The sequence below is a fragment of the Hyperoodon ampullatus genome (genome assembly GCF_949752795.1).
Source record: "Hyperoodon ampullatus genome assembly, chromosome: 7".
In the NCBI taxonomy this organism is placed as follows: Eukaryota; Metazoa; Chordata; class Mammalia; order Artiodactyla; family Ziphiidae; genus Hyperoodon; species Hyperoodon ampullatus.
This window is the reverse complement of record NC_136920.1, coordinates 99,959,976-100,032,064: the sequence shown is the minus strand read 5'-3', so window position 1 is coordinate 100,032,064 and position 72,089 is coordinate 99,959,976. Positions and strand designations below refer to the sequence as shown.

The window sequence follows — 72,089 nt, the reverse complement described above, 5'->3', positions numbered from 1 at the left end:
TCTTTACGGAGAGCCTGTGTCCCTCCTGCTGGCCCATCACCCCGTTTCTACTTGCTGTCTACTCAGACTAGATGGAAAAGACGATCATCCCACCTGCCTTACACACCTGCTCAGCACCTGCTCCTCCCTCCCAGCATCCCCCAGATCCTGTTAGTTGCCCCTCCCCTGCCACTGAAGGTCCCGGCACTGACCTAGAAGCCAGGAGCCAATGCTTGCACCAGCCAGCAACACCAGGGCTCCCAACACCGCCCAGCCGCGCCGCCCTGTGCACCAGCGCCCTGCCCAAGAGACTGGGGGGGGAGGAGGGCAGAGGAGCGTCTGGGGACCCTGCCTCCGCCTGCCAGCCGCACTTCACCCCGAGGCACCACCCCGGGACCAGACAGCCACCGACTCGCGGCGGTAGTTGCCCCACTGCCCCTGCCCGCCTCGCCCTGCCCCATCATCCTGGGGTGGGTAGAGGGTAGAGCTCTGATCACTGGAGCCTCGGAGCCCACTCTAGCCCCCAAATGGGAAACAGAGCAAAAGCAGGTCTGGGATAAATAGTGAGACAGCCTCTCACCATTAGTCATTTAAGGCTGACCTGGGAAGATCTGGGGAAAGAGAATCTGGAGGATGTAGGAAGATTGTCCCTTCACTGCCCCCACCCTGTCATTCCCCGATGGCCCAGTCTGGCCTACTGGGTTGCTGCTGGGCCTCGGGCCTCCGCAGTCGGTCTCCTGGCTCTGCTCTGAAGATCCAGGATCCTGGACTCTCCTCTGCATACTGAGCCTCCATGGGGGCTTGGCCATCCAGCATCAGGCTCTGGGGAGATAGCTGTCAGTCACTCACCAAGGAGAGAAATCACCACCGACCACAAGAAGTCCCCACTCTGTAACTCCAGCCGGGCCCTCGTTGCCACTTGTGAGCCTTTCTTCATCTTGGGGACTCCATGTGTGTTCCCATAGATGCCGCTCGGGCCTCCCTGCTCTCCTGGAGCCCCTAGCCCCACCCACCTTTCTCTCACACAGCCAGTAAGTGTCAGAGCAGAGACCTGAGCCCAGATTGGGCCAACTCCAACGCCCGCACTCTTCACCACCCCCTCACCTTGGTTCCCACCAGCATGGAGGACATCCACTGAATCCCTGGACTTCCCTCCTCAGATCCTAAGATCCCATCCTTCCTCATTCCCTCCTATCTTGGAGGAAAAACCGCCCCTCCCCTACGAACCATGCATTCATTCACCCAGTAAATAGTACTCAGCCCAAGTGGACAGTCCACGGTGGGGGATACTGTAAGTTCAAGGTAAATTAACATGGACCTCCACAACCACCACCTCAAAGAACCTACTTGTGAGTCCTGAAGATAAGTCATGTAAACAAAGCAGCACAAGTTCAGTGACAGAAGAGAAGTTCAGTTTAACTAACACTGGAATTCCAAAGGAGAGCTTACTTCTTGTTGGGGAGATCAAGAAAGGCTTCCTGGAAGAGGCAGCCTCTGAGACAGGCCCTCATAGATGAATAGGGTTTGAACTGACATATATGGTCATTGGGTGTTCCAGGAAAAAGGTGTTGAGGAGGCAAAGGAATGGGAGTAAGAAAGCATAGAATGGGGTAGGTCAGACATATGCCTAAAATTCATGTGCCGTGAAGAAGAGTAAAGGAAAGTAAGATCTTGGCAAAAACACTGGACCAGCAGTTCAAGGCTAGGTCTACAGCCTACGATATGAACTTGGTAACTCATCAGCCCTCCAAATTTCAACTTTCTCCTTTATGAAATAAGAGTGATAACCCCTGCTACCCATTGAGTAGTCTCCCCCATCTAGCTTTGTCTCCATTCCTTCTCTATGCCAGAGCAATCTTTCTAAAATGCAAATATTAGCAAGTTAACACCATCTTTAAAGTATCTAATGATCTTTGTAGCCTTCAGGGTAAATCCAAATCTCCCTTGCATAGCTCACAGCATCCTCTGTGATCTCGCCCCTCCTCACCTCTCCATCCTCATCTGGCAGCACTAACTCCTCCACAGCGTAACTCAGGGTGATACTAACACACGTGCCTGTCCTTAGCAGCCTCACACACTCTCACACCACGGAGGCATGGCACCTGCTGTCCCCTTCCCCATATACTGACTCCTATGACCTTGCAAGACTCAGCTTAAGTGTCATGTTTCCAGGAAGCTTTCTTCAACCCAAGTAGCACCTATTGTGACCCTCTATTATGCTCATTTACTTCTCTCTCTCTCTCCTTCCTCTCTGGTCTAGGCATCCCAGAGTCTAGCTCAAGGCCTAACACAAAGTGGGAATTCAGTTAATGCACACTGAATAAAAGGAAGGAAGGAAGGAAGGGAGGGAGGGAGGAAGAAAACAGATTATGTGGCTGAAAGGGTTTTATAAAGTACAACACAAATATTAAGTATAATAAATAATATATTAATAAGAAATACATATAAACTATGGGTCCTTTCTTTAATGAATTTATAATCCACTAAAGTAGAAAGAGTCCCTTAAAGTTGAAGTAAGTCCCGTCTCCCCTGCAGATCACCTTCCCCTGTCAACACGGCTTGGTCTAGAGAGAATTCTAGAGCATGCTCAGCCTTTCTTCCTGTCTAAGTATCAAGGGAGCCTGGCTTGAAGTTCAGCCTCTGAACAAACTGGCCTCACCTCAGGAGCTGCCTCACCTCAACACTCACCTGTCCAAGGCCATGTGGTAGCCTGCAAAAATGGTCTTTAATGGTACAGGACTTCTTCGTCCTTTTTTTCAGGAGGAGTTCATGTAATAATGACTTGCTAAGTGCTGCCTACAGGCAAAGCACCTGGCTAGGCACATGGGGGACAAGAGTGGGAAATAAAAGTCACACCCGGGGAAAACCAAACCAGGAGGTTGACCACACTGGTCCCCTCTAGAGCCCCCTCTCCTCTGCACCAGAGCTGCCAGAGGAGACTCCTTCCAAGAGCCTAGAATTCCAAGGGTGGGGTCAGGGGTGGGAGTAGAAAGAAAGAGAGGGCAGAGCAGGGTGTGGCCTTACCATATGGGTCCGTGGCACCAATGCAAAACCTCAAGGTCTGCTAGGTAACGTTCTGCTCCTGTTCTTGGATCAGCATTGATTAAATAGCCTGACCAGCTTGGTTAGAAGATGAGGTCTCCCTAGTTCACACATGGCTTCTCCCTTCACGGTCCTCCACACACACACACACACCAGAGAGACAATGAACTCTGCTCAGAAAGCATGAATAGATCCCTTGTTGGAGGAAAGGGAGTCAAGGGCTAGCCTGGGCTGGGCAGCCTCAGCCCCTCCCATCAGCTAACTGGAAGCTTAGAAGCAGAGAAAAAGGTTAAGAGGAGGAGGGGAAGCCAGCTACTGTTGCTTAGCAACGAGATCCCTTGTGCCAAAAAGTGTGCCCCATGCATACTGGCACAGTCCCCCCACTTCCAGCTGACAGGGCTGTATTCAAGAGATTGATATTAGCATTTGTTGAAATGTTTATGAGTCCTCTGAATGATATCTCAATTCTGTGTGGGTTGGCTTTTCCAGCAGTCTGGGGCTATTACCATGTTGAAATTGGGATGTTGATGAGGGATCTTTGTGACCTGTCTCCTCAGGGCTGCACCGGTCACTCCAATGCCAGGGAAATGGAGCCTCTCCACTCCCACTGCCCTGGGGACCAGTTCCTATAGGAGACCTCAGTGCTATGTTGCTTCAAAGCACAAGGTGGCCCAGCTGAACCCGGGATGGGCTGAACACACCTGGGAGCCATATCTCTTTAGTCAAGGAGGAAGAAGAGGCCCCAAGGAAGGGAAAGACAAGAGTGGCTCCCCTTCCTCCAAATGCCTCTCATAGATCCCTCCGATGAGACAGTTAAGAACAGGAGCTTTAGAGTCAGGCCTTCATCCAATCCCAGTTCTGCAACTTCCCTTACTCAGCCTTACCTGTAAAGTTATGATAATATTACCTACCTCATAGAGTTTATGCTGGAATTAAATGAGCTATTGAATATAAAATTCTTAGCTTTATAGCTGGTATCTAGCATAGACTCTATCAGTAAATATTAGCTGCTATTATTATTATTAATGATTACTGTTGAACCTCACTCACAATGATGGGACAGAGGTCAGCTATGAGTCATAGAAGCAGGAGGAGAACATGGTGGCCGGAGCTGTGAAGCTCTTGGCTAAGTGCTGAGGTCTCCTAGGACAATACTCTGCAGCCTACAAATGTGTATACTTACTGTGTGTCAGGAACTAGCCTGGGCATGGGGAATGAATAAGTCACAGGCTAGGAGCTTGCAGGCTGGGAGGAGAGACAGGAACAGATATAAAGAACTATTTTGTTTTGTTTTGTTTTGTAAAAAGTGAAATAACAGAAGCTTGAACACAGAGGTATAGGAGAATAAAGGAATAGCTGACTCCTTTGCTCAGAGGACCAAGAGAAGCCTTCACAATGGAGGAGACATTTGAGCTCAGTTTTGAGAAATGAGAAGGCAATCACATAGAAGGGCATTTCAAATATAGTGCAGAGATGTCAGTGAAAATGGGCAAAGTCCCCCCCCCAAATTGTCTCCTCCATAGCAATGAGAAATCTGCAAAAAATTTGTCAGAATTAACTTTTTTAGAACTCTGGAAATTAACCAAAGGCTTATAACAATATGGGAAGAGTTTATTAGAGAAAAATGACAGACCACAGCTAACATCATACTCAATGGTGTAAAGCTAAAAACTTTCCTCAAAGATAAGGAACAAGACAAGGATGCCCACTATTGCCACTTTTATTCAACATAATATTGGAAGTCAAGTCAAGTCAAACTGGGCAAGCAAAAAAATAATTAAAGGCATCCAACTTGGAAAGGAAGAAGTAAAAACTGTCATTATTTACAGATGACATGATATTATATCTAGAAAACTCTAAAGATTCCATCAAAAAGCTGTTAAAATAAATGAATTCAGTAAAGTTTCAGGATACAAAATCAATAAACAAAAATCTGTTGTGTTTCCATAGACTAATAGCTATCAGAAAGAGAAATTAGGAAAATAATCCCATTTACAATTGCATCAAAAAGAATAAAATGCCTAGGAATAAATTTAACCAAGGAGGTGAAAAACCTGTACACTGAAAACCATAAGACATTGATACAAAAAATTGTAGAAGGCACAAATAAATGGAAAGATATTTTGTGCTCATGGATAGGAAGAATTAACATTGTTAAAATGTCCATACTACCCAAAGCGATCTACAGAGTCAACACAATCCCTATCAAAATTCCAATGGTATTTTTCACAGAAATAGAACAAACAATCCTAAAGTTTGTACAGAACTACAAAAGACTCTCAAATAGTCAAAGCGATCTTCAGAAAGAAGAACGAAACTGGAGGCCTCACACGCCCTGATTTCAAACTATATTACAAAGCTATAGTAATCAAAACAGTATAGCACTGGCATAAAAACAGACACATAGATCAGTGGAACGGAATAGAGAGCCCAGCAATAAACCCATGGTCGATTCATTTGTGACAAAGAAGGCAAGAATATACAATGAGGAAGGGTAGTCTCTTCAATAAATAGTGTTGGGAAAACTGAACAGCTACATGTAAAAGAATGAAACCAGACCCTTATCTTACACCATACAGGAAAATCAACTCAAAATTTATTATAGACTTATATTTAAGACCTGATACTGTAAAACTCCTAGAAGAAAACACAGGGAGTGAGCTCCTTGACGCTGGTCTTGGCAATGATTTTTTGGATTTGACACCAAAAGTAAAGGCAACAAAAGCAAAAATAAACAAGTGGGACTACATAAAATTAAAAGGCTCTGCACAGCAAAAGAAACCATTAATACAATGAAAAGGCAACATGTAGAATGGGAGAAACATTTGCAAATCATATATTTAATAAGAGGTTAATGTGCAAAATATACAAGAACTCATACAACTCAATGGCCAAGAAAAAAAAAATCCAGTTTTAAAGTGGGAAGAGGGCTGATGACTCTGAATAGGCATTTTTCCAAAGAAGACATATAGATGGCCAACAGGTATATGAAAAGATGTTCCACATCACTAATCATCAGGGAAATACAAATCAAAACCACAATGAGATATCACCTCACACCTGTTAGAATGGCAGGCATCAAAAAGACAAGAGATAACAAGTGTTGGCGAGGATGTGGAGAAAATGGAACACTTGTGCACTGTTGGCAGAAATGCAAATTGGTTCAGCCACTATGGAAAAAGGTATGGAGGTTTCTTAAAAAATTGAAAATAGAACTACCGTATGATCCAGCAGTCCTGCTTTTGGGTATATATCCAAAGGAAATGAAAACAGGATATGGAAGACATGTCTGCACTCCCATGTTCACTGCAGCATTAGTCACAGTAGCCAAGATATGGAGAAACCTGTGTCCATCAATGGATGAATGGATACTGAAGATGTGGTCTATATAAACAATGGAATACTACTCATCCATAAGAAAGAAGGAAATCCTAACATTTGCAACAACAGGAATGGACCTTGAGGGCATTATGCTAAGTGACATAAGCCAGACAGAGAAAGACAAACACTGCATGGTATTGCTTACATGTGGGATCTAAATAAAAAGTCAAACTCACAGAAACAGAGTAGAAAAGTGATTGCCAGTCTGGGGGTGGGAGAAATAGGGAGAGGTTAGTAAAAGTGTACAAAATTTCTGTTATACGATGAATAAGGTCTGAGCATCTTATTCCTCTTATAATTAATGTAAGTTATAACATGGATGACTATAGCTTATAATGATGTAATATATAACTGAAATTGGCTGAGACAATAGAATTTAAATGTTCTCACCAAAAAATGAAAAGGTAAATATATGAGATGATAGATGTGTTAATGAACTAGATGGAAGGTACAGATAGCAAATCATGATGTACACTTTAAATATATTACAATTTTATTGGACAATTATACCTTAATAAGACATTTTTTAAAGAGTGATTCTAGATTAAACTGAGGTTAGCCTCTTCCTGGCTGTTGTCTCTGCCTGGCTGTCCAAGAAGTCTCTCTTCTTTATCTCTCTGATACTCCTTCCATCCAAGATGAGCCATTCTGGGTTGCCGTGGCCATTTCCCTGGTTTGGACAAAATACCCACCTCTAGAGTGAGGTAGCAGGAGCCTAGGGTTCGAAATTTAAGGAGGCACTCACTAGCAAATGGACTGTCAGCACTTGATTACCTTAAGAGTGATGCCTTCTTAAATCATGTGCCCTAGTGTGCCTTATCAGAAACCAGCTGAAGCAGAACCCCTCTGTGTTCTTCCCCTGGTAATTCAGATGCAGTCTCACCTTAGTCCTGGCCCTGCTCCCTGGCCTTCTCCCCAGTGATACTCCCTGACTCCCCAGTACCGCCTCTACAGATGAGCCTCGACTCCTGAGCCTTGAGACCCTTGCTTTCTCTCCTTCTTCAGCCACAACTCTCAAAAACAACAAGGGACTTTTGCAACTGCCCTTCAGCTGTGCTCTGACACCTCCAGACAGATAACACTGTGATCTTTCTCCTCCACCCAAAAGGAAAGACCCATGTGCAAGTTATACAGAATTCTCAGACCTATAAAGTTCTTTTTTTTTTAACATCTTTATTGGAGTATAATTGCTTTACAATGGTGTGTTAGTTTCTGCTTTATAACAAAATGAATCAGTTATACATATACATATGTTCCCATATCTCTTCCCTCTTGCGTATCTCTCCCTCCCAACCTCCCTATCCCACCCCTCTAGATGGTCACAAAGCACCGAGCTGATCTCCCTGTGCTATGCGGCTACTTCCCACTAGCTATCTATTTTACGTTTGGTAGTGTATATATGTCCATGCCACTCTCTCACTTTGTCACAGCTTACCCTTCCTCTTCCCCATATCCACAAGTCCCTTCTCTAGTAAGTCTGTGTCTTTACTCCCGTCTTACCCCTAGGTTCTTCATGAACTTTTTTTTCTTAGATTCCATATATATGTGTTAGTACACGGTATTTGTTTTTCTCTTTCTGACTTACTTCACTCTGTATGACAGACTCTAGGTCCATCCACCTCGCTACAAATATCTCAATTTTGTTTCTTTTTATGGCTGAGTAATATTCCATTGTATATATGTGCCACATCTTCTTTATCCATTCATCTGCTGATGGACACTTAGGTTGCTTCCATGTCCTGGCTATTGTAAATAGAGCTGCAATGAACATTTTGGTACATGACTCTTTTTGAATTATGGTTTTCTCAGGGTATATGCCCAGTAGTGGGATTGCTGGGTCGTATGGTAGTTCTAGTTTTAGTTTTTTAAGGAACCTCCATACTGTTCTCCATAGTGGCTGTACCAATTCACATTCCCACCAGCAGTGCAAGAGGGTTCCCTTTTCTCCACACCCTCTCCAGCATTTATTGTTTGTAGAGTTTTTGATGATGGCCATTCTGATTGGTGTGAGGTGATACCTCATTGTGGTTTTGATCTGCATTTCTCTAATGATTAAAGATGCTGAGCATCCTTTCATGTGTTTGTTGGCAGTCTGTATATCTCCTTTGGAGAAATGTCTATTTAGGTCTTCTGTCCATTTTTTGATTGGGTTGTTTGTTTTTCTAATATTGAGCTGCATGAGCTCCTTGTAAAGTTTGGAGATTAATCCTTTGTCAGTTGCTTCATTTGCAAATATTTTCTCCCATTCTGAGGGTTGTCTTTTCATTTTGTTTCTGGTTTCCTTTGCTGTGCAAAAGCTTTGAAGTTTCATTAGGTCCCATTTGTTTATTTTTGTTTTTATTTCCATTTTTCTAGGAGGTGGGTCAAAAAGGATCTTGCTGTGATTAATGTCATAGAGTGTTCTGCCTATGTTTTCCTCTAAGAGTTTGATAGTGTCTGGCCTTACATTTAGGTCTTTAATCCATTTTGAGTTTATTTTTGTGTACGGTGTTAGGGAATGTTCTAATTTCATACTTTTACATGTAGCTGTCCAATTTTCCCAGCACCACTTATTGAAGAGGCTGTCTTTTCTCCACTTATCAAAGATAAGGTGACCATCTGTGCATGGGTTTATCTCTGGACTTTCTATCCTGTTCCATGGATCTATATTTCTGTTTTTGTGCCAGTACCATACTGTCTTGATTACTGTAGCTTTGTAGTATAGTCTGAAGTCAGGGAGCCTGATTCTTCCAGCTCCATTTTTCGTTCTCAAGATTGCTTTGGCTATTTGGGGTCTTTTGTGTTTCCATACAAATTGTGAATTTTTTTGCTCTAGTTCTGTGAAAAATGCCAATGGTAGTTTGATAGGCATTGCATTGCCCACTCTCACCACTATTATTCAACATAGTTTTGGAAGCTTTAGCCACAGCAATCAGAGAAGAAAAAGAAATAAAAGGAATCCAAATCGGAAAAGAAGAAGTAATGCTGTCACTGTTTGCCGATGACATGATACTCTACATAGAGATTCCTAAAGATGCCACCAGAAAAATACTAGAGCTAATCAATGAATCTGGTAAAGTAGCAGGATACAAAATTAATGCACAGAAATCTCTGGCATTCCTGTACACTAATGATGAAAAATCTGAAAGTGAAATCAAGAAAACACTCCCATCTACCATTGCAACAAAAAGAATAAAATATCTAGAAATAAACTTACCTAAGGAGACAAAAGACCTGTATGCAGAAAATTATAAGACACTGATGAAAGAAATTAAAGATGATACAAATAGATGTAGAGATATACCATGTTCTTGGATTGGAAGAATCAACATTGTGAAAATGACTCTATAAAGTTCTTTTAAAGAGACCACTGAATCTACCATCTCTCCTATCAGAGGAGAAAACTGATGCTCTGAAAGGTGAACAAGCCACAGCATATTGGAGGCCATCCAAGCCCAAGTCTCCTGACACCTGGTCCAGGGTCTTCCCACTCCCATACATGCCCCACAAGCCACTTATTCACTAAGCCGGCAGGCTTAGAGAGAAATTCCGCCTGTGGACCACAGCTCCGGCCAGTGCCTATGGAGTTCCATCGTGATCACGATCTCCCCTAAGTGTCTGCCAGTGAATGACAGCTTCAACCCTTGTTTGTGGATTTAAGCCTGCCCGTGATCTTCTCTGACTGCCTCCCATACGGTTTTCAGACTTGCTTAAACAGCCTCCATAATCACTCTCTTTTTATCCTCTGGAGAGGGGAATGTTAGTGCTCCAGGTGGAAAGCATGCATGGTGTAACATGCAGTCTGGAGATTCTGGAACACTCTGTACATCCCCCTCAGTCCCATCCCACTCCCTTCTTTGGCTTTGTCTACCAACAATGCATCCCCCATCCTCATCCAGGCTATCTGTAGCATGTATGCACGGTATCCCCAGATCCCCTCAAACAGCCCCCACCTCCTTCAAGTTCAGTTTGCGTCATCCCACTGAGGTTAGTTCAAGCCACCAGACCCTCTACTGCCATTCCACAGCCTAATGAGGCCCAGGCACATACCCTTTCCATCCAGCCCTCTGGAGAGTGGTTTTCTCAATGAAGAAATGAATGACTCCTAAGTCTAATAAGAGGGAAGGTTTAATGAGTGAAAATTGGGAAAATGCTAGATCCAGTTACCTTATTCCAGACCATTACTCATACCGATAAGCAGTGAAGAAACCCCAAGTGTCTGTTGCCATATTGCTTGCTTTGGATACAAAGAAATGGATAAAAGTGTATTTAGAAGGAAAAGAAATCTCTGTGATCTCATATGGTAATCAGCTGCTTACTCATTAGCATAGTGCCTCTGAGCACTCTCTTCTGTCTTGTTATTCTGACTGAAGTCTAGAATAGGGAATGCCCAAGGAATTGTGGAGGGCAGCCCCTCAGAAGGGTCCTAAAGGGCCTGGAGGTGACACCTACTCAGTCTTCTCCCCTCACTGCCCCCTTCCCTCTCCAGCAAGACCCCACTGGCAAGAAGTTTGAGTTTTTCTTGGCAAATAGAAATCTGGAATATCTTGGGCTCATCTTTGCCTGCTCCCAACTCCTCACCTTCCATTAGTCATTCAAACTGTTCATCTCTCAAATCTACCCCTCTCCCAAACCCACAGTCCCCTGCATGACCATCCACTAGGATCTTCCCCAGAATGACTGTAACAGCAACCCAGTTGATCTCCTGCCTCCAGTCTATTTCATTCTATTCAGTCTGTACCTTTACTTCTTTTCAGCCAATCCAGATGTTCAAGTATCAATATGGAAGGATAAAATAAATGAAAATGGACCCTTCTTTTTTCTACCGTGCTGCCAAAATAACATTTCCTAGAGCAAGTCTAAATAGATGAAAAACCTTCCATGGCTCCCCAAGCTCCCATGATAAAAGCATTCATTCATTTATTAATTCATTAATTCAGCAAGTGTTTGTTGGTCCTACCAAGTGCCAGGCACTATTCTAGATTCTGGAGTTACATTAATGAATGAATCAGGCAGAGCCCCTGCCCTCAAGGAATTTATAGTCTAGCTCCGTCAAGCCAACAATTAGAGTGCAGTCTCTGATGGGGAAGAACAGGTTGTAGTGGGAGCACCTAACTTACACCCAGGGTGTCCTTAGCATGGCACGGAGGGTTCTTTCCAAGTTTACCCAACATACTTTTCTAGCCTCATCTTTTTCCTCACCTTAAGCCAGTCACTAGTCCTTCTTAGACTAAACCACAGCACCTGTGTTCATGTTGTCCCCTATTCCTGAAATACCCTTCCCCCTTTTACTAATTAATTATTTTAGTCCATCAGTCAGCCAATATATATTTATTAAGAATCCCTGCCTGGTTTGAGTTTGCTGGTTAGTGGGAGGAGACCCACATGAATCAAAGGACCACAGAAAGTGCACAATTACAGCTCTGAAGAAGTGCTATGAGAGGTACAAGGTGCTAATGAGAGCATGTAACAGACATATGACTGAGTCTGAAGACTCAGCAAAGACTTCTCCAAGGAAAGGGTGATTGGGCTGGGATCTGGGGATGGCGAGAGTGCTCCAAGCAAAGGCAACAGGCAAATTCCCTGTGGCAGGAGAGAGTGAGGTGCCCTCGAGGGACTGAAAGAAGCCAAAGAAGCCTCTCTCTCCCCATGTGGGATCCTGCATTCCTAGGAGGAAAGAGAAACAAAGCCACCCTTGTTCAAATCTTCAGACAAAAAAACAAATTACCCAACCCATATTCTAGGAAATGATTTCTAATCTACAAAGAACCATCCATTGTTTCCAGAGTGGGTGAGTGAAGAGAAGAGATGAGCAGAGGCTGGAGCGGTGGGTAGGCCAGATTAGGCAGAGCCTTTAGAGCCAAGGTAAAGATCAGTCCTTACCCCCAGAGCAATGGCAATCATTTTTAAAAAGCAGCCCAGGGACATGATCAGCTTGCCACCATCCTTTAAGACCCAAGTCAAATGTCCCTCTACCTTCCCAACACCCCAGACAGTCCCCACCCTGGATCGCCCCTCTAGCAGCCCATGCACCACGCGCACATGTGACACGTGAGGGTTACTCAGTGGCAAGTCCTCAACATCAGGGACCCTGTCCTCTTCATCTTTGTCCTCTCAGCTAGCACATGGTAAGTACTCAGCACGTCTAGCACATGGTAAGTACTCAGTAAAGATTTGTTGCGGCAATCAACCAATCAACATGTGTAGTTGCCAATTTTATTTCCTCCCCTCCACCATCCTGCCCAGCAAGGAAGGTTCTCCCCTACTGCCTTAGTTCAGACTCCTATGACCCCTTGCCTCCTAAGCAATCTCTCTGCCTCCCTTCTTTCCCCCTCACAATCCATCCTCCAAGTGGCTACCAGGTTTCCTTCCTAAACAAAGGTCAGACCAGACCACTCTGCTCCTTGCGTAAGCCTTCACTGACTCCCCATTGCCTGCAGGATCAAATTCAAATTCTTTAGGCTAACTATTCAATGCACTTCATGATCTAATCTCTAACTAATCTTTCTGGCCTCATGTTTCATTGCATCCTTCCTTCCCTGGACCTTATATTCCAACTACATTCAAAATCCTACAATATTCCTTAAGCAGAACTCCACTCCCACCCCCATGCTTCTGCTTAGGCTGTACTTCCCTCATGTTTTCATAATTGGAAAACTGCTCGTGCTTCAAGATATAGCTCAACTGCTAACCTATCACAAAACTTCTCCTCTCATCCCCCAAATCCAAAATTAATGGCTTCTTTTTTTGTATAAATATAGTTATTCCTAGCACCAGGCCCAGTAACCAACACATCATAGTCCCATTCTGTCCCTGCTCTGCACTCTCCCTCATCAGCCACTAAGGCAGCCCTGAAGAGTGGGAAGGACAGGAAAGCAGCTCTCTCTCCCCATGTGGGATCCTGCATTCCTAGGAGGAAAGAGAAACAAAGCCACCCTTGTTCAAATCTTCAGACAAAAAAAAAATTACCCAACCCATATTCTAGGAAATGATTTCTAAGCTACAAAGAACCATCCATTGCTTCTGAACGATTTCTCAAGCTAAGAAATAACATATCAAGTTTGTAATTTACATACTTTAAATAAAAGTGACCCCCCAAATTGCTCATTTTGTTTAGTAAAGACTTCTTTTTCACTTTGTTTAAAAGCCATTTTAAAAAAAGCCATTTACTTTGGGAGCTGTTCAAATTTATATCTGAAGACCTAAACTTATGAAATGCTCAGCTGAATATGGACTGTGAGAAGAATTCCCCACATGGTGAGTCAGTGCTGTCACTACTGGACACAAAGGGCATTTTTCATCTGCTTTAATTAAGACACAAAGGGGTAGCAAAAAATATCAATTATGTGGTTGATTAAAAGTACTTTCCTAAACATCTGCTCCAGGTCAGCAATAACTAACACTTTAAATCAATGTTTAATGACTGACATGACTGTAAAATCTCGTGCAGAGAAAATAAGTCACTCTATCCATGTGCAACTTTCTTTGATACCCACTTTGTCACCCACTGGTCTTTTCTTTCTTCTCCAAGACTGCCTTTCATCAATTATCTAAAGTCCATCAATGGCTGACTGCATGCAATGGGGGTGAGCCACTGAGCAAAATTCTCTGCTCTCTTGGAATTCACAGTCCAACGCAGACACGCACATGCAGAACATAGTCAACAAAATGGCCCCAGTAATATGTCATACTGTACATCTGCAAAATCAGATTTTTCTTTGTTTTTACATCATCTTGTCTGGAGACAGCTCCTTTGAAGTTTATTTTGTTTACATGACCCCCCTGGGAGGTAAGCTAAGCAGGGACTTCTATCTCCATTTTTATTGGAATATAGTTGCTTTACAACGTTGTGTTAGTTTCTACTATACAGAAAAGTGAATCAGCTATCTGAATACACATATCCCCCCTTCTTTGGATTTACTTCCCATTTAGGTCACCGCAGAGCATCGAGTAGAGTTCCCTGCACTATACAGTATGTTCTCATTAGTTACCTATTTTATACATAGTGTCAATAGTGTATATATGTCAATCCCAATCTCCCAATTCATCTCCCCCCACTTTCCCCCTTGGTATCCATATCTTTGTTCTCTATGTCTGTATCTCTATTTCTGCTTTGCAAATAAGATCATCTATAACATTTTTCTAGATTCCTCATATATGCGTTAATATATGATACTTTTGTTTTTCTTTTTCTGACTTACTTCACTCTGTATGACAGTCTCTAGGTCCATCCACGTCTCTACAAATGACCCAATTTTGTTCCTTTCTATGGCTGAGTAATATTCCATTGTATACATGTGACACATCTTCTTTAGACATTCATCTGTCGATGGACACTTAGGTTGCTTCCATGTCCTGGCTATTGTAAATAGTGCTGCAATGAACATTGTGGTACATGACTCTTTTTGAATTATGATTTTCTCAGGGTATATGCCCAGTAGTGGGATTGCTGGGTCATATGGTAATTCTACTTTCAGTTTTTTAAGGAACCTCCATACTGTTCTCCATAGTATCTGCATCAATTTACATTCCCACAGTGCAAGATGGTTCCCTTTTCTCCACACCCTCTCCAGCATTTATTGTTTGCAGATTTTTTTGATGATAGCCATTCTGACCACTCCAAGTTCACGCTGGTGGGCCAAGTGACGGGGGCAACAGGTAAGTCCGAATCTTATGACTTGAGATCCAGAGCTCTCTCCCCGCTTTCCAGGGCTGCCTCCCACAGACCTGGGAAGACTACAGAGAGACTGACAACATCAGTGCCCTTGGAGTAAGAGGCAGGTCTAGGGCTGGGGTTTAGGTGGGGGAGACAGGAAGAGGCTTGAAGAACTTGGCCAGCTTGGACAGGTGGGCTGGAAGCAGCTGACAAATCCAGTTGAAGGGGATTTTCAGAAACCTTTTAAATTATGGGAGAGAATGGACTTGCTATGCGGCAAGATGAGGAAAGAGGCAGATGAAAATGCAGGGCCTTGACTTTGACTGTGGTTCCCATATACTTTTAAAAGACACATCCAGGGTAGGAAATTCCAAATGCCAGTTCATCTTCCCTCTCTTTTCCTGCCAGAACAGGAGCGAAGTTCTTAGGGCTTGGAGCTGCATCAGGGATGCCTGGGATCAGCAACGAGCTCTGCCAGTCTCATCTCTGATCTCTGCCAGTTCGTGAGCCAGAGTTACGAAGCAGCTGTCCCACTAACTTAGCTAATTAAATTAGAGCCCGCTGAATGCTTTATTGACCTCAAGCTCACTCCAGTGAGCAGGCCCACTTGGAAGGTGACAATGTTCATGGCTGTTGGTTAACAGATTAAATAGAATGGTCACAGACAATAAACAGTGATAGGAAAAGTCCCCTCACTGTAAACAAAGCATCTAAAGTGCAGCAGCTAGAGTGTGACCTGTAGGTGATTTATCTGACATTATGGGTTGAATCGTATCCCCCCCCAAAACAAAAAACTTCATATGTTGAAATCCTAACCCCAGTGCCTCAGACCGTGACCTTATTTGGAGACAGTGTCTTTATATAGGTAACCAAGTTAAAATGAGGTCATTAGGATGGGCCCTGATCCAATATGACTGGTGTCCATAAAAGGGGGGGAATCTTAGACAGAGGGAAGACAATATGAGAGACATGGAGAGAAGATGACCAAGGAGAAGACCTGGAACAGATCTTTCCCTCACAGCCCTCAGAAGGTAGCAATTCTGCCAACACCTTGATTTTAGATTTCTTGCCTCCAGAACTATGAGATGATACATTTTTGTTATTTAAGCCACCAAATTTCTGGTGCATTGTTATAGCGGCCCTCACCAACTAATATATCTGGGGACACATGAGAGCCAGAAAGACCCCTGGGTGAGAAGGAAGTTGCATGAGAACAATGAAAAGAGCATCAGCTCTGGAATCAAACAAACTCGGGTTGGAACCCTGACTTTGTATTACCCACTGTGTGTCCTTGGGCATGACACTTAACCTCTCTGTGACTTGATTCCTCGCCTGTAAAATCAGGACAGTAGTATCTTTCTCAAAGGAGTGTTCTTAGGATTAAATGTGAAAATGTAGTCTTTGGCATCTACAGATCCAGGTCACACATGGCCCTTCAGCAATTAGGTGCAGTCACCAGCATAAATTCTGACCAGCTAACAACAGAGATGATAATGGATATGAGTCACTTGTGTAAAATAACTACAAAGTGGACAAGAGCCTGATATTACCAAACCCTCTATGGGATTCTGTGAACATTATGATGAATGCTTCCCTTCTCTGTTCTTTTTGCCCCACTATATTTATCACACACTTACTCTTTCTCCCTCTCCCTCTGACTGGAGACCAGATTTAAGCTCAGAAGTCCCTCTCCTTCACTTCTGCTGCCAGACTTGGGCCAGAGGAGAGAGTTCATTCAACAGCCTCCAGGGCCTGCCTCTCACCACTTCACTCTTGAGCTCATTCCTGCAGACAGCCAAATAGATTTTGAGAAAAAGAATACACTTTGATTTGCCTTTTTGGATGCCTGGTTTTAGGAAAAAAAAAAAGCTTGTTACTTAAACCCTTCCACCTCCACCCCAGAATAATAATCATCATAACAAAACCAAATGGAAAACCACTTCCAGTAACATTAAGGTCATATATTAGTAAAGCCCTATTTGTCCAGATTTGTTGGGAGATTGGCTGTTTTGGTAAACTGCCCATTCTATTTAAAAGTTATCCTGGAGAGGGCAGACAGCAGAAACAAGAAGATACAATCCTGCAGCCTGTGGAACAAAAACCACATTCACAGAAAGATAGACAAGATGAAAAGGCAGAGAGCTATGTACCAGATGAAGGAACAAGATAAAACCCCAGAAAAAAACTAAATGAAGTGGAGATAGGCAACCTTCCAGAAAAAGAATTCAGAATAATGATAGTGAAGATGATCCAGGACCTCAGAAAAAGAATGGAGGCAAAGATCGAGAAGATGCAAGAAATGTTTAAAAAAGACCTAGAAGAATTAAAGTACAAACAAACAAAGATGAACAATACAATAACTGAAATGAAATTTACACTAGAAGGAATCAATAGCAGAATAACTGAGGCAGAAGAATGGATAAGTGACCTGGAAGACAGAATGGTGGAATTCACTGCTGCCAAACAGAATAAAGAAAAAAGAATGAAAAGAAATGAAGACAGCCTAAGAGACCTCTGGGACAACATTAAACAAAACAACATTTGCATTATAGGGGTCCCAGAAGGAAAAGAGAGAGAGAAAGGACCAGAGAAAATATTTGAAGAGATTATAGTCAGAAATTTCCCTAACATGGGAAAGGAAATAGCCACCCCAGTACAGGAAGCACAGAGAGTCCCATACAGGATAAACCCAAGGAGGAACATGCCGAGACACATAGTAATCAAACCGGCAAAAATTAAAGATAAAGAAAAATTATTAAAAGCAGCAAGGGAAAAACAACAAATAACATACAAGGGAACTCCCATAAGGTTAACAGCTGATTGCTCAGCAGAAACTCTACAAGCCAGAAGGGAGTGGCATGATATACTTAAAGTGATGAAAGGGAAGAACCTACAACCAAGATTACTCTACCCGGCAAGGATCTCATTCAGATTCAATGGAGAAATCAAAAGCTTTACAGACAAGCAAAAGCTAAGAGAATTCAGCACCACCAAACCAGCTCTACAACAAATGCTAAAGGAAATTCTCTAAGTGGGAAACACAAGAGAAAAAAAGGACCTACAAAAACAAACCCAAAACAATTAAGAAAATGGTCATAGGAACATACATATTGATAATTACCTTAAATGTGAATGGATTAAATGCTCCAACCAAAAGACACAGGCTTGTTGAATGGATACAAAAACAAGACCCATATATATGCTGTCTACAAGAGACCCATTTCAGACCTAGGGACACATTCAGACTGAAAGTGAGGGGATGGAAAAAGATATTCCATGCAAATGGAAATCAAAAGAAAGCTGAAGTAGCAATACTCATATCACATAAAATAGACTTTAAAATAAAGAATGTTACAAGAGACAAGGAAGGACACTACATAATGATCAGGGGATCAATCCAAGAAGAAGATATAACAATTATAAATATATACGCACTCAACATAGGAGCACCTCAGTACATAAGGCACCTGCTAACAGCTATAAAAGAGGAAATCGACAGTAACACAATAATAGTAGGGGAATTTAACACCTCACTTACACCATTGGAGAGATCATCCAAAATGAAAATAAATAAGGAAACAGAAGCTTTAAATGACACAATAGACCAGATAGATTTAATTCATATTTATAGGACATTCTATCCAAAAACAGCAGATTACACTTTCTTCTCAAGTGCACATGGAACATTCTCCAGGATACATCACATCTTGGGTCACAAATCAAGCCTCAGTAAAGTTAAGAAAATTGAAATCATATCAAGCATCTTTTCTGACCACAACGCTAGGAGATTAGAAATCAATTACAGGGGAAAAAAACGTAAAAAACACAAACACATGGAGGCTAAACAATACGTTACTAAATAACCAAGAGATCACTGAAAAAATCAAAGAGGAAATCAAAAAATACCTAGAGAAAAATGACAATGAAAACACGACGATCCAAAACCTATGGGATGCAGCAAAAGCAGTTCTAAGAGGGACATTTATAGCTATACAAGCCTACCTCAAGAAACAAGAAAAATCTCAAATAACCAATCTAAACTTACACCTGAGGAACTAGAGAAAGAAGAACAAACAAAACACAAAGTTAGCAGAAGGAAAGAAATCATACAGACCAGAGCAGAAATAAAAGAAATAGAAACAAAGAAAACAATAGCAAAGATCAATAAAACTAAAAGCTGGTTCTTTCAGAAGATAAACAAAATTGATAAACCATTAGCCAGACTCATCAAGAAAAAGAGGGAGAGGACTCAAATCAATAAAATTAGAAGTGAAAAATGAGAAGTAACAACAGACGCTGCAGAGATACAAAGTGTCCTAAGAGACTACTACAAGCAACTCTATGCCAATCAAATGGACAACCTGGAATAAATGGACAAATCCTTAGAAAGGTATAACCTTCCAAGACTGAACCAGGAAGAAATAGAAAATAGAAAATATGAACAGACCAATCACAAGTAATGAAATTGAAACTGTGATTAAAAATCTTCCAACAAACAAAAGTCCAGGACCAGATGGCTTCACAGGTGAATTCTATCAAACATTTAGAGACGAGCTAACACCCATCCTTCTCAAACTCTTCCAAAAAAATTGCAGAGGAAGGAACACTCCCAAACTCATTTATGAGGCCACCATCACCCGATACCAAAACCAGACAAAGATACTACAAAAAAAGAAAATTACAGACCAATATCACTGATGAATATAGATGCAAAAATCCTCAACAAAATACTACCAAACAGAATCCAACAACACATTAAAAGAATCATACACCATGATCAAGTGGGATTTATCCCAGGGATGCAAGGATTCTTCAATATACACAAATCAATCAGTGTGATACACCATATTAACAAATTGAAGAATAAAAACCATCTCAATACATGCAGAAAAAGCTTTTGACAAAATTCAACACCCATTTATGATAAAAACTCTCCAGAAAGTGGGCATAGAGGGAACCTACCTCAACATAATTAGGGCCATAAATGACAAATCCACAGCAAACATCATTCTCAATGGTGAAAAAGTGAAAGCAGTTCCTCTAATATCAGGAAGAAGACAAGGATGTCCACTCTCGCCACTATTATTCAACATAGTTTTGGAAGTCCTAGCCACAGCAATCAGAGAAGAAAAAGAAATAAAAGGAATACAAATTGGAAAAGAAGAAGTAAAACTTTCTCCATTTAGAGATGACATGATACTATATATAGAGAATCCTAAAGATGCCACCAGAAAACTACTAGAGCTAATCAATGAATTTGGTAAAGTTGCAGGATACAAAATTAATGCACAGAAATCTCTTGCATTCCTATGCACTAACGATGAAAAATCTGAAAGAGAAATTAAGGAAACACTCCCATTTACCATTGCAACAAAATGAATAAAATACCTAGGAATAAACCTACCTAAGGAGACAAAAGACCTGTATGCAGAAAACTATGACACTGATGAAAGAAATTAAAGATGATACCAACAGATGGAGAGATATACCATGTTCTTGGATTGGAAGAATCAATATTGTGAAAATGACTATACGACCCAAAGCAATCTACAGATTCAATGCAATCCCTATCAAATTACCAATAGCATTTTTTATGGAACTAGAACAAAAAATCTTAAAATTTGTATGGAGTGGGCTTCCCTGGTGGCGCAGTGGTTGAGAGTCCGCCTGCCGACGCAGGGGACGCAGGTTCGTGCCCCGGTCCGGGAAGATCCCACATGCCGCAGAGAGGCTGGGCCCGTGAGCCATGGCCGCTGAGCCTGTGCGTCCAGAGCCTGTGCTCCGCAACGGGAGACGCCACAACAGTGAGAAGCCCGCGTACCGCAAAAAAAAAAAAAATTTGTATGGAGCCACAAAAGTCCCCGAATGGCCAAAGCAGTATTGAGGGGAAAAAACGGAGCTGGAGGAATCAGACTTCCTGACTTCAGACTATACTACAAAGCTACAGTAATCAAGACAATATGGTACTGGCACAAAAACAGAAACATAGATCAGTGGAACAAGATAGAAAGCCCAGAGATAAACCCACACACCTATGGTCAACTAATCTATGACAAAGGAGGCAAGGATATACAATGGAGAAAAGACAGTCTCTTCAATAAGTGGTGCTGGGAAAAATGGACAGCTACATATAAAAGAATGAAATTAGGACACTCCTTAACACCATACACAAAAATAAACTCAAAATGGATTAGAGACCTAAATGTAAGACCAGACACTATAAAACTCTTAGAGGAAAACATAGGAAGAACACTCTTTGACATAATCACAGCAAGATCTTTTTTGATCCACCTCCTAGAATAATGGAAATAAAAACAAAAATAAACAAATGGGACCTAATGAAACTTGAAAGCTTTTGCACAGCAAAGGAAATCATAAACAAGACAAAAAGACAACCCTCAGAATGGGAGAAAATATCTGCAAACGAATCAACGGACAAAGGATTAATCTCCAAAATATATAAACAACTCATGCAGCTCAATATTAATAAAAACAAACAACCTAATCAAAAAATGGGCAGAAGACCTCAATAGACGTTTCTCCAAAGAAGACATACAGATGACCAAGAAGCACATGAAAAGCTGCTCGACATCACTATTAGAGAAATAAAAATCAAAACTACAATGAGGGGGTTGCCCTGGTGACGCATTGGTTGAGAGTCTGCCTGCTGATGCAGGGGACACGGGTTTGTCCCCCTGTCCGGAAAGATCCCACATGCCACAGAGCCGCTGGGGCCGTGAGCCATGGATGCTGAGCCTGCGCATCTGGAGCCTGTGCTCCGCAACGGGAGAGCCCACAACAGTGAGAGGCCCGCGTACCACAAAAAAAAAAACAAAAACAAAAACAAAACTACAATGAGGTATCAGCTCACACCAGTTAGAATGGGCATCATCAGAAAATATACAAACAACAAATGCTGGAGAGCGTGTGGAGAAAAGGGAACCCTCTTGCACTGTTGGTGGGAATGTGAATTGGTACAGCCACTATGGAGAACAGTATGGAGGTTCCTTAAAAAACTAAAAATAGAACTACCATATGATCCAGCAATCTCACTACTGGGCATATACCCAGAGAAAATAATAATTCAAAAAGACACATGCACCCCAATGTTCATTGCAGCACTATTTGCAATAGCCAGGTCATGGAAGCAACCTAAATGCCCATCGAGAGATGAATGGATGAACAAGATGTGGTACATATATACAGTGGAATATTACCCAGCCATAAAAAGGAAAGAAATTGGGTCATTTGTTGAGACGTGGATGGATCTAGAGCCTGTCATACAGAGTGAAGTAAGTCAGAAAGAGAAAAACAAATATCGTATATTAACGCATATATGTGGAACATAGAAAAATGGTACAAATTAACCAGTTTGCAGGGCAGAAATAGAGACACAGATGTAGAGAACAAACGTGTGGACACCAAGCGGGGAAAGCGGCGGGGGGTGGAGGGTGGTGGTGTGATGAATTGGGCGATTGGGATTGACATGTATACACTGATGTGTATAAAATTGATGACTAATAAGAACCTGCTGTACAAAAAAATAAATTTAATTTAATTTTAAAAAATTTTAATTAAAAAATTAAAAAATAAAAGTTATCCTGTCAAAGCTGAAGACCAACTTCCAGAGAATTAGAATGTAAATCAAATATGCTAAATTCCAAGTGCACTGGGATGGTTGGCTCTTTCCTGTTTCAGAAGCCTTGCAGAATTTGGCAGTGTTTCAGGGACACTGTCAGGCCTTCAGTTAGTGCTGAAGAGTCCTGATAACAAGAACTGTACCTCCCGGTGGTATAAATTCTAAACAAACAGGCTTTTATACATATACAAAAATACAAATATCCACACACAGCCAAGGGAAGAAGCTCTCCTGGGACCAAAATCAAACATTTCCAATGTTAGAGATCTCATGGGGTCCTCACAAGGACACTCCAGCTCACGCCACAAAGATGCCCCACTTCTCTCTTCACTTGGGCCACATTGTCACACATTGTGTGGGGTTGAATTCAAATCAATCCATAATTATATATTAAGTTTACTGTGTCCAAGAAGAGCATTCGACACCATTCCTACCCTCAAAAAGCTGCAATTTCGTTAGAGAACCACCTACATAATTAAACTCTAAATTGAGTGCACTGAGCTTGAAGTGCTAAACACTAGAGTTAACATGTTAACACAAATCATTCACCTGTGCCAGGCCCTATGCTTGCTATGTGTTTTACATAAATTATCTCATTAAATCTTCACAGCAACCCCATGAAGGCAGTCATCTTATTAACCCCATTTTACAAGTGAAAATTCTGAGTCTGAGAGAGAATAAATACCTCGTCCAAGGTCACAGAACTAAGTAAATGTAGACTTGGATATGAAACCCAGGTCTGTGTGACTCCACAGCCCACGCTGGCACTTCATCCCCCAACCCTGCCTCCTCTGCCCTTCCTCTTATCCAAGTCTCGGTAGACCAGCTGCCTGCCACAAAGATCCTCCAAACGATCAGAGCTCTTTCTTCCCTTGCCTTTTCATCCCCACATACTCACCCATAGCTCCTACTACACTTTTCCCAGAAAGGCAAAACAAAAAAACAGAGAACCAAGATTAGGGGCTTCTCAGGAGCCCCTTTCTTATACTCTGAAGCAAACTCCAAGGGGAAATATACTTCAGTGCAAATCAAAAAAGGTTTTTACTGTTTTTGCTTCATGGAAGGATAACATTACTTTCTTAATGAGACCGTGATTTTATAAAAAAGTTAGTTGTCATATAGGTCTGCTTCTCCTCTAAATGAGCTACTTTTTGCTTCTTACGGATTTGCTGGCAGAAATTAGCAAAAAACAAAACCAGAAAGATTTTATTGAGTTCTCAGGGAATCCCAAGTTCGATTCTCATAGGTTAATAAAGTGCATGCTAAACAACCAGGCACTTGGAGTAAAGAGAAACAGAAAATTAGAAATAATACTCCACGTGCATGTACTATGGCACCACCCAGCCAGATGGAAGAGGTGGCTGATATATTTTTTTAATGAATAAGAAGTTGACACAGGGATATAGGGGATTTCAGCTTTCCATAAGTCTACTAGAGGTCCCACTCTGTTAAAAACCAGAATGTCCAATGAGTTTTTTAATTGCCTTGCTAATAATCACTTTTCAGAAAGCCAAAGAGGCAAAGAGGGGAAATTTTTATCCAAAACATCAGTTAGAGAATGACTGCGAATTTCACAACAGGCGAGGAAGAAATGATTTGGCCTAGGCACAGGCCCTGACTTTAGGAAAGCATATTTCAAAGAGCACCAAAAATTGCCAGAAATAATCTCACGGCCACAGACTCTAAAAGAAAGACATCATATAGCACTTATATGTGGAATCTAAAAATATAATACAAATCAACTTACTTACAAAACAGAAACAAACTCACAGACATAGAAAACAAACATACGGTTACCAAAGAGGAAAAGGGAAGGGGAGGGATTAAATTAGGAGTATGGGATTAATAGATACACACCACTATATGTAAAACAGATAAGCAACAGGGATTTACTGTATAGCACAGGGAACTAAATTAAATATCTTATAATAACCCATAATGGAAAAGAATCTGAAGCTGCACATCTGAAACAAACACAATATTGTATATCAACTATAGCTTAATAAATAAAATAAAAATAAAAAGACATCATACTATGAGTGAAAGAGGAGGCGGGTATTTCAAAACTGAAAATCTGACTGTATAATAAATATGACAACACAATTAAAAAAACAGGAGTGTGGCTGCAAATGAAAACAAGTGATGGGTTCAACAAAAACAGGCCCTTCAGAAGCAAAAATATAAGAATGGTCTGGACATGAAAAAATAGTGTCAGGAAGATCAAAGCCCAGAATATGCTGAAGTTTATGAAAAACATTATCTCAAGGAATTTGGGGGCACCGGGAAAGAGGATGGTCAGTGAAAGAAAGGGAACAAAAAGGATTTGGCTATACTCGAATTTGATAATGTGATGTTAAAAAAATGACACAAAGAGAACTGAACAACTCAAACACTATTTTGCTTCCCTGTTCCTATCAAGGAGAATTATCTTCCACCTGGAAAGGCTGGAACAAACATATCTGAGAGGAAAATGAAAGCTAAGATAGGTGAAAAGATAGAAAAAGAAAACCTGGATTTTAAATGAGTTCACAGTTCTACACTCAGGGGAATTATATCTCATGGGACTTAGAAACTTCAGATGTAATCACAAATCCAAGTTACATAGTCCTTGAGATGAGCAAGTGTCCCAGTTTTCAAAAAGGGGGCAAAAGACCTACTGCTACTTCAGACCATGCGATTAAAGTTAATATTACAAAAGAAAAGATTACTAAATAGAGGGTGAACAAGAAGTCCTACTTTTTTAGTTTTGAATAATAATAATGTAGATATGGATATGGCAAACAAACTAGAGTATGCATTTAGGAACAAAACTTAGTACGGCAATTAAGTGAAATTTATAACAACGTTAACCTGACATAATGCTATGCATAATTTTTATCAGGCTGCATGGTAATCAAGCATAAATGGAGCCCTTCATGCACATAAAATAATTAATATTCTTTTGAGGCAGCATTTCTAAAGTCAGAGAGTGGGGATGGGAGACAGAAGCCAGCCAGCAGCTGCTCCACTCCCGACGCCACTCCACCCAGACACCCCTTAGGGAAGGGGGTTGCTTTGCCTTAAACCAAGGCAGTCCCAGACTCCAGCCAACACCCAATAGCTGGAGCTGCATCGCCATGTCTACTGGGATTCTCTGTGAGAGGAACCCAGGAGAATCTGATTCTAAGGGGCCAGGAGATATCCTCTCTGATGAAATAATCAGTAAGAGGAATCTTTTCCTGGGCAACTTTTTTTTTTTTTAAAGAAGATGTTGGGCGTAGGAGTTTAGTAATTTATTTATTTATTTTTGCTGTGTTGGGTCTTCATTTCTGTGCGAGGGCTTTCTCTAGTTGCGGTGAGTGGGGGCCACTCTTCATCGCGGTGCACGAGCGTCTCACTATCGCGGCCTCTCTTGTTGCGGCTCCAGACGCGCAGGCTCAGTAGTTGTGGCTCACGGGCCTAGTTGCTCCGCGGCATGTGGGATCCCCCCAGACCAGGGCTCGAACCCGTGTCCCCTGCATTGGCAGGCAGATTCTCAACCACTGCGCCACCAGGGAAGCCCCCCGGGCAACTTTTGAACACCCAGAAACCATGGGATTGGGTTAGCTGGAGCAAGTGGCTGAGCAGAGGGAAGGAGGATGCAAAGGGGAAGTGGTAGTGAGTCAGCTGTCAACTGCATTTAAGATGTTTGTTCTTTAATACCCAGAGTTCAGGGGACGGGAGTGGAGTGGATACAGGCTGAGCCTGAGTGGGGAACTGAGGTTGGGGAAAAAGGGAGGGAGGCGGGCAGCTAGAGGACAACTCCTGCCGGCAGAGGAGAGGGGTGATGACAGGGGCTGAAAGAGAGATGGAAAAAGAGAAAGCTTCGCAAGAAACAACACTCACTTTTCACAGGAATGAGCCCTGGGTTTAAAATGATATGCTGTCTGCGGGCTTCCCTGGTGGCGCAGTGGTTGACAGTCCGCCTGCCAGTGCAGGGGACACGGGTTCGTGCCCCGGTCCGGGAAGATCCCACGTGCCGTGGAGCGGCTGGGCCCGCGAGCCATGGCCGCTGAGCCTGCACGTCCGGAGCCTGTGCTCCGCAACGGGAGAGGCCACAGCAGTGAGAGGCCAGCGTACCGCAAAAAAAAAAAAAAAAAAAAAAAAAAAAATGATATGCTGTCTGGCATTTGCTTCAACAATTCAGTGTGTGTTTGCGGGAGCAATGGGGCGGGGGTGAGCGGAGGCACAGGTGAAACAAGATTGGCTGTATAGGGGCTTCCCTGGTGGCGCAGTGGTTGAGGGTCCGCCTGCCGATGCAGCGGACACGGGTTCGTGCCCCGGTCCGGGAAGATCCCACATGCCGCGGAGCAGCGGGGCCCGTGAGCCATGGCCGCTGAGCCTGCGCGTCCAGAGCCTGTGCTCCGCAAAGGGAGAGGCCACAGCAGTGAGAGGCCCACGTACCGCAAAAAAAAAAAAAAAAAAAAAAAAAAAAAGATTGGCTGTATGACCACAATTGCTGGAGATGGGTGGTGGGTACCTAGGGGTTCACCATGCTATTTTCTCTTCTTTTATACATTTCCTTTTTTTTTTTTCCTAAGCTACTAGTTTCCCATCTGACTCAGAGTAAAAATAAACCAAAATCCTTCTGATGGCTGACACAGTCTTGCCCCCTCCTCTCCTGTTATATCTCTCACCACCTTTCCTCCTCCTCTCTCCCTCATTCTCTGCTATTCCTTCACCAGACACGCTCCTCCCACCTTAGGGCTTTGCAAGGGCTGGTCTCTCTGCTCAGAGTTGTCTGCACCCAGACATCCACATGGCTTACCCACTGTCTCGGCGAGGTGTCCTCTGACCATCCCATTCAGAATGTCAGCTCACTCTCCTTTCCTCCAGCCCTGGAATTCCAGAGGAGTTCAGATTTATCACCCTGTGTTTTTTTTTCCATACACTTAAAATCTTCAGACATACTATCTAATTTACTTGCTTCATGTTTATTATCTGTCTTTAGCACCAGAATTTAAATCACCAGAGAAAAATAATTTTTGTGGGTTTTTTTTGGGGGGGGCGGGGTTCGTTGAGTGACTGGAACAATGCCTGGCACCCAATAAATGTAAGTAGGATAAACGTAGGAAGTTTTAGAACCCCTTACAAAGCTGAGACAAGGGAGGGAGTAGGTGTCTTCGGCCCTGGTACTAGTGCCTTCTTCAACAGCAGGAGTAGCTAAGACCCATCCACTCCCACCTCGCTCTCTAGCACTATGCAAGAAATCTGGGGCACCCGATTCCTGAGGAGTGCAGAACTTATACATAGCTCATCAGAATCATTGCCCTCCTCCCCAAACTTGAGGCAGAGATTTCATAACATGGTTTTGAGACATCTAAGGCTAGCTCCAGTTATGTCACGTGACCTCACAAACTTCTCAACCAAACTCCTCATGACAAGGAGAGGAATTTCTGTCTAAACCGTATAATTGAAAAACTTCTCAAAATTGGGGCTTTGTAACTTTCAGGAAACTTTAGGCTTTAGTTAAATGCCTATTCTTAGGAGGAAGTTATCACAAAACCTATGTTCAGAATCAGTTCCATGATTAGGAAGAACGTGGGCCTCAAAACCCAATTTAAAAAGGCTACTTTGTGCCAAGACTTCTTATATGTGAGGCAATTTCCAAAAGCCTGATTCCTTCCTGAACTTACAGCTACCTCCTTCACTAAGAAGTCACTCCTATACATGCCTTCATTTCTCCGTGGCACAAACTAGCTGTGGAGCTTGCGCAAACTACTCCTTTGGGCCAGTTTTCTTATAACAAAAACACCCCCAGAGGATGTGTGTGTACCTCTCAGAACTTTCAGAAGATAGACATACTCTTCGGAAATCAAATAAACAATAGAATGAAACCCCAGAAAAGGCTGGGAGTCATTGCCTTAAGTGATAGCATAAGTATTTGCAGGCATGGGAAGAGGATTATCCATATCCTTTTTAACAATGTTATTAATCAAAGAATATACTGTTTGATCTATTCACAAGTGATTGTTCAGTGATATGTCACAGTTTATAATATAGATGCATGCAGAGTCTGGATGACCCTCCCGGGCTGATCAAGACCAGAATGTAAGCCCAGGGTAAAATGGACAGGCTCCCTGCTTCCATTTCCACAGACTAGGCCTAGATGCCTTGTGCTGCTCCCAGGCCTGAGGAAAGATGCCATCTGGAGGATCCCCATTTCAGAGAGAAATCCAATGCAAAACTGACCATGAATGGGTCACCAACAATTCAGGACCCACAATGTAACAGCAGCCACTATCAAGTCACCTAAGGGATTTAGGTTCTTTTTAACAAAAACTTTCCTTTTTACTAATATCTTGGGGACCCTTTCTGGAAATTCATTTCCCAGTCATTTGTATAGTTCTGGGTGTAATTTGGGAAGAGGTTTCTTCCCGTTGGCCTACAGATCCACTGAATGAGTCAAGCCTCATAAATTTCCCTTACTCACATAATCCGCACGCTCTTTCTAGAGGAAGAAGGTTCCCCTCCCATTCCATCTCGGGTTCCCTATCTGTACAGGTACCTTCAAGGTTCCTGTAAGAACTGCCAGACTCAACTCCCATGTTGCTAAGTCAGATGGCTCGTCCCTAACCAGAATGAATATCCACTTAACCACCAGCTGTCAACTGCCTTGGCCAGGGAAGAGGATGGAGTCGGCCCACTCTGTGTGCCATGACATACAAACTATTCATTAGAGGAAGGAGTCCCGAGGGATGGAGTCTACAGAGCCTCAGAAGAACTATGATGCAGTTTTCTGTGCTAATGGGGGAAGGGAAGGAGAGAGGAGTGTGCTTTTCAGTTACAAGAGATCCCACCCCCCAACTGCTCTACCTGTCAAGCGACAGGAATAGCTTCTATGAAAAAAAGAAATCTGCTATGTGTGTAACAGTCCTGCAATGCATTTATTTCAGTTCTGTTCTTAGTTCCCCATCCTCTCAATTGCTGAAAAAAGAATGCTACCTGAAATGGTGTGGATTTTCAAAAACAGGTATTTTCTTCACCTGTGAAAATGGTCCCTTCCCCCTCTCAAGAAAGACAACTACTTTGTTCTCAAAAAACTAAAGTTGGTTCAGGCAAGTCTTCTTTCTGTGCGTTCTCATAGTAGGATATGCTGAGTACAGACAGATAGGTTGTCACTAACCACAGCTGAGTTCTCTTATAAAAAGAAACCAATCTTCTTTCTAATTCATTCTTCTATGACCCCTAAATAGGTAAAAGAAAAACTAAGCAACCAGAATGTAGGGGCTGAGCTCAAACTAAGAACAAGAAGGTGAAGGAAGAATGTGTGCCAGGGATCAGGGGTTGAAGCCTAAGGAAGCAGGCCCACTGAACTGAAAACATCCTCCAGACAGCATCTCCTCCAAGGCACACAAAGATCGCACTCTTTACCCTCTTTTCACACGTGGAATTCCACATTTCAGGGTGAAGAGAGACAATCCAGAGCCCTACCGAGAATAATTTTAATAGAATATAAACCTCCAATGGCTGCAAAGAGTTAAAAACACAGAAAGTTGAGCTGAAGGATTACCCACATCCACCAAATAAAAGATTAGGCTACCAAACCCAGAGTTATCATCTCATGGCACATACATACCAAAGGAACACTGCAATTTAAAACCTTTGCCATTTGATAAGGTACAGAAACAGTAGAATTTGAGAAGACAAAAAAAAAAAAAAATCCAACCAATAAAATAGAATTTAGTCTGGGAATTCCCTGGCAGTCCAGTGGTTAGGACTCCTTGCTTTCACTGCTGAGGGCCCATGTTCAATCCCTGGTAGGAGAACTAAGATCCTGAAAGCCACGTGGCTCAGCCAGAAAAAATATATAATTTAGTTGAAATAGCAAAAAGTGCCAAAAATTTATACTGAAAGAAATGTTAAATTATCAGATAGTGTCATGAAGAAAGACGGTAAGTCATTGAGTCCTCTGTGAGGATCATAAATGTCGATAAAAAGAACGGCACAAAAGATAGGAAAACCTGATGGTCTCTTTTGTCAAAGTTCCCATGTTATTAAAGACACTCACCCTTAACTCTGAAAAGCATTATTTATTGGAAAGAAATACTGAAGGAAGTCTTCTTAATTCCTGCATTTATGGTTCCCTTGCCCTCCAAAATATATCTCCCATCTCTCACAAATTCTTTATTCTGACTCTTGGAATGACCTGGATTCCTTGATCCAAGGCCAGGGCTTATATTTTCAATGGATACAGTTCCCAGAGGGCCCTGGAAGCAACATGAAACAACGTCACCCTATAGTTTCTTATCAAGGGAGGGTGGCTAAAAAGTCAACAAATTGAGGTGCTTCATTTGACATCTTATCCTAACATCCAGTTCTTCAACAAAGCCTCATACAGGCCAGGAGGTAAGGCGTTCTTAGGTGAAATCAAACTTCCATGATATATCAGTTCACCAAAACCAATGGGTGATTCCAAGAAGTCTTTAAAGACTAATTACGCCAAGAAAGGAATCCACCTGCTCAAGACACAGCTTTCTCAGGAAGATGGAGCTATTTAATCTTGGCAAGGGCAGCTGCTCTTCTTTCTGTGTTCTGGAACAAGGCACGAATTAAAGCTTTTACTTCACTGGAAGAGAACGCAGCTGCCAAGGGCCCTTTTCCATCTGCCCACCTGCAAAATGAAAAACACAATTTCTATTTCCTATTAAGTATAAGCCAGATTTTTAAATTGTGTATTTGATCCCCATAGTGTATTTGTTTAAAATGGAAATAAAACAAATTCTGGCATTCTTCCCCTTCTTTACGAATCTACCAGTCAGTATCTTTGACATCTTCTGCTTCTTGGCTGCATTTTGTTAACAGCATAGACAGACGAGAGACCAAGTTAGGAAGATAAAACTGTTCCCCCTCATTCTATACTCACTAAGCCCGTTATGACCACATCCTCACATGGTTATATAGAGTAACGGGATCTGTAACTACTTTAAAAAGTGAACCACAGGCAACACATTTTAACTGACAAAGGATAGGTATAAAAAATACGTATGAAATCACAAACAACCCTGTAGAATAAAGGGTAAAAAATATGAATAGCTCAGAGATACAGAGAACAAACCAGTGGTTACCAGTGGGGAGAGGGAAGTGGGGAGGGGGAATTTAGAAGTAGGAGACTAAGAGGTACAAACTATGGTGTATAAAATAAGCCTCAAGGCTATATTGTACAACACAGGAAATATAGCCAATAATAACTATAAAGAGAGTATAACCTTTAAAAATTGTGAATCACTATATTGTATACCTGTAACTTAATAATATTGTGCATCAACTATACTTCAAAAAGAAAAACACAGAGTCCCAAAATAAAAAAAATATAAACAGGCATTTTACAATAGAAGAAAAATGATCACTAAAAAGATGCTCAATGTCATTAGAATTTAGGGAAATATAAAGTAAAATGACAATGAGCTACCATTTCATAGCAACTAGACTAGCAAAAATTTTAAAGTCTGATAATACCAAATACTGGTGAAAATGTGAAGCAACAGGATAAACCATGAAATATGCATCTATAAAATAAATAAGTCACGGGCAGGGATGTAACATACACATGAGGAATATAGTCAATAATATTGTAACAACTTTGGTGATGGATGGTAACTGATCTTACTGCTGTGATCTTTTCATAATGTATAAAAATATCAAATCACTATGTTGTACACCTGAAACTAATATAATATTGTATGTTAATTATAACTCAGTTTTTTAAAAAAACTATGAAATGTTTATATAATGGAATATGATACAGCAGTGAAAATGAACTGCAGCTACAGATACCTTCACGAAAGAATTTTCTGAACAAAAGAAGCAAGTTATAGAAGACTCCATTTAGGGATATGTGCAAATGTGGTCAAACTATAAAGAAAAGCAAGGAGATAAATAACACAAAATTCAAGATAGTGGTTACCCCTCTGGTGAGGACGATTTGGAAAAGTGTACATAAGGGTCTTCAAAGGTAGTGGTAATATTTTTCTTAAGCTGAGCAATAGGTACATGAACATTTATTTCACTCTTTTTCTTTAAACTGTGAATATATGTTATATATACTGTACTCTTTCATATGTATATTTTATAATTTTTAAATGTTTAAACTACACAACTGGAGATAGTTTCCGTGGTAAAAAAATTTTTCTCCATTAGTTATTATCCTTATATTTACTGAAATAAAAAATCTTCTTAGGCAGAAGAAAAGAAGCTGAGATATATCAGTATTGTAATTTTTCTCATAACAAAGAATTAATGATCATTCTTGGGCTGCAAGAGGGCCCTTTAACAGCAGAAAGAAAAATTCTTATCTGCTGCCCTCTGGAGTCTTACCTGAAGACATAACTCACTAAGGACTTGTAAATAACAAATGAATAAATCAAATTTTATACTAAGTGTAGTTAGAGGTATTTTTATGTGATTTTTTTTTCAAGCAAAAAATCTCATTTACCTTGTTTTAGAATGGATAATATTTGCTGGGAACAACTCAGACACATATAGGACAACTAGTCTAATGTAATTGGGCATCTATAATAAACCAAGCCAAAGTAGATAGACAAGTAGCTATAGGGGTGGATATGGACCTTAATGCCTATTCAGTGAGTTCCCTATACAAGGTATGCATGCTTGTTAAAAATATACCAAGACAATAATAAAAGCATCCAAGGATGTATAACTAGCCCACATCTATCCTGTTTTTGCACCGTATTTATGACCTTCACACACTCAGTATGATATGACATAGCAGACAATTACAGAGCACAGCAACATTAACTGATGGTACTGAGAGAAAACGTCATCTACTATATTTAAGAAAAGATGAATCCTTTCTACGTGTGTGGTGCTGAATCTCTAAAACTACTTTACTCCCTGTAGAAAAACTGCTGGTCAATCAAACAATGGTTTGATGCTGAATATTCTTACAGATAAAAGTCACTTCTCTGTTAACATATCAAAGCCAATCTTAAAATGCATCCACTGTTGATTAAAATGGGCAAAAATTTCCATCCAGGTGTCAGATGGTTGTACTCCTTGTAAGTGCAAGAAGTACAAGATCATATGTACAGCAGGACAAAACAACATGCTCAAGACCAAAATAACAGAAACAAGAAGTTTTTACGTTATCAAATATGAGAAAATGGTCATGAGATCCACACTATGATAGACCATGCAAAGACCCCACCTACTGCTACTCAATATGAAACTTTCCTGAGTAATATGCACTGCTCTCAATGGCACTAATACTCTTTTATAGCTGTGAAGAGATATATAAATCCTATCGAAGGATTTTACCCACCGATCCCCAATTTCTTGCAGGCTGGCTTGTAACATTATCATCAATTCTTTGAATGGCATCCATTTTGGCACGTAGACCGGAACTTCTTCTTGATATTTCTTGTTCTTGTTTTCTTCAGACAAAGGTGCAAATACTTGAGGTCCTTCATCCATCACTGTTTTGCATAAGGAATACAATCTATCACCATCTTCAGTAGAGATGTCCTGATTTTGCACAAAGGGAACACAACAGAACAGAATTGGGCCAGCTTAGTAGTAAGTAAAAAGCAGATCTTTGGTGTATACTATTCAGGGGGTCAGCCACAGCAAGATGTTTTCCAACCAATTGAGCACACCTTACTAGACACTAGATTTCATCAGTCCTGACAATACTCCTAAAGCTAGAATGACACAAAATATGTTTCAACAGATTGTCAGTAATTTAGTTTGCCTGCATGAAAAAACTCATTTCTCCAATAGAATGTGGTGCAGTTTGCTGCAAAGCAGGGAGTGTTATCACAAGGGTTTAGCCAATCTATACTTTAGAGGTATCAGCTGGCAGAGTCCAGGCAACTTTCCTGTAGGGTCACACATATAGTCCCAACCTCACCAGTGTGTTGGTAAAGTGGTACCTGCACAAGGCTGCATTTCACTTTACTAAATTAAATTATTTAGTTCACGTACATGTTAAGTATCTATGACTTCACACTTTACATTTTGGGAGCACTGCCCCATTTCCAACTTCCTCATTCATAATTTACACAGATGTTAGATGGAGAAAAAGCATAATCCTACTTTCTTGTATAGGTATGAAAGATAGAGATTAGCAAGTCTCCAGCAAAACAGAATTAAGATAAAAGTGAAAAAAATAACAGTATGATGAGTTAGACATGAAACATGAACAATTTCTTCTACCATCTGTGTTGACTAAAAATGAGACTTCAGCATCACTTCCTTAGGAAAGTGACAATCTGGAACAAGAACTGCATCTCAAGGCTGGTGAGACATCTAATGGCCCTTACCTCTAGGGCAGTGATTCTGCCAATGATCTCAGAAATTGTTGTACTGAGTAAAGTCCCCATAGCCTTGCAATATATGTTCACTGGCAGGACATCCTGCCACACAATTCCAAGTCTCTTTAGTTGGTGCAGTACCTGTCAGAAGAATACAGATATTTACATGGAAGAGAGATTGCTACAACTCACAGTTTTCTAGATTTACATTTATTGTGTGCGTGCTTGTGTGTGTGTGTGTGTGAGAGAGAAGAGGTGTTATATAACGGTGAGGTAAAGTAATCAAGAACATGTGCTTCTTGGGCTTCCCTGGTGGCGCAGTGGTTGAGAGTCTGCCTGCCGATGCAGGGGACATGGGTTCGTGCCCCGGTCTGGGAAGATCTTACGTGCCGCGGAGTGGCTGGGCCCGTGAGCCATGGCCGCTGAGCCTGCGCATCCGGAGCCTGTGCTCCGCGGCGGGATTGAATATTTCACCCTAGTGATATCTCTGCTAGATGAAAAACTGACTTATTCTGAGGATGGGAAAACTAGTAAAAAGATAAGTCACTTAGGAGAGAGAGGCATTTTTCTAAGATGAAAGCTAGTATTTCAAATTTCCCAAACCTAAGTTCATGGGTTAAATACTTGCTATGACAGACTTATTATTCCCATCACTAGTGGCTTCATGGGAAGATAGCTTCCTGTTGACTTGGTGGGGTAGGGGAAGGGAAAGATCGTAAACAAGACTGTAAAAGGCAGCCACATTTTCCAATGGGAGTTCTGGGGAATGAACTGAGCTACCTGTTACATACTCTTTGCTGCTTAACAAACAAGGTGGGGAGCATCTAAAGGAAGAGTACAAATTCCACAGGGAACAACAGCCTCCCACCTGTCGGACTGCTTTACTTGCTGCAGAATAATTGTCCTCATCGTCCATGTTTGAAAAGTTTCTAGCACTTGATAATCTTTCCAGAAGTTCTCCTTTCTGTGCCCGCATTTGGGCCAAAAAACACTCTGTCCCTATAATAAGAAAAGAGAATAAAGAATTCTAAAAGTTGTTCAATTACACAATGCAAAACCAGGGTGGAAGAGGAGAGACAAGCATGAACCAAATATCTGATTTTGCCTATTTGAAAACAACTGCTTGTTAGATAACATCATAAGGTTGCCCTAAGGTTACTAGAAACATCACTTCTAATACATTAGCCGGTCCCTCCAAGCCCACCCTCAGGATCGTAAGTCTTTTCCAACAGTTTGTCCAGAGTCAGATAAGAAAAACTGCTTATACAGTAGAAGTAACTGCTTATTTTTCTGATATATCTACACCACCTAAGGGAAAAGTCAGGAATTGAAAAGCTAAGTAAATCATATAGATTCTCTGCTTTTCTTAGGCTATCATTATTGACTTACCCCACATTTCTTTTGATTTTTAATAATCAGAAGTAAAGCTAAAGGAGGTAGAAGAGAAGGGAGCTAGTTTGAGGTTTTGCAAAAGAATAAGTACTGTCATTAGTGAGCTCTTACCAACAATGCTAACAGAATTGTCACACTACATCTTAGTAAGTGTCACTCTACTGACATAACTCTGATTTGGTGAATTCACTGCACACCAGCAATGCAGTCTGGAACACTAATGTACCATGGAATCACGTCATGCAAAAGTAATGCTTTCAAAAGACTGCATTCACTTAATAAAACTAAATAACTGGGAACACCTGCAAATTAAATGCCCTCCCACTTTCCAATACAGCTCAGGACCACCACCTAATTTCTAACTGCTGCATTCATAAATTACAAAGATACTAGTCTGATAAGCTGCATTATCAATATGCTTCCTAAATTTAAAGTATCAGTTACCAAGTCTCCTGAAGCCAGGTACAAGGTCCACAAAAGTAGTAGTGCCATCACACAGAATGGGGGCAAGACGTAATCTGAACTGATGCCCGAGGGTCAGCAAGTGGTGAGCAATATACATACAGTTGTTGAGGTGAATGGCAGCCAACTGGGGCAGTTTTTGAAGGTTCTCCCTAGGTCAGGAGGAAGCGTAGGAAAAGAAAGAAATCTCCTGTTATTGAGGTTGGGCTTGATGAAAAGCTACTCTTTTAATGTGTTTCTAGGTGTTAATCATTATCTACTGTATAAATGCTGTACATAACAAGGCATAACCTCATCACTCCCACTCCCACTTAGTCACTGAGGTTGTTCTGCCTGCATGGGACCTTATCCTTTAAAACTATCCTAGTGATTAACAAAAAAGAACAAGGGAATCAAGATGTTTACCTGTGTCAACTCTTTATACTAGAAACCTGGCATAGCTGTACATAATAATTCCCTTGAAATCTAACACTGATAAGTCTGTGGAAATACAGGTTTGCTTCCCCTTTCTCCAAGTTCCCATTTCATTTGTATAATGAAGCACTCAACTATTTTCTAATTCACTAGTTTTCAAAGCTGGCTACGGATTAGGGTCACCCGAGAAATTTTAACATAGAGACGCTTAGACTTCACCCCAAACAAATTATATCACAACCTCTGAGCGAAGCCAGGGCATTTATATGTTTTTAAATCTTCCCATGTGATTTTAAATTTTCATAAAAGATTGAAAATCACTGCTCTAATTCTTCTGCACATATTAGTCTACCTACCCAGCTTGGGAAGAGATCTTGTCTTATACCTCTGCTACATATCCACTAGCAGTCATTCAATTAATACTTCCTAGTTTGCTGATTCAATGTCAGGCTAGAATATACAAAATTGGAAACTAACAATCTAAGACAGTTGTCCTTACTTTGGGCTACACATCAGAATCATTGTAGGGCTTTAAAAAACAGAGATGTGTTTAATCTTAAACCATACCTATAAATCAAAATTTCTAGGGGTAGGGCCTAAGCAAATATATATTCTTAAAGGTCCATAAAAGAGTCTAAAATACTGCCAAAGCTGCGAACTCTAATCTAGAACGGTGGTTCTCAAAGTGTGGTCCCCTGACAAGCAACATCAGCATCACCTGGAAATTTGTTAAAAATTCTAGGCTTTACCCCAGCCCTACTGATCAGACACCTCAGGCATGGGATCCAGCAATCTGTAGTTTAACAAGGTTTCCTGGTGATTCTGATACACACTGAAGTTTATAAACCACTGGTCTAGCATAAAGTTCCCAGATCATACAATGCAGAAAAAGAGGCAAATCTAACTCCACACCAGTGTGAAAAATGTTTCTAAGCATGAAAACCCCTAAGCCAACTGTCTCTGAATCCCCAAGCACGGGGCTATTAACTGACCCGAAGATATTTTTTTTCCTTTACCTAAGTAGAAAGTGAAATAAAAGTTTTAAGCCACAGCAAAGAGAATACAAATAAAAATAATGTTTACAATAAATAAGCTGACTTTTAGGACAAAAACAATAACTGGTCCTACTTAAAAACATCTCAATTGTTCAAAAATCTGAACTAAAAAATACCACAAACAAACCGATTTTTTTCTTTGAAACCAGAGTCCTTGACTAAGGAATAGCTTTGTTGACATATTACTTAAAACATTTGTAAAAGGTATCCAAAACACTTAATTTGGATAACAGAGAGAACTCCTGGTGGCTTAAAGTTATGAGTAATTTCTCAGATTAATATTAAGAGGAACCTTAAAAAACCAAGACATTAGGTAAATACAGCTTAAGATTGCTAAGAGCGGCTGATCGACAGTTAAATAGCAATCTCTTGTGGTATTAAGTCTGCAAAGCTAAGAATGCCAAGGGAAAATGTGGGATGTTTACTGGATAGCAGTATGGAGTGATGGATGACCTTTTTGTTTTGTAACCAAATAAAGTGAGACAGTTCTGCAAGTACCTACCATCAGTAACAGGGTAAAGTCCTTTTGAGTCTTTAAATCTGTGTCACCTACTATACTGCAAGATTATAGTACCCTTATTAATTTATTAATAGATGACCAATGTCCTTTAAACATGTAACGTAAATGTTTACTGCATTTTATTGTGAATTTCAGTAACCAATTATCTTTGGTGGGAATATAAAATTACTGGTTTTAACCTGACTCACAAACATTTTAGACCTACAATGTTACACAGAAGTCAGACACAGTGGCACATACTTGTGATATGTTGGCACAACATCATGGAACAAATGGAAGATATTCCTCACTGAGTAGAAAAGTTGAACAGCACTAAAAGGAAAACACAGTTTCAACAGAAATGCAGAAGGATATATTGGCAATGAGAAAAAAAATTCAAACTCAGTGCACCTGAAGGGAGAGTCAGCAGCTAAAACTACAGCTGGAGAGAACAGCTGCCTTGGTCACTGCTGAGAACACCATTGCTCTAGATGGCATAGATTCTCAGCCGGTATTCACTAACTAGACTACAGGTCTAAAAACCTGGACCCATTAATAATATTAAGAATAGCAGCATTCAACCCAAAGCCTCTATTCCATTTATCAGTTTGTGTTCTGCCAGTACCCAGAGTACCCCTTCAGTGACAAATGGAGCTAAGCCTCGAGCAAATGTCACCTCCTCACTGACACACTGTGCAAAGGGCAAGGTATCAATAAAGGCACTCACTGGTGCTGTCGGAACCAGACTGCCTTTCAGCCTCCACTTTCCCTCCTTCTCACCCCAATGCAAGGAGATGAATCAACATTTCTGGGATAGAATCCAACCTCAAGTTTTCTTGCCCTTTAAATCTGGTCTTAGAACACCTAAAGATCATCATTAAAAAGCACTTAGGAAGAGCAAATACAAGGTTTGTGTAGCTTACTTCTACATAAGAATATCTTAAACTATGTACCTTGAATACATCACAGGAATTCCACAAATAATTTTGAAAAATTAGTCATGGTCACTATACCCCAAAACACTGTTACCACTTGATTACTATGATACCTGACTAAATTATTTCATGTTATTTTTGTTGCATGTGTTGCTGTTTGAAGTTTGATAATAGGAAAAGTGAGTTATTGTAATGTAGTTGTGTTTTTGTTTATCCTGTTAAAACTATTTTTTTGGTGGGAAGAATGTCCATAGACATTCAGTATATGAAAATATTGTTTGGTATTCTCTTAGGAAAAATTGCCTTGCATCCCTAACTTCTGGTCTGGTACATTTCAGGTGAATGCCATGTAATGAAATAGTCACTCCTATATTCTGCCAAAGGAGTGCATAATTCCTTTTACGTGTATTTTTCTTCCTACTTAGATTTAAAACTGGATGGTCTTGTGAATATAATGATTCATTAAAGTCATGGAAGTATCTTAGTGAACATGTTCTTTCTAGAGCAGAATGAAATAAAGGGGTAGGTTTGTACACGGAGATAAAAACGGAAACTCCAGAAGCCCATAGGAAGACGCAATTTAAGTCAAGCCCTAACTGAAACTGTTTTCTACTATGAGGATGAAAAGTAAAAATACTACTGCACACAGATCCAAACTAAAGAGACTTTTGTAAATCTGCTCTATAATCAACTTGGGCTACTGGCTACCATTTTCTCCTCAATTTATAAAGTTTAGGAGTATGGGAAGAGCCTACTAAACAAAAAGAGATTCAGTACAAATGTGCAAGTATATGGATTGAGTTTGGGTACCTTGAATACAATACTGATTAGAAGAAATCTTCTTGAAAGGGAGAAATCAGAACTTTGGTGCATTCCATTCTTTTCCTTCTACCTTTGGCTGCCTAAAAAACTATTATTGCTTTAAAATTAACATTTAAAATGTAAATTAATTAGGGCCTAGATTTCAAAAGGTAAAATGAATGTCAAGCTGAAGGGCCAGAGCATGCTGAAACAGATGGTACAACTATCACTAAGACCACCACCACCAATACTGATAAACATCTGAGTATTAATTTTTCCCAGGCAGCATTCTAAGTTCTTCACAAGCACTTTCTCATGTAATATCATTGAAGTCAAATAAAGTTAAAAGTAAACAAAAATTAAAGGGCTTTTTGTTAAAAAGTGATTAACAATTTTTAATGTCAAACCCATTTGTCCATACATACAATGCTTTTATTTCTCATACCTTGTTGTAAGATTGTATGTTATTGTAAATAAAAGTTAATTGTCAATACATACCTGTGTACTATACTTTTCTCTAGGGAAAGAAATATTAACTAATAAGATAAGAAAACCCAAAGAATTCCAGTTAATTTTCTTAATAAATGTCTAGTTTAGATATACATTTAACCAAGTCATTGCCATTTTCAGAGGACTCAGAACTCTGTACCATTGATCGCTGCTAGTTGTTGCCTCCAGTAAAGTCTGATAGGCGAGTTCCATTAATTTCTTCACAGATTCACTGATGCGGCATGTTGGCAAAGAAAAGGAATGTTGGTCCAATGTATTTTCAGGCTCTAAATTCATCACTTCGTTGTATGGAGTTGTGGACACTTTCTGTACTTGTAGCTTGTCATCCTCAGCAGGACTAGGTAAATCTGGCACACTTATCTTAGAAGCAGGAGTAATCTAAGAGTCAAATACAGAAACAAAGAAAATGCATTGTCCTCAGAATAATCCAAATGCAAGCATACAGTGAGGAGTAAGATACCAGTTGCTTCCATGATGATTAAGCTGTGGATCTGCAGAATAATTAAAAGATTTGAGTAAACATGGCAGGACTTTAATGACTACTCAATCCTGGGTGAAAGCACATCATAAGAAATAAGCAATCCCTTTACTGTGCCATTCTTCTAGTTCTTCTGTGCACTCTCACTCTTGGTGGAAACAGCAAAGCTGTGAAACTGGCCCAAGATTTTAGGTAAATGAAAGGACCTTCAAAAATCCTCCTTCTCAGATTAGACTATTAGATTAACACACACCAGTATGACTTGTGTTCCACTGTCATTAAACAAATCATTTCCCACCAGAAACACGTGTTGGCTTACTCAAAGAAACAACACATTCAGGCTAGCTTACACTGCTCTTAAAAACAAAATTCCAAACAAAAACCAAAAAAGCTTCCCTAACATTTACACAGAATGAAAATTCCCAGACTTGGTCAAGACTAAAGGAAAGAACACTAGGCTTCTAGTTTGGAAACATCAGTGATATTTTCTACCCTAACTTTTAACAAAGTCATTTAACCTCTCTTGACCTCAATTTTCTCATTGTAATATGACGAAACTGCACTACAATAATGGTTTTCAAACCTTGCTTCTCAAAGATGCCTCAGGGGCCAACAAAAGGAGAGATTAAGCAGGTGGAAGCAGCAGGTTCCTACTGCAAGAAGAGCAGCTCTGCTCTGCACATACTGGACCTCTATGGAAAATTTCTGACAGAAGAAGCTCCAAGTCTAATAAAAATGTTTAAGTCATCAGACTTGCCATCTGTAAAATGGTATAATAATGTCTACTTCATAGGGCTGTTATGACATTAAATGAGAATACAAACATCACAACTGGGAGAGGTGCTACTGGCATCTAGTGGGTAGAGATTAGGGATGCTACTAAACATCCTACAGGACAGGCCCCCAGAGCAAAGAATTATCTGGCCGCAAATGTCAACAGTGGCACTGCTGAGAAACTCTGATCTAGAGGAAGCTACATCATTAGGATTTGGGTACTTGGGGGGAAAATACAGTCTTATAAAATGTCAGAACTAGTTGAATAGGGAGCTCAGAGATTATCTAGTTCAATTCTGTCATATTACAGAAGAGGAAAATGAGGTCCAACAAGGTTAAAAGATTTAGCCCAGAGTCACAAAGTGACCTAGTAACAATCCTATTTATAACAAGGAGTTATAACAGAGTTAATGGGATATATACTAATTCATTTACCATATTTACTAAGTACATAGTAGTATGCACCAGGTATTTTCTTGATGCTACAGATACAACAGTAAACCAAACAGTAAAGAACAAAACAAACAGGAAAAAAAAAAAAACCCTGCCCTCATAGAGCTTATTTTCTAGAGGGGAAAAACAATAAATAATTCATATAGAATATTTACTGATAATAAGTGATATGAAGAAAAATAAAGCAAGGAAAGAGTACAGGAAATAGCGGGAGGTCACAATCTTACAAGAGTGGTCAGGAAAGGGAGCACGTCTGTGGTAGTATTCCAAGCAGGGGGAAAAAGAGGTTCAAAAGTCCTGTAGCCGAGTCGGCCTGGCAAATGAGCAGAGTGACTGAAGAGGAATGCAACAGGAGACGGAGTCAGAGGCAACAAGGGGACAGTTCACAGGAGGCCGTGCAGGCCACTGCAAGGCTACTGGGTCTTTCTCTGATTGAGACGGGAAGCCACCGGATTCTGAGCACAAGAGTGACATACGTGATATTCATGTGAAAGAAACCTGCAGCCCAGTTCCCGGTACTGAGTGCATTTCGGCTCCCTTAACAACCCAAGATTACATCAAAATGTGCTAGTATCTGTGCACCTCAAATGGCTAATTTAATATTTTACTGAAGTGGACACTATAACAGGGTACCTACCCCCAGGAAAACAGGGGATGACAGAAAGGACAGAGGGAGGAAGAGCGCAGTCCTCTCAGCAATAACAGATAAATGGCTGAGGAATTTTCTATTAAGGGATTACTTTAGTGTATGTCTTCTTTTAATCTAAGTAACACCTTACATTTGTCAAATATTGTTTTATATATGTAAGATGTTAAAAAAAATACACAGAATTATCTAAGGTCAAAGGAGTAAATTACCCTCAATGCAAATTAATTTGTCCATGGATTTGACAGATAATTGTTTATACCATACAAAGATCACATCTTTTTATTTGTTTTTATTAACTTCAAAACTAGCACCTCTATTAGCGTAAGCAATAAAGTCAACATTTCACAACAGGATATAATCTCTGGATATAACAATACCTGTCACGAAATTGTGTACTAAAAATTCAAGTGATAAAGTTGAGAAAACTCTATGGGTTGATATACTCTCTGATTTCAACAACAGTAATCTATTACATTCACGTAGGCTTTTTAAATTTATACAATGCTTTTATGTGCATTATCTCATCTGGACCCCACAATACCCTATTAAAGAGGTAGGAATTAGGACCCCTTTAAAGATGAGACAACTAATGTTTAAGAAGATTAATAACTCGCCTCAATGAGCTCAGCAACTGTCAGTGCTCTTTCACTCTACCATAATCATCGCAAAAATGAGCTGCTTCCTAATACAAGGTAACACCCTGTAACCCCCCAATACCTTCACAGTGTTGTGAATTTCAGAGGTCATTAGGTTTCTAGCTGCCACAATCACATCCTGACACTTCTTGTTAGCAAAATGAGAATTGATGTTACGGGCATATTTCAGCAAATCAGTAGTATTTCCTTTTAAAAACCTCATCTCCTTTAAGGCATTTTCAAATTCTTCAGTGGACTGTATGACCTGAGAAAGAAACGCAAGAGAAAAAAAAGGAAAAGAATCAAATACATATATGTTCCTTTCCAATACTAAAATTTCAAATCCAATGTATAGGAAAGAGCAAGGACCAGCTGGTCATTTAAGTTTTAGAAAAGACCATCAATTACTAGGTATAAAAATATTATTCATTTTTTCTAGCCTTAAATTCATTAGGAAGAGCATCTTCATTAGAAGTTTTTGACTCTGCTTAGTAAAGGTGCAAACATTTTAAAATAAATAGACAGTAGGTCCCCCCTTATCCTCAGCTTCAGTTACCCACAGTCAACCATGGTCTGAAAATATTAAATGGAAAATTCCAGAAACAAACAATTCCTAAGTTTTAAACTGTGGGCTGTTCTGAGTAGCATGATGAAATATTGCGCCGTCCTGCTCTGTCTTGCCCAGGATATGAATCATCCTTTTGTCCAGCATATCCATGCTATATACACTACCTGCCCATTAGTATAGGAAAAAACATAGTACATATGTGGTTCAGTACTATCCACAGGTTCAGGTCTTCGCTGGGGGAACTGGAACGTAGCCCCAGAGATAAAGGGGGACTACTGTGCTTACTGTAGTGTTCGAGAAAACACTAAAAAGAAGCCAAAAAGTAAAGCGTCACATAATAGCTACTATAGCTGACACAAATAGAAAAACAGCTGTTTTTCAAAAGTATCTTACTAAAGAAAACATACTTAATAACAAAACATACTTCCCCACCCAATCAAAAGGTAGGAAGCCAAAAGAGACATGAAGTCAGAGGGAATTTGCCTCCACACTTTATGAATAATTTTCTTAAAGATGTCACTAAAGAACAAAAGATCTCCAAGGTAAACAAAGGACACCAACAGGAACCTACGGTCTCTTCAAACCTTCTGTGACACCTCTGCTCTTACCTCTTCATACTGCTGTAACTTGCTGCTATTTGTTGGGATAGAATAAACCAAACAATTTTTAATGAGGCACTCGGACAAGTCCTCCCAGATCATGTCACCAAGCATCTCAGCCAATACGATCTCAGATGTTTTTTCATTTTCTAAGTCAGCATCAAGAGGCAAATCTGAATTCAAAAGAAAAAGTTTTAAACAAGAAACTCTTCACGGTCTGGACATATTCTCAAATTCCCTAGTTTTCTAGAATTCTTTAATTTTAAGATGACAGGGAAGAAAACAGCATGAATAATTCTATAGCTATCTCAACAGACTACATGGGAAAAGCATGATACACAATTATTATTTTATTTTCACTGCTCAAATGAATCATCTGCACTGTATGACTGCCTGTTCTCTATAACAATAAGGTATTAAGCCATCTACATTATAATCATCTACTGCTAATCTACAGATCTGATTATATGAAGCACTCAGAAGTTCTGCATACCAAGTTGAAACTAGTTTAGAATAAAGTCCAAGTTCTCCAATAATAAATATACTTTTTTCATCTCTGCAAAGGATCTGAGTGTTTATCCTAAGTAAAATATCAATAAACACCTTACATTATAGCATAATATCTAGCCTACCAAACAGAATACTTCAGTCTCTTCCACGGTATATTTTATGGAGGCTTTTTCTAACACATTTTGAGGGAGTTATATTTAGAATATAACATTAATTAACTAAACAATATATAAGAACCTTAAAAGAAAGTGACCATATTACCTCAGAGCCTTGAGATATCTTACAATATCTGAAGTCTAGGCCTGCACTGTCCGACATGATAGCAACCAGCCACATTTTGCTACTGAGCACTTGAAATGGGGCTGGTGTGACTGACGAACTCAATTTTTTTTTAATTTTAAGCAATTTCAAATTAAGTTTAAAAATGGAAGCAAGGGTGTGTGGTTATAATGGGTAGCACAAGGGAGCCTTGTGGTGATAGAACAGTTCTATATCTTGATTGTGGTGGTAGTTACATGAATCTACACATGTAAGAAAATTGCACAGAACTATTCACACACACAAATGAGTGCAAGTAAAACTGGAGAAATCTGAATAAGCTCTGTGAATCATAACAAAGTCCATTTCCTGGTTCTGATACTATACTATGGTTACACAGGATGCTAACATTGGGGAAAACTGGGTGAAGAGTACATGGGACCTCTGTACGTCTTTTGAATTAAAATTTTAAACTAAAAAAAAAAAAGAGGAAGTAGCGTAAAATACTTTTCTGTTAAACCCAATTTTGTTGCTTTGAAAAGACTATGCCTCACTTTAACCATCGCATCATGTAAGCTATTATGTGTACTGTAGTGCTCACATCAGGCATGTGTATCACTTCTAGTATTTCATATAAACACACCTTCGATGTAGTCAGTGTAAACAGATTCATTCCACTCGAATGACTTTGTTTTCCTATGCACCAATGTAACATTGTAATGCATTTATTTGAATATTTTGCACATACAGCACAGCTTACAATGACACCTATAATAAACTGAAAACGGTAGTAAAATTGAAATGCTTATTATCTTCACTATGATATATTTTTCTAGCTTACGAAAATGACTATAAACAAACTTTTAAATCTAAAACTAAGGTGCCTTATTGATGCAGAATCAAGTGACGGTGCAGAAGCTGGAAGAACTGGTAGAACAGTAAAGGAAAATACAGACTGGAAGAAAATATGCCACAAAGTTTACAATAAATGGCAGCTGCAGCTTGCTAAAACAGAGCAAAACAAAACTTTTCTTGCTGTGCAAAAAAATTTTTAAGATGATAAAGCAGACAATATTAAGAGAAATTTCAACAAATACATTAGGAATTTGTCAAGTTTCCTCTCAAAAAAGAATTGACAAAGTCAGTCACCTGAAATCACAATTAAATGTCCAACCAAAAATGTGATTTTAAGGGGATCTGAGCTTGTAAATTTAGCTAGCGATAAAATGACTTGGTAAAATCATTCCATACATTTTCTCTGCATGTACATTTTGGGAGCAAATTTATGCTGGTTTTTAAAAAATTAATTAGGGCACTTATCCATCTTTTGCTATTGACCAAAAGAGCTTGGTTATCAAAGGGATTATCTGTAATTTGAAGAGTACCTAGAATGTAGCCACAAACCGTATGTGCCTGATGGTGGCCTTTTTAATGGAAAATCTTTAACCTTTCAAATTTCTTCTACAACTACTTGTATGTTCAGAGTCTCTATTTCTTGGTAAATTTTAGTAATGTATACTTTCTAGAAAATCATTCGTGGCAAAAGCAAAATATGCTTGTTGTGACAAAGCCAACACCACTGAAGTTTACAAAGAAAAAGCCTAATTTTCCTCTCCATACCCACAAGCTTCTCTCTCTCTCTGTGTGTCCAAGTGACCAGAGTTAAGAGTTTGGTTTGTATTCTTCCTCCCTCACATTAATAATACACACACGCACGCATGCACACAGACACATGATATAGACTAAACTGTGTCCCCCACAATTCATATGTTGAAGTCCCCAATGTGACTGCACTCGGAGACAGGGCTCGCCTTTAAATAGGTCATAACGGTGGAGCCCTAATCCACTATGACTAGAAAGAAAAGGAGAGACACCAGGGATGAGCATGCATAGAGGAAAGGCCATGTGAGGACAGTAAGAAGGCTGTCTGCAAGGCAAGGAGACAGGGCTCAGGAGAAACCAAATCTACTAACACCTTGATCTTGGACTTCCAGCCTCCAAAACTGTGAGAGAATAAATTTCTATTGTTTAAGCCACACAGCCTGTGGAATTTTGTTATGGAAGCCCTAGCAAACTAATATAACATTCATATAAGGGGCTACTTCCTTTTTTATAAAATGGGTTCATGCCATAGATTTTACACGTAACTTTTTTATCCCTTAAAAATAGATGGTGGCCACCTCTGAGGTCACTATATCTAGCTCCACTTCAGTTCTTTTCAATAGCTGCACCATTCTTCAAATGATGCACATTCCAGTATGCAAGTATATACAGTACTCATACAGGCAAACATACACACTGTTGATATCACATAGTAAGGATTAAAAAGTGGGATACCTGGGTCAAAGTGATGTATATTTTAGCATAACTATAGAGCTGCAGATTACTTTCTAAAAAACTCACAAAAGCGATGAAGGAGACTACCCTTCCATTTTCTTACCGAAAGTGTTTCACACAGATCTTTGAATTCTGTCAACCCTAGGAGTGAAAAGTTCTACTTTGATGGTGTGATTTCCATTCCACTATTAGGGAGATTAAGCAATACATATTTTTATGTTTATTAACAACTTGCATCTTTTCTTCCATAAACTGCCTCTTCATATTTTTTACCCTTTTTCTGTTATTATGTTCTCTTTTTCTTTGGAAAAAAAATCATTTATTAGCTCCTTGTCTGCCAATGTACTGCAAATATTTTCTCCCAGTATAATATTATCTTTTGACTTTGTTTATGGCATTGTTTACCATACAGAATTTAACATTTATATGTAGTCAAATTTATCAATCATTTCCTTTATGCATTCTGAGCTTCCTGAGAATATTCAAGTCTTCTTGTAAATTTTCTTCTAACATTTTTATTGTTTTACCTTTTGCATATAGGGATTTAATTTATCTGGAATGTATCTCTGTATGAAGTACGAAGCAGGAATCTAACTTTGTCTTATTCCATATAGCCAATTTTGCTAGCACCATTATTTAATAAACTATCTGTCCACTAAACTGAAATGTGACTTTGATCAAATGGTAAATTCTCATTTATTCTCAGCTCTACTTCTGGACGCTTTTTCATTCCACTGATCTTCTTATGTCAAGAACATAGTTTTAATTATAAAACTCTCCAACTAGTGTTTTGCAAATCTTTATTAGCAAGTCCCATAAATATATTTTTTGATGTAAGCTCTAGAGTAATTAATTTGTCAAGTTGGAAAAATATATAACAAGAATCTGATTGGGAATGTATTAAATTTATACATTAGTTTGGAATGAGTTGACAATTTTTTGAGACTGTCTTCTAATCCACGATAGCCTACCCTTACTTTACGCCCTCAATAAGTTTTATGCTTTCCTTTACATGTATTCTTCCCATTCTTATTAAATTTATCTTTTAAGAATTTCATAGATTTTGTTGCCATTATAAATAAGATATCTTTCTTTTGCGGTACGCGGGCCTCTCACCGCTGTGGCCCCTCCCGCCGCAGAACACAGGCCCCGGACGCACAGGCCCAGTGGCCACGGCCCATGGGCCCAGCCTCTCCATGGCACGCGGGATCCCCCCGGACCGGGGCACGAACCCTCGCCCCCCGCATCGGCAGGCGGACCCCCAACCACTGCGCCACCAGGGAAGCCCCTATATTTTAATTTATAATTGATTGTTACTAGTTTGGAGAGAAACTGATTTCTATAGGTTTATACTGTACCTAGACAACTTAGTAAATGTCTTCCTAATTATAAAAGTTTTAGTAGTCTTTTGTTTTTTTAGGTATACAATTACATCATTTACAAGTAAAGATAAATTCTTCTCCTTATTTTAATATTCATACTTATTTTCTCTTCTTTGCATCAGCCATAACCCCTAAAACAATGTTAACGAATATTAATAATAATGTGCATTCCTGACTTAAAACTGATTTTAATGGAAATAAAGTTTTTAATCCTTTAATAGATGCTTGCTGCTGGCTTTTTAGAAGCAATTAGCTTCAAAATTAATTACTTTTAAAAAAATCAATAAAGTATAACATAATTATGCAAAGTGGTCTATTATACAGCTGTATAATTTACTTCATCATTTCCCTTTTCTTCAAGATTTTATGACTTTCCAGTATTTCAATATTATAAATAACATTATAATGAACATCCTTATACATAAATGGTTTTATATATTTAAGATTATTTCTTCAAGGCAGACTCCTAGAAGTTGAAACCTTGGATTAAAGGATATAAACATTTTAAGGCTTTTTATATATTTTGCCAAATTATTTCCAAAAGAATTTTTTTTCTCCTCTTTTAAAAGCTCCTTTGCTGTTGGTACAATGATGCTTAGTAATACAGAAAACTTGGGAGAAAAAAAATACATATTTAAAAGATGAAAAGAGCATAAAACCAAAGACAAACATAAGACGAAAGGCAAAAATCTTTATGAAGTTTCAGAATAACTAAAATCCAAAGAAAGTAGAGGATTCCAAAAAGAACTAAGGCCACAAAATACGATCCTCAGGTTTTATTTAGGGCAAGAAGATGAAGGAAGGGAATACTGACTGAAAGATATTAAAGAGATTAGAAGAGCACCTAGCAACAGTGAGTTGTCTTCTGCTCTGAATATCCTAGGTTCTAAGAAAACTTACAAATAAAACACTAGGTTGAATACTTAAATGGACCAACGTCAAACTGGAAAGAGGTTTCTACTGGAATTCCCCAGAGCACCCTCTGATCTAGCCCTATCCTAGGTAACAGTACCATCACTGACTCAGATTAAACTGTAAGAAAACATGATTATCAATTATGCATTTAATATGAAGTAGAAAGGATAGTAAACACATTGTAAAATTTTATCAAGTAAAATTTAACAAAGATTAATGTTAATGCCAAAGAATCAAGTACAAGAAGGGAGAGCAGCAGTTTGCACTGAGTATGACATAGGATTTTCACTGACATCAAGCTCAATAAGTTAACTGTGTAATAATAGCCTTTGGCTATACTAACAGAAGCATGAAACTGAAAATGAGGGTGTGAACAATCCCATACTATTCTGAATTGGTTCGGACTATACTTAGAATACTTTGTTCTGTTTTGAACACCATACTTTAATAAAAGGACTATGGAAGAAATGGAATATATTCACAGAAGATCAATGAAGATAAGAGAAACTTAAAAAACTATTTCATTAAAAAAATAAAACTAAAGATGTTTTATGTTGGTGATAAGATGTAGGCAACATAATAACAGCTACTACAGAGAATTTGAAAGTCTATCATGTATAATAAGAATTAGACTTCTATATAGCTCCACACACTAGAAACAGCATCCGTAAAGCAGATATTACAGGGCATATATTTTGAACATATTTTTTAAACAACTACTCTAAAGATTTAATTTCCAAAATGGTCATTTTGGCAATAGCATTTAAGAAAGAAGATATAATTTTTTTAAAAAACCAACAAACAAAAACTTCATAGTACTCAGAGTTGTCCAGAGGTAGGATGGAATGCCTCAAGAGGAAGTGAGTTCCCTCTCACTAAAGGTGCTCAGGTTTGTTATATGACCAATTGATGGGGGTGTTACAGAGGAGAGTCGAGCATCAGAGATATCTGTACTGAGTCACCTTTCTAGTTCCTTCCAATCTTTGGATACTTTGCTTACAACTTTTTTTTATATCTAATAAAAATAAGGGTGTATTATCTCCCTAAGTAAAGGAATAAGAAGAAAACTACCTTGGATTTTTGTAATTTATACAAGTCTTAAAATTTTTTATTCTCTGCTATCAAAACTAGAAAGAATTCCTTGCTCTACATATAAATTATTTATATATAAATAATGTCTGTATGTGTATAACTGAGTCACTTTGCTGTACAGCAGAGATTGGCAAAACATTGTAAATCAACTGTACTTCGATTAAAAAAAAATAAATTTATATATAAATAAATTATGTGACTGCCAGGAACGCATACAAACAATAGCAGCATTTCTTTATTTTCTCCACAGCAAGAATGCTTAATTTGACTCTTCAATAAGACAACTGAGAAAAGCAAAAAGAAGGTAAGTCAAATAGACTAAAAACAACAGTATTATAACAAAACACCAGAAGAAATTTTACTTTTAATAGTGTGACAGCCAAAAAATGATTCAAGCAACACAGAAACTATTTCAAGGGTGAACATATAAAGATCTAACCAGTAGGCTGAGATGGAATGAAAGTCATTGCCTATGTTAAACCTATTTTGTTTATATCAACTAGGTTGATGGGGATTTTCCCATCAAAAGATGTAAAACAGCACTTGGTTCATTTCTGCTTCTCCTATAACTAAAGCAAGAGTCCCAAAATGGGATGTTCCTAGAAGTCCCATGAGGAAAATGCATCCCCAAATTCAACTAAATATTACAAACACAGACTCTAGGGCACCATTAAAGACCCTACTTGTCAACACAGGGCAGAGAAGGAATGCAAAACAGAGCAAGAAATAAAAAGGTAGCTACTTTGTTCCCATGACATAATTTACTCACGTCTGATCTGCCATTCACTCAGATTGCTGACATTTTTATCCACTTTAAAATAATATTTACTTCCAAAAACCATATCGACTTCTCTAAAATATAAAAGCACTGCCTTGGGGATACATACCTAGAAGTTGTTTCTGGACCACTTCCAGTACCAGTCTGATCTTGGCAAAAACTTCAGATGGCGATGGATGTTCCAAGTCAGTCATCACAGATTCAAAACGAATGATAATGATGTTAGGTTGGCTTTCTATCACAGCAAAAAGGGATGGGCAAGATGCCAGAGGCCTAAGGATATACTTCAGCAGCACCTGACCTGAAAGTTTTATGAACACACATAAAAAATAAATCACTAGAAGACACTTCAAAAAAAAAAAAAAGATCTAAGCAGAAACTAATAAAAAAAAAATGCTATTTGAAAAAAAAAAAAAAAAGATCTTCGAGGCTGACAACTAAAATACATATACCATGACATTACCCAACACCCATTATGCACTGCAGGTTTTCCCACTGAAGTTTCGCAGATTGTCTACAGATTTTTATTTAAATTATTCAAAAAATCAAATAAAATAAATACCAGCAGCTACTTTTTAAAAAAAAAAAAGAAGAAAAAAGGAAAGGGTCTAAGCCCTTAATGAAAAGTGTAATATTTATACAATTCCACTTGATAAATCATGAGGTCAAACCCTATGATCTATCATCAATATTATTCAGAGAATACTGATAATTTTTCTGTCATTCCTTTAACAATGGACTTCTGAAATTTCATGTAAATGAAACAAAGTATTATGCCTTACCAAATGACTTAAGCTTGGTATGTAGCTCCCCAAGAAGAGAAAATGCCAACAGGAGAGAACTGATGGGTGGCACGGGGGTCTTCTCTTCTTTCTGAGATTGTTCAGTGCATAAATGAAGTTCTGTTTGTAGGCAAGATTCCAAGTTGCTGATATCTAAGAAAAAGGGAAAAAATATCAGCTGTCTCAGCAATACAAGATGTTCCCATTTCTATTCCTGAGAGCCCACCGTCTACTAAGAGTCCTAAATATGTGGTTTTACTATAATACACTTCTAATGCAATCAAATATTAATTACTACATACATGTCCTTGGCATCACTTTAAAACAGGAAATTACTTCCTTTGGTATGTTCAAAGAATCAAACTGAGTGCCAAAGTAAGATGATGTGCATACAATAACTGCTTACTAAATATGTGTTGAGAATGGATAAACAACAAGGTCCTACTGTATAGCATAGGGAACTATATTCAATACCCTGTGATAAACCATAATGGAACAGAATATAAAAAAGTATGTATTTATAACTGAATCACTTTGCTGTACAGCAGAAATTAACACATTGTAAATCAACCATACTTCAGTTAAAAAAAAGAATGTGTTGAATGACAGAATGAAGGCAAAGAATAAAAAGTGAGATCCTAGTTTCAATCAAGGCCTCCTATTCTATGTTCCCTCTTATGAAATAAAGAGAACAGCCTGCCAAACAAGTTTAACAGGGTGTGTTACAACAAAGAATTAACACACCTGCCACCCTCTCTTAATTTTACAGTCTGCTTGGAAATAGAATCTAAAATTTTCTAGATGACTTCCTTGAAAATACCTAATACATACAGGGTGGGGCATGTGTGTGTGAGTGTGTGTATGTGTGTGTGTGCACGCATGCGTGTGTGTGCACGCATGCGTGTGTGTACACGCATGCGTGTGTGTACATACATACATATACAATGTATTTGAAGGCCACAGTGGATATGGGAAAGGGAGCAAGGGGAGACTGTGAGGTTTCCCCTGAAACAGACTAAATTTCAAGATTGAATGCTGGAAAATATACCAGGTTTAATGGCATGTCCTTCCCATATACCCTCAGAGGTTTTACTTTGTGTAAACAAGATATCAAAGAGGGCTCACACCCAGAGGTGGGCAGAGGGGCTGAGAGCCAAGTAGTATAAATAAAAGCCAGGGCCAGAGTTATCCTATTTCTTCATCTTGCAAAGCATCCCCCATCTCATGATTTTGTCACCATTCTTCTTCAAGGACTGAAAAAAACTGGGCCAAACTCCTATCCCTTTCCTTAGCAAGAGAGAAAGAATGGTTGAACCGCTTCTTTAAGCTTTCTAGAAAAGATAAACTGTTGGGATTAGAGCTTTGGGAATGGGCACATCCTAAGATGCAGTGGAAACTGTGTGGTCTTAAAGTGCTACCACCTCCTCTACCACAGCCTCACCACCTGGACCCCTCCCAATCATCTTCTCTCTTCTCTGCTCCTTCCCAGTGAAAGGGACAGAAAGAGAAATGCATGGGAAGTAACAAGCATTCTGCTTAACGTGAGAACTCAATATAGAATTGGGAGATTAATAAATGAAACCTTCCTCTCTCCCAACATAAAATATTTGGAATATATTCAGAGGCCAGACTGGTTCAGGCAGATTAAGCAAAGCAGTCCACCTGAGGTCAGCAGCACCTTTTGATGGTGGGAACTTCCATACAATCAGCTTCTGCCACTCTTCTCCAAGGTGATAAAGTATGTTCTGTTTCTGTATTGTAAGCTCCATGCTGAGAGATTTCAGTATTTTTAAATCAAAGCATTTTCTGGATTTTAATAACTTCAAGCATATCTGTGCCTGTAGTGAAATGGAATCATTGTTAACATTTCATCTGGACCCTAGGCAATTAGAATATATTTGTATAATGATAAGGAATACATGCAACACAAAATTTACTTAAAACAAGAATAGTACTGGACTTCTCTGGTGGCGCAGTGGTTAAGAATCCGCCTGCCAATGCAGGGTACATGGGTTCGAGCCCTGGTCCGGGAAGATGCCACATGCCATGGAGAAACTAAGCCCATGTGCTACAACTACTGAGCCTGTGCTCTAGAGCCCGCGTGCCACAACTACTGAAACCCGCGCACATAGAGCCTGTGCTCCACAGCGAGAGAAGCCACTGCAATGAAAAGTAGCCCCTGCTCGCCGCAACTAGAGAAAGCCCGCGCGCAGCAACAAAGACCCAATACGGCCAATAAATTAATTAATTAATTTTTTAAAAAAAAGAATAGTACTAATTGCTCATACTTTAGAGAAAGTGTTTAATACCTCTTCTAGACGCTGAGCAGCAGTAACATACTTCTTCTCTGCCAATGCACAATTATATTCCTCAATAGCAGTAGAAAACTGAAAAGATGAGTATAGTTATTAGGTATTTTATTTTATACATCCTACTATTTCAAGTCTGTCTGCTTGTTTATTTTTAAACTATGAAAAAATACCACATAGGGGATACCCATTGAATGATAAGACAATTGGAAAAAAAAATAACTTTCTCACCACCAAAACACTAAAGTTTGATTTGAGTATACTGACCTCGTGTAGCTGTCTAAGTAAACTTAGGACTACTGAGTCTCTTTCCAACTGTTGCTTCAAGTCTGTAAATTCAGCAGTTGATACGTGAAGATCCCGGCGGACCTAAGTCACATACCAAAGACAAGTACTTTTAAGCTACACTATACTTAAGAAATGAAACTTTTACTGTAATCTATAAGCTTTATTAGGTGAATATAATTCATGATGAAGTTTAAATGCTGGTTAAGACTGGAATAAAAATCACAGAATGTAGTAGGAAGAGACTTTAAGTGGTCCACTTAGCCCAAACCCTTATCCTATGCAGGAATACCCGTTCCCATCAACATAATATCCTCGTGTCACCACGTATTCTTAGTTTAAGCAGTTATCTTTCATCAAAGAACTCATCCACCTGGATTACTGGTATCCCCACTGCCAAGTGATAATTCATTCTTCACTTGAATAGTTCTAACTAAGATTTCTCTACGTTGAGTGAGAATCCGCCTCCCATTCTGTCCCACCTTTTCAGGGACTTTGCACTATCAATTATTTCCTCTCTTCTCTATCTTTTACTTCTCTGTAAGTCATTCTTCATTCCAATTATATGCATACCTATTAGAGCATGGCTCCTCCCATCAGATTTAAAATCTCCCCCAACTCTATGAAAAAGTATCCTCCACCTAAGCAACCACCCTATTTCTCGGTAGCTACCTGATTTCTCTCCTCCCTCTCACAAACAAGCTTCTTGCAAGAGTGATCCATACTCACTGTCTTTACTTTCTCACCTCTCATTCACTCTATAATTCATGTGATCTGGTTTCTACCCCCACCATTCCACCAAAGCTGTTCCAAAGCAGTTGGTGCCAAAATACCAATCAAATCCTTGCTGCTAAATCCAAAGCATATGTCACCAGTATTACCTTGCATCAGTACACTGCTACTTTCCTTCCCTTAGTTCTATGACACCAATATCTACTCATTTTCCTCCTGGTTCTTTGGCCATTCCTTTTCATCTTCTTTTGGGAGCGAAATTTCCCCTCTGATCACTTCACACACGCTGATATTCCTTTCTCCCTGGCCCTCTCATTACTCTGAACCAACGGTTCTCAAAAAATAAATGTTTTTCTTGACCCCACCCTGATCCAGGGACGTTTGGCAATGTCTAGAGACATCTGGCGTGCCAAGATCGAGGGCGCTCTACTGGCACCTAGTGAGTAGTAGGCCAGGGTTACTACTGAACACCTTCCAGTGTACCGGATAGGCCCCCACAGCAAAGAACGTCCGGCCCCAAATACCAGCTGTGCCTGTACTGAAAAGCCCTGCTCTCCACGCTCTCTCTGGGCAATCTCATCCACTCCCATAGCTTCAACTTCTAAGTGCAGCTACCTCATGTCCACACCATTTTCCTAACATCCTAATGTGTATATGGATGGTGTGACATGCAAACTATCCTCTAAAATCCATTCTCCCATTCTCCCACAGTAACGGCACAAGGCTATGCAGCTAGACTATATGTACTAGTGCCCTGCACAGTCAGGTGTGACCACGTGTCTAAGATCCCACCAATGGAATATAAGCAGAAGTGATGTGTACCATTTCCAAGTCTTAAGAAAACAGATGTGTCTCCTCTATTCCCTCTATTTGACCTTAACCTGCAGCTATAACTCGGCATGGGGAGAGACCAACTTCAACCATGCAAACAACAAAATCCTAGAGCAGTGTTTCTCAAACTATAACACGCATACATACATACTGCTTGGTGAATCTTACTAAAGTGCAGATTCTGATTCAGTAGGTCTGGGATGGGGCCTGAGATCCTCCACGTCTAACAAGCCACCAGGTGTTGCCAATTCCGCTGCCCTACAGACCATTGGAAGACAATTCTTTAGGAGTCTCTCACATTTCTGCACTATCTTGCAGGTGAAGCAATTGACTGTCTTTTGTTCTGGACTATCTTTTCAAAAATGTCTGTGTAGTAAACAGCTTGAAAAATGGAGATGGCGTTTTCCTCCATAGCAAAAAGCCAGCATGCTCACTACCCATTAGAAAAGGTTCAGGTTCCCTGAGCACAGAAGTTCTCTTCTATCCATATAGCCCACTGCACACTGCCCTGTAGAAACCGGGGCTTGTGGCACTGTGCAAAAACGTTCATCCTCTGGCTACCGCTGTGAGGAATAAACTGTCCTTCACAGTTCTTGACACAGACTACACTACGGTAGCCAGGCCCTGGGTTGTAGAATCAGCCTGCTAGCCTAGACACTACGATTGAAAAATATGTATCTTGTTTGAGCCATTGCATTTCAAGTTCCCGCCCGGCCCCATCTTTCTGTACAACAGTCTAGCCTCCATCTTCACACAATCCAACTGTGCAGCTCCATTTGTATACCCCACAGGCACCCCATATTTAAACTCAACAAAAACCTACTCCTCCTCTAGATTCTGTTTCAGTGAATGACACATCAATGACCTAGTTCCCCAGTTATCTTTGACTCTGCAGTCTTTCACCCCCCATATCAACAAATCCCAGAGATCCTATATCTTTTGAAAGTCCCTAGGATTCATCCCCTTTTCTTCACCCCCACTGCCATTGACGATGGAGCAGGTTGCATCCTGTCTTGCCTGATTACTTTAACTGCCTCCTAATGCTTTAAGTGCCTTCTCATTTCCCAGTCTCTTTTCCCTCAAGTCCTTTCTTCAAACTGCAAGCAGAATGGGATTCCTAAAACTCAAATCTGACATCACTCCCCTGCTTAAACTCCTCCATGGCTTCCACAGGGCAATCAAGATAACATCCTTACTACTTAAACTGATACACACAGTCCTTGCTCACCTTTTTAATCTCATCTCATGTCTCCTCCCACCACACTCTCTAAACATCTGTCCTATGGAATACTTGCAGTTCTCCAAAAGTGACACCTCTCCACTACCTCCATGCCTCTACCATGCTGTCCCCTATGCCCGCCTAAACATTCCTCCTTCATCTTTTGCTTAATTACCTGCCACTTCAGATTTTGGTTTGGACACTACTTCCTACAGAAAGCCATCCTTAGCTACACCTGCTCTCTTTAACTGAATTATTCCAATTTTAGTGTATATCACACTATTTTATTCATCTATAACAGGCATGAGATTCACATTTTGAAATAAAACACTGTCTAGTTCACCAACTACCACAGTATCTGGCACCTTGCAGATGCTCAATAAATATATCAAATATATATATATAAACAAATATATATATATATAAACTCAATAAACACCTTTATAATGTCCACCTATTGAATCTAATTCCCCTTCTCTAGCCATAAATTTGAATATTTCTCCCACATGAAAATACTGGCTGCAAATATTGAAAGTGTTTTTCATTGAAGCTAAACACCCTGAGTTTCGTCATTGTTCTTCAGAGGGTACAGTGTTCAGGCCTGGACCCTCTCATCGAGACCAGTAACCTTTCAAAACGTAACAAACAGAACTGAATAAATTTCACCAGCCATAACCTGGCCAGCAAAACGTACAAAGAGCCCATTACTCTCTTGTTCCAGACACTTCATTTCTAACAGCACAGTCTAAGATTGCACTGTTGACTCATCTGTCTCACAAATACACTTTGAAAATATTATTTGAACTGCGCCAGAGTTGTAGAGTAATGGATTTATTTTTATTAAAACCTCTAACCAGAATGACTGGTAAACTCACTGTTAAATAGATTTTCTAGGTAGTTAGTGGTTTCCCCACTTGTGATTCAAGTTTTTATAGAGAATTTTAAAAAATACATCTGTTCCCTTTCCTTCTTTGGTAACTATCACATAGAGAAGAGACTTGGTGTCTTTCCTTTAGGATCTTGAGAATACCTCAACATCCTGATTTTGGATATCAATGCACCCTGACCGATAATTTAGAAATTGAGGTACAAGACACCTACTTTATTTAAATCTCTAATATCAGCTTGATTTTTTTCAACTGCTTTTTTTTCCTAGAAGGAAACTGCAAGGGAAAAGTCCTGGTAAGATAATATATGTGAAAAATATTTTTTAAATTATAAAATGGATATTCCTGTTTCCAGACGGGCTTACTTCTTTGCGATGACAGCGCTCTGGCAAACATGATGAACATTCTTAAAACCTGCCAGACTTTCCATAAGAAGTATAGCAAGCACTAGCCCCACAAAGTGACACAGTACAAGACAGGTAGGGATTCTCTGCATGTCCAGGGAAAGTGGCTTTATGACAGGAAGTAGAGTGGTTGTGATTGGCGATCTGAGCCAATTTTCCAGAAGAAGGCCAAAAGAAAAGATTGTGCTGAAGCTTTAATATGCTGAGGCCAGCTGCAGATATAAGAGAATGCTGGCCATTAAGAGAGATAAGCATTTTAAAGTAGGAGATGATATGGGAAAAGGCCAAATTATTCACTTCTATGCTTCATCTGTTTTTGTTTTATTATGAAGACAATAAAATCCTGAGATTATTTTTTAATTTATAAAGTGCTATTAAAATGCAAGACATTATTATTATGGCTTAAAATGGTTTTTTTTATCATAAAAAAGGAATTGTTTAAAGTATAGTTTGGAAAATATTTGTATTTTAAAACTGGACGTTACCCTAAAATCATCTAATTCAACTTCCATTCACCAATAAGGAAAGTGAGGTCTTTAAAAGTTGTATAAAACTGAATTGTCTTAGAAATCAGGAAGTTGAACTGCCTCCCTACAAACCTACCCTATATAACAAACTATTCTTACCTCACTCTCTATCCTGGATTTCAGCAGGTCAATGTCTTCAGATAGTTTATCCACTTGGGTAACCAGGTCCTGTGCACTTTGCATGCTAGGCAGGAATTCACTGTACCTCTTGCTGATCATACTGCATACCTCGCCCTATTATACAGGATGGAAAAATTACAATGAGATGAGTAGGGAACTCTGTTAAAATACATAGCTCACCTTCTATTAGGTATCTTCCAAGTTAGGGCCTTCTTGCCAGCTACCCACACCCGTTCACTTTCCCTCCAAGCCAACGGGTTTCCTCAAAAAACACATTTCTCCCACCGTTAAGAGTCCCATAACACTACTAGGGTGCAAGAAGACAATGATCACCAAATCCCAACAGTGCCCAAGAGTCGTACAAACACTGAAAAAGAGAAACGAAGAGACAAAAATTCTCATTTTGAACTGTATCAGCTCAGACTATAGCCACTAATTTTAATCACACCTAATAGAAAAAAAAAGGTAAATGGATAAATTAAACCCATAATCTGTATACCTCAATGGATTTATGAATTTCTATTCTCTTGCTTATAAAATTGTAAGGCCTAATCTTAAAACCCTAAAATTTTTTTTTAAGATTTTTTTTTTGATATGGACCATTTTTAAAGTCTTTATTGAATTTGTTACAATACTGCTTCTGTTTTATGTTTTGGTTTTTTGGCCACAAGGCATGTGGGATCTTGGCTCCCCAACCAGGGATCGAACCCGCACCCTCTGCATTGGAAGGCGAAGTCTTAACCACTGGACCGCCAGGGAAGTCCCTTAAAACCCTAAACTGATTTGAGTTCCATTATCTCCTTTAATGCAAACTAATTTAATAAACAAATTATTGAATACTTTGCACTGAATTAGTCAATGCTTTGAAAGACACAGGAATAAATTATGCTTGCACACAAATAAATTCCTTTTAGGTAGGAAAGACAGTACGCACTTAAGTAATCAGAATACAGAATAGAGAAATGTAATACAGCAACAGAGTTAATGTCCCCCAGGAGCACAACTGGGAACCAGAGCACCTCTGCCTGAGGGAAAATGGGGATATTTTTCATGCAGGGAACTATATTTGAGATGGAACTTGAAAAATGAGTAGAAATACTAGTAGGTAAAGATGGAGAAATGGCAACATAAGTAAAATCTGGGAACTAGGGAAAAAGTGGGCCTGTTTGGAGTATAAAAAGTAATTCTCAAGTGTCTGAAGATTCAAGTCAGGGAAAATAAACTAGTGAAAGGAAAGTTAGGTCCAGAACAGGGAGGAGCCTTCACTGCCATGTTAAAGCAGCTTAATAGCCTGCCCTCTTTCCATCATATAAAAAGTGATGGGGTTTCCCTGGTGGCGCAGTGGTTGCGAGTCCGCCTGCCGATGCAGGGGACACGGGTTCGTGCCCTGGTCCGGGAGGATCCCACATGCCGCGGAGCGGCTGGGCCCGTGAGCCATGGCCGCTGAGCCTGAGCGTCCGGAGCCTGTGCTCCGCAACGGGAGAGGCCACAGCAGTGAGAGGCCCGCATACTGCAAAAAAAAAAAAAAAAAGTGATGAAAAATCCTAAAGCCATATTAAAGAAGAGATGCCAGGGACATGAATACTTAACATTTAGGAAATCATTTTGGTAAAATAAAACCATTTTTGTGCCCTTATGGTACAGTGCCAAAATTGCTCCCTTAAATCCAGACCTACACGGGTACACATCTTTTTATTTTTATTTTATTTTATTTTTTCAACATCTTTATTGGAGTATAATTGCTTTACAGTGGTGTGTTAGTTTCTGCTTTATAACAAAGTGAATCAGTTATACATATACAATTGTTCCCATATCTCTTCCCTCTTGTGTCTCCCTCCCTCCCACCCCTTTAGGTGGTCACAAAGCACCGAGCTGATCTCCCTGTGCTATGCGGCTGCTTCCCAATAGCTACATTACTCAGCCATAAAAAGAAACGAAATTGAGGGGTAAAACAGGAATAAAGACACAGACCTACTTGAGAATGGACTTGAGGATATGGGGAGGGGGAAGGGTAAGCTGTGACAAAGTGAAAGAGAGGCATGGACATATATACACTACCAAACGTAAGGTAGATAGATAGTGGGAAGCAGCTGCATAGCACAGGGAGATCAGCTCGGTGCTTTGTGACCGCCTGGAGGGGTGGGATAGGGAGGGTGGGAGGGAGGGAGACGCAAGAGGGAAGGCATGTGGGAACAGATGTATATGTATGACTGATTCACTTTGTTATAAAGCAGAAACTAATAAAAAAAAAGAAACGAAATTGAGCTATTTGTAATGGGGTGGATAGACCTAGAGTCTGTCATACAGAGTGAAGTAAGTCAGAAAGAGAAAGACAAATACCGTATGCTAACACATATATATGGAATTTAAGAAAAAAATATCATGAAGAACCTAGGGGTAAGACAGGAATAAAGACACAGACCTACTAGAGAATGGCCTCGAGGATATGGGGAGGGGGAAGGCTAAGCTGTGACAAAGTGAGAGAGAGGCATGGACATATATACACTACCGAACGTAAAACAGATAGCTAGTGGGAAGCAGCCGCATAGCACAGGGAGATCAGCTGGGTGCTTTGTGACCACCTAGAGGGGTGGGATAGGGAGTGTGGGAGGGAGGGAGACGCAAGAGGGAAGAGATATGGGAACATATGTGTATGTATAACTGATTCACTTTGTTATAAAGTAGAAACAACACACCATTGTAAAGCAATTATACTCCAATAAAGATGTAAAAAAAATAGCTATCTATTTTACGTTTGGTAGTGTATATATGTCCATGCCACTCTTACTTTGTCCCAGCTAACCCTTCCCCCTCAAGTCCATTCTCTACATCTGTGTCTATTCCTGTCCTGCCCCTAAGTTTGTGAGACCCATATTTTTTTTTAGATTCCATATATATGTGCACATCTTTTTAAATGAAAGCAACAAAGATGTGGGCAAATATAAATGTAGGGTAAAGATAGCAGTACAAAGTGGAACTGCGTGTGGTTTGTGCCTTTTGTTTTTGTATCAATCTCAAGACAGCGGGGTCCAAAGAAGTGCTATTCACGTGTTTTATAATACTCATCGTAGTCCCAAGGGCCTGGAGGTGGAGAAGAGAGTTTAATAAAATATCGATAGGTTTTAATAACAAAAATTTCAGGGAGGGAGGAGAACGGCACAACCCTCCCAAAGCCATTATATTCATCCACAAATCGGACAGAAGAGGAAATCACACACCGATGAGGGGTGGGCGGGATTACCCTCATTTCTATCCCGCTCCTATGCTCCTTCCCTAGAAACCTCGGGCTTCCAGTCCCACTTCCCCTGCTCTGCTGGTCTCCTCGGCCTTCGCCCTCGACCCCCGATCCCTCCCCAGCCTAACCCCACTCCCAACGCTGCCCCAGTCACCGCCTCTTCCTCTCCACTGTCCCGCCTCCTCTCTCCGCAGTCCCCAACCCCGGTCTGGGCTTCCCTCTAAGCTCCCTCCTCGGCCCACATACCTCCCAGCCCTCCCACTCCTCATTCCTCCCACTCGGCTCCCACTCCTGACCGCTGGCATCCACTCTGGCTGCCATGGCTCTACTCCTCCCTCCGTCCCTTTATAGCCAGCCGCCAGCTGCCCCGGCTTCACCTTGATCTCCTCCACCCGCTGGGTCAGGCGGCTGATCCTAGTGCACAGATCCTCCTTCTCCAGCCTCCCCGAGTGTGCCAGGACTTCCGTCACGAACGAGGCCATCGCTACCACAAGAACCAACCCGGACAGGCTCACTCTCTTGTAGCCAGCGCGGCAGCCCCAGTCCCGCCGGAGGCCTTGGCGCGCGGCCTGCCGGGAAACGGAGTCTCGCGGAGCCCAGACCTCCGCACAAAAAGCGAGGCCCGTACTACAACTCCCAGTAGGCATCGCGGCTACCCTAGCGTGGACTTTTCACGGTGTCCCGTAGTTGGCAAACTGTGCGGAGACGCGTTTTCTCCTTGCTCATTTTCAAATAGCTTTAGCTTGTCTTTTCCCGCCGGGTTTTCACTAGAAGAAAAATGTTTTTATTTAATAACCAGTCACAACTGAACTTTTCTCAGCTTCAAAACGCTTACTTGTGAAATTTATCTAGCCTGAAGACCCAAAGAGCCTATCTTGATCTTTTTTCGTTAAATATTCATTCTCATGGGCCTCAGTGGCCATCAGTTTATATGAATGGTGCCCTCTGCAGTTGTGCAAGGAAGTGGAATCACCTCATTATAAATAAAAGTATGCTCATAATTGCACTCCTTTTATATATAGTATATATATATATATACATATATAACATCTATTAAATATAAGTTTATATTATTTATATTACCTAGGTATAACTAACATTAGTACTGTATGGACTGGAACATGACACTTAGCACTTTCTATCAGAGATTACAAATCAATTTTATCAAAACTTTAAAAAAATTGTTTCATTATTTAAATGTGTTACATACTATAAGATATATGTATGTATGTATACATATATGCATATAAATGCATTACAAACTAAAAGATTTTCACAATATACTATGTACAGTATTAAAAAATAAATAGATATACATATATAGAGGTAAAGGTAAAGGAAGTACACCAATTTAACTCTCTTAGTGGTGAATTTATGGTATTTATTCTCTTCTCTTCCCTGTTTTTTCTATTTTTCTACAATAAACATGTAGTGCCTTGATTAAAATGCTTTTAAAATTTTTTTAAAGGTACCTTGTGAGGGTGGACCCCCAAGTAGATGCTGACACTAAGGTCCCTGTCAATTTTAAGTGCCTGTGGCACAATCTGCTTATCCTAGTGACGCAGGGGCAGCTTCCTGTGACATGAGCAAAGGGGGTTGAGATGGGAAGCCATAACATCTTGGGAATCGCCTCTCCCTAGAAAACCAACCAAACTTCTGTTTGGTAGACCTGTCAGCCTCTCTTTGAATTCTAAATGCTACTAATAATAAATGCCCAGTGAGAAAGAAGGACCTGCAAATGAAATGCCTGAAAATTTGTATCACATACTTATTGAGCAACTATTATATGATGGACACTGTGCTAGGCTGGGAATCCAAAATATGTGAATAAATAATCTCAGGAAAATATGATCATTACTATCTTCGAGGTAGATGAGGGATTGATCCAGATGTGGTAGGACCTAAGTTTTATACAGTTGCCAGGATGGGGAGGACTCTTTAAGGAAAAGAATATAAAATAACAAATACAAAATTAAGTGCAGGCCTTGAAAGGGGTCTGTGCAAGTAACAGGCCTGGAAGCTTAATCCACCTCTAAGGAGGTACAAAGGGCAGAGGAAATATTTGGGGAGGAGCACCCAGTCTCTGATTGAATCAGGGAGGTTCCACAGTAATAAGGAAGCTGAACTAAGAATGGAAGGAGGTATCAGGTTGAGGTTCTGGAATCTTCCTCCAGGAAACTAAGCCATGAATACCCACAAACACAACTGCAGAAGCTCTACCTCTCCCTGAGCACTGGATAAGCTAAGGACTATCCCTCAAGTTTCCAGGAAGAGACAGGGGAGAGCCAGATTTAGGAAGGAGAAAAAAGAGCATAGGGAATGGAGTAGGATTGCTACACACAGACAATGCATGCAGGCATGAATGAACACTTGAGTAAATAAAAAGAAACTAACAACTCTTGGATTAGAAGAATTAATATTGTTAAAATGGCAATACTACCCAAAGCAATCTACATATTTAATGAGATCCCTATCCAATTACCCACGAAATTTTTCACAGAACTAGAACAAATAATGCTAAAGTTTATATGGAACCACAAAAGGCCCAGAATTGCCAAAGCAATCCTGAGGAAAAAGAACAAAGCTGGAGGCAAAACACTCCCAGACTTTGGACAATACTACAAAGCTACAGTAATCAAAACAGCATGGTACTGGCACAAAAAGAGACATATGGATCAATGGAACAGAATAGAGAGCCGAGAAATAAACCCACTCACCTATACGGTCAACTAATCTTTTACAAAGAAGGCAGGAATATACAATGGAGAAAAAAATTCTCTTCAGCAAGTGGTATTGGGAAAGCTGGACAGCCACATGTAAATCAATGCAGTTAGAACACTCCCTCATACCACACAAAAAAATAAACTCAAAATGGCTTAAAGACTTAAATATGAGACATGATGCCATAAAACTCGCAGAAGAGAACATAGGCAAAACATTCTCTGACATAAATCATAGCAATATTTTCTTAGGTCAGTCTCCCAAGGCAGTAGAAATAAAAGCAAAAAGAAACAAATGGGACCTAATCAAACTTACAAGTTTTTGCACAGCAAAGTAAACCGTAAACAAAATGAAAAGACAACATACAGACTCAGAGAAAATATTTGCAAACAATGCAACCAGCAAGGGCTTAATTTCCAAAGTACACAAACAGCTCATACAACTTAATAACAAAACAAAACAAAAAAACCCAATCAAAAAATGGGCAGAAGACCTAAATAGACATTTCTTCAAAGAAGACATACAGATGGCCAAAAAGCACATCAAAAGATGCTCAGCAATGCTAATTATTAGAGAAATGCAAATCAAAACTACAATGAGGTGTCACCTCACACTGGTCAGAATGACCATCATCAAAAAGTCTACAAATAACAAATGCTGGAGAGGATGTGGAGAAAAGGGAACCCTCCTTTACATTGGTGGGAATGTAAATTGGTGCAGCCACAATGGAGAACAGTATGGAGGTTCCTTAAAAAACTAAAACTGGAGTTACCATATGATCCAGCAATCCCACTCCTAGGCATATATCTGGAGAAAACACTAATATATACGAAAAGATATATGCACTCCAATGTTCGCAGCAGCACTATTTACAATAGTCAAGACATAAAAGCAACCTAAATGCCCACTGACAGATGAACGGATAAAGAAGATGTGGCATATATATATATACATATATATATATACACACACACACACACACACACACACACACAGTGGGATAAAAAGCCATAAAAAGGAATGCAATAACACCTTTTGCAGCAACATGGATGGACCTAGAGATTATCATACTGAGTGAAGTAAGTCAGACAGAGAAAGACAAATATCATATGATATCAATTATATGTGGAATCTAAAAAAATGTTACAAATGAACTTATTTACAAGACAGAAACAAACTCACAGACATAGAAAACAAACTTATGGTTACCAAAGGGGAAAGCTATGGAGGGAAAAATTAGGAGTTTGGGTTTAGCAGATACAAACTGTGTATAAAACAGATAAACAACAAGGACCTACTGTATAGCACAGGGAACTATATTCAATATCTTGTAGCAAACTATAATGGAAAAGAATTAATATATATATTTATATATAGAAATATAGGTAGATAGACAGGTAGATATAAACCTGAATCACTTTGCTGTACACCAGAAACTAACACAACATTGTAAATCAAGTACACTTCAATAAAAAATAAATTAAAAATTTTAAAAAGAAATTAACAAATGAATAGGTTCTGTTTTCCCTCACTAATCTGACCTCCTTCATATTTCACGCTTATCGTGGTTTGTATCTCTCCTGACTCACAGATTTTCATAAATCACCAAGAAAGGGCTCTGAAGAAAAGCCGAAGAAATAAGGAACAATGTCTGAAAGGATTCCTCCTGACCAATCATGTCTCACACACATGTGGCATGCCTGGATTCAGTAAGCTAAGTAACAAACACAAATCTGGACGGATATAGTACAAGCAGACACTTTCCAGAGATGCATAATATTTTGCCATCGTTTTGATTAGAACATGTGCTTGTTATAAAAGCAGCAGAAGGAACCTACAATTTAAAAGAGCATCCCATTTGCTTCAAGATAGGATTAAGGGAGGGAGGGGGAGTGGTGGATGCAGGTATGGGTGAAAACAGATTGGTATGAGTGGATAATTTCTGAAGCTGGGTGATAGTACATCAGATTTCTTTATACCATTTGCTCTACTTTCATATGTGTTTGAAATTTTCTATAATAAAACATGAAAGTAAAAAAAGACATTCCAGAAATGTCTGCTCACCTCCCTCCACCCCTACAAGACTGATAAGCTAATCAGGCTGCTTAGGTGTTGAGACATCATTCCGGTAAAGTCGAGATACCGCTTTTTCAGATGCTTCCTCCTTGCTGACTATCCCACGCCCCTTTTTCACATCGTAGTGTACCACAGGGCAATCAGTAGGTTAAAATATGTACAGGAGAATACATCGGTCAACATCTATGTCTTCAATATAATAAATCCCAATTTTCTTCCATATTTTGCCATAAAGAGGAGCCCACGCCTGCATGCTGTGTCACCAGTGGGCAGGCGCAGCGCAGGAGGCATCTCTGTTGTGGTGCTGGAGACAAGAATAGGAAATGTCACAGTCCGAGCCGCCTGGCTCAGGAGTTGGATCTGTTGCTTGCCAGCTGGGGCACCTGAGCAAGTTACCTAACATGTATCTCACAGCAGTGGTGTGAAAATTAAATAAGGATAAAGAATCTAGCCAATTTACATTCCCATCAACAGTGCAAGAGTGTTCTCTTTTCTCCACACCCTCTCCAGCATTTATTGTTTCTAGATTTTTTGATGATGGCCTTCTGACCAGTGTGAGATGATATCTCATTGTAGTTTTGACTTGCATTTCTCTAATGAGTAATGATGTTGAGCATTCTTTCATGTGTTTGTTGGCAATCTGTATATCTTCTTTGGAGAAATGTCTATTTAGGTCTTCTGCCAATTTTTGGATTGGGCTGTTTGTTTTTTTTTCTATTGAGCTGCATGAGCTGCTTGTAAATGGAGAACAGTATGGAGGTTCCTTAAAAAACTAAAAATAGAATTACCATATGACCCAGCAATCCCACAACTGGGCATATACCCTGAGAAAACCATAATTCAAAAAGAGTCATGTACCACAATGTTCATTGCAGCTCTATTTACAATAGCCAGGACATGGAAGCAACCTAAGTGTCCATCAACAGATGAATGGATAAAGAAGATGTGGCACATATATACAATGGAATATTACTCAGCCATAAAAAGAAACGAAATTGAGTTATTTGTAGTGAGGTGGATGGACATAGAGTCTGTCATACAGAGTGTAGTAAGTCAGAAAGAGAAAAACAAATACCGTATGCTAACACATATATATGGACTCTAAGAAAAAGAAAAAAGGTCATGAAGAACCTAGGGGTAAGATGGAAATAAAGACACAGACCTAGTAGAGAATGGACTCGAGGATATGGGGAGGGGGAAGGGTAAGCTGTGACAAAGTGAGAGAGAGGCATGGACATATATACACTACCAAACATAAAATAGATAGCTAGTGGGAAGCAGCCACATAGCACAGGGAGATCAGCTCAGTGCTCTGTGACCACCTAGAGGGGTGGGATAGGGAGGGTGGGAGGGAGGGAGATGCAAGAGGGAAGAGATATGGGAACATATGTATATGTATAACTGATTCACTTTGTCATAAAGCAGAAACTAACACACCATTGTAAAGCAATTATACTCCAATAAAGATGTTAAAAAAAAAAAAGAATCTAGCCAAAAGTCTGGTATTTAGCCTCACTCAGTAAACACAATTTATTGTCTTTCCTGTCGGAACCTGCCTCTTGGCAGCAGCAACAAATAGGAATGGAGGCTGGTGTGACTACCATCTATTTATAGCTCCTGTCCCAGCAGCAGCAGGGGACTGGGGAGGAAGAGCTTTCCCTCCTGGTATATTCTGGGTCTGGATAGGTTCCTTGGATTCGGGAATTTTTTTCTTCTGGTTACAAAAATACTAAATGATAAATTTGTAAAAATGTATAAAATACATAGACAAGCACAAATAAGAAAACAAGAACTATCCATAATCCTTCCAGTAAAATAACCATGGTTAACATTTTGTGGTATATGATACATACATACATACACACACATAGATACAGATATATGCGCTTTTTTGTAAAAGTGAAACTGCATTCTATATACTCTATATACTGTTTGGTCACTGCTTTTCTCACTTAACGTATCAAAAGCATTTTTCATGTCATTAAAATTTCTTCTACATCAATTTAAAACAGCTGCCTAAATTGTACATAATAATATACAATTATTAACACTAGTTCAGTGGATATTTTCATAAATATTGGTATATATTCACAGTAAATTAAGGTAAGTTCTTGGACGTAGGGTGCTGGGTCAAAGTATGCAGATATTTAGAAGTGTAAAACATGAAGTCATGTTACCCTCCAGGAAGATTACATCAATGTATATTCCCAGAACATCATTCTCGTCTTCTCGGAACTGGGGAGTGATTTAAGTGTATGAATTCACTCATCAAATATGTATTGATGGCTTACTGTCTGACTTTTTTACCTCTCATGGGACCCTCCCCCAGGATCCACACCCACATCCAATCTTGGGCACACCCCCTAAACCCAAACTTTGTCAAGTTCCTGGCACCTGCCTCAGCTGCTGAGTGGACTCCACTCAGCCCCCCAAAAGTCCTGCCTGCTGATCAGTCACCAAGCCGCCTGTCCTCCTTTTCTTTCTGCCTTTGCTTTGTGGTGGGAGCAACCACGGCCTGGAGTTTCCGAGGGAAAGCCCAGCTTGGGGGACTGCTCCTCTCTCTGCTTGGCTGGGTCTGTTCATGTGTCACCACCATCCTGCCTCAATGGAAAACTCTCAATCTGGAGCTGAACGGAATGGAGACCTGGATCATAGGACTTTGGGAGGTCTGCATAGATCAGGAGGAAGTTGCCACTGTGTGTAAGACCTTTGAGTCCTTCTCGTCTCTGCGCCTGGAGCTCCAGGCATCCTGCATCCTCATGGTAGCCTCCCATGGGCTGGGACTACTGGGGCTTCTGCTCTCTGGTTTTGGGGCCCAATGCTTCCAGTTTCACAGGATCAGATGGGTATTTCAGAGGTGGCTTTGCCTCCTGGGAGGGACTTTGGAGGCATCAGCTTTGGCCACTCCCCTCTTTCCAGTCTCCTGGGTGGCCTGCGCCACAATCCAAGACTTCTGGGATGACAGCGTCCCTGAGATTGTGCCTTGGTGGGAGTTTGGAGATGCCCTCTTACCTGGGCTGGGCTGCTGGTGTTTTTCTGGCCCTTGGTGGGTTACTCCTCATCTCCTCGGCCTGCCTGGGAAAAGAAGATGTGCCCTCTGTCCAGATGGCTGTCCCTACAGCAGCCCCACCATCCTGTGCTCCAGCGGAGGAGACCGATTGCTCGTTCCACCTAATGCCAAGACCTAGGATCCTGTTCATCTAGGACAAGCTTTGCCAAGATATCTATGGAACAGAGGAATGTCAGGAGAATCCTCTCTCTTCCTTATCCTCCATCACTCTATATTTGCTTGCTTCATTTTAGAGGTGGTAGTCACTGTCCCATTTGTTCAAGAATTTGACTATCTTGGTGATATGGTGATCCTAATTTCAGAATGAAAAATCAAGGCACAGTTTCTAAAGACATGTTTATCTGATTTAGATTTTATTTACATAAAATGCTTTTAAACTCATAACATTAATTATATACTTGATTCTTTTATTACTAGGGAAAACATATT

General features: G+C 40.0%; 3 protein-coding genes across 4 annotated transcripts in view; 1 reads left to right on the top strand and 2 right to left on the bottom strand.

Annotated features, from left to right (window-relative positions):
• Positions 1-10,969, bottom strand: part of TMPRSS5 (transmembrane serine protease 5) — a gene marked incomplete at both ends in the record, with an annotated part of 20,137 nt that extends 9,168 nt beyond the window's left edge. The window contains 5 exon segments of the mRNA XM_079707853.1: positions 192-290; positions 678-801; positions 4,205-4,210; positions 4,214-4,266; positions 10,834-10,969. Coding sequence (XP_079563979.1) covers positions 192-290; positions 678-801; positions 4,205-4,210; positions 4,214-4,266; positions 10,834-10,969 — 418 coding nt within the window.
• Positions 10,970-27,158: 16,189 nt separating this feature from the next.
• On the bottom strand, positions 27,159-64,275 carry ZW10 (zw10 kinetochore protein; the record flags this gene model as incomplete). 2 transcript variants are annotated; one of them, XM_079708007.1, is made up of 17 exons in its annotated part: positions 27,159-27,532; positions 31,154-31,308; positions 33,976-34,178; positions 34,976-35,107; positions 35,835-35,965; positions 36,803-36,972; positions 39,050-39,121; positions 41,174-41,412; positions 44,106-44,288; positions 45,200-45,363; positions 52,572-52,763; positions 53,245-53,397; positions 54,923-55,082; positions 55,554-55,631; positions 55,821-55,922; positions 60,538-60,672; positions 64,171-64,275. In XM_079708007.1, the coding sequence occupies 16 exons, from the start codon at positions 64,273-64,275 to the stop codon at positions 31,188-31,190; spliced, it is 2,340 nt and encodes a 779-aa protein (XP_079564133.1). In that variant the 3' UTR covers positions 27,159-27,532; positions 31,154-31,187. The 2 variants fall into 2 exon arrangements, with proteins under 2 accessions (XP_079564133.1, XP_079564132.1); XM_079708006.1 differs by lacking the exon at positions 27,159-27,532 and having other exon boundaries at positions 30,720-31,308.
• A 6,627-nt stretch (positions 64,276-70,902) lies between these two features.
• Positions 70,903-71,794, top strand: CLDN25 (claudin 25; the record flags this gene model as incomplete). The annotated part of the gene is given in 2 exon segments (XM_079707852.1): positions 70,903-71,598; positions 71,600-71,794. Coding segments are annotated over 2 exon segments (891 nt in total).
• Between the last annotated feature and the right edge of the window lie 295 nt (positions 71,795-72,089).